This window comes from Agelaius tricolor, unplaced genomic scaffold (genome assembly GCF_023055355.1).
Source record: "Agelaius tricolor isolate 1412-34295 unplaced genomic scaffold, bAgeTri1.0.p SCAF_30, whole genome shotgun sequence".
Classification (NCBI taxonomy): domain Eukaryota; kingdom Metazoa; phylum Chordata; class Aves; order Passeriformes; family Icteridae; genus Agelaius; species Agelaius tricolor.
This window is the reverse complement of record NW_027269290.1, coordinates 6,126,145-6,192,481: the sequence shown is the minus strand read 5'-3', so window position 1 is coordinate 6,192,481 and position 66,337 is coordinate 6,126,145. Positions and strand designations below refer to the sequence as shown.

The 66,337-nt window shown below is 56.5% G+C and overlaps 1 protein-coding gene across 3 annotated transcripts; it reads left to right on the top strand.

Moving 5' to 3' along the window:
- The first annotated feature begins 12,907 nt into the window (after positions 1-12,907).
- Positions 12,908-47,676, top strand: GRM4 (glutamate metabotropic receptor 4). 3 transcript variants are annotated; one of them, XM_071450454.1, is made up of 11 exons: positions 12,908-13,120; positions 19,141-19,895; positions 25,800-26,016; positions 32,211-32,346; positions 34,236-34,390; positions 34,771-34,911; positions 38,489-38,689; positions 39,434-39,570; positions 40,021-40,956; positions 45,321-45,567; positions 46,865-47,676. In XM_071450454.1, the coding sequence occupies exons 2-11, from the start codon at positions 19,377-19,379 to the stop codon at positions 46,912-46,914; spliced, it is 2,739 nt and encodes a 912-aa protein (XP_071306555.1). In that variant the 5' UTR covers positions 12,908-13,120; positions 19,141-19,376; the 3' UTR covers positions 46,915-47,676. The 3 variants fall into 3 exon arrangements, with proteins under 3 accessions (XP_071306555.1, XP_071306556.1, XP_071306557.1); XM_071450455.1 differs by lacking the exon at positions 12,908-13,120 and adding an exon at positions 13,936-14,079; XM_071450456.1 differs by lacking the exon at positions 12,908-13,120 and adding an exon at positions 15,202-15,406.
- The last annotated feature ends 18,661 nt before the right edge of the window (positions 47,677-66,337 follow it).

Here is a 66,337-nt window from a genome sequence, read left to right as displayed (position 1 = left end):
ACTGCCGGAAGGGGAGGCTGCTGTGGGAGCAGGTTCTACTCTGTGCACAGTGGGGCTTGGGGGCTCGTGGTGCCCCTGAGGCTCTCCTGGGCCTTAGGCAGCTGCTGGGCTCGGTTTGCAGTGGAGAGCTTCGTTCAGAATTCCTCTGGTCTGTTTGGAAGGGGTTTGGGTCAGTCTGGAGCCATCTGAGATCAGCTCTCCAGTGAGATACCCCAAAACCCAGGTTCCCACTGTGTCAGGGCAGTTTGTAACACAAGTTGAGCATTTGGGGTCTTGTGGTGCTTTTCCATGATGGGATACCAGGAAATCCAGAACTCAGCATCCCGTTGTGCGAAATTTCTGCAAACTCCTGAGAAAACAACACTCACAAATCTCATGGAAACTGATTTAGGTGCTTTTGACCATCCTGACTCTAAGGGTTGAACTCTGAAGTGAGGATCTGAACTTCAGACTGCTGCATTTAAGTTTCAGTTTCAGAAAATTAAGTTTCAGTTATTAAAAGATTTAAAAAAAAAAGGAGACCCTTAAAAAGATGAAACGTGAAAGAATCAATATCTGCCTGTGCAAAACTGCTCTGGCAGGGAATGTTTGTGAAGAAAAAACAAACCAAACCCAGCCAAGCTTGGGGCACTTGTTTCTGCTAACTGTAATTTGGATTTTTCAAATCCCCTACAAATTCCCCTGCCTAAAACACAATCAGAGCAGTGTCCCTTTCTCACAATTAAAAAATGAAACAAAGATGGGAGAGAACCCTCCTGGCAAGAGGGTTCCTGTTCCCAAACACCCGCAGGAAGAGCAAGCACACCCTGCCTGCACCCTGTGCAGCTCCTGATCCATGCTCTGCCGGGTCTCCCTGTCCCAGGGCCTTGTTTCCAGCCAGGGGTTGTTTGTACCCATTTTTTGTGGTTAAAATTAACGTTTCTCCACCCGCAGGCAGCCCCTGCCTGCTTTGGATGTGCCAGGGTGCTTTTTACCCCAACGCTGCTGCTCGGGCTTCCCCTTTGCCGTGAGCCCAATGAGGAACTTGGTTTGTGTGCTGGCAGAGGCTCACTGTTATTAATATCCCTCGTTATTTACTGTGCACTGCCCGTGAATGGCAGCAGCCCGAGTTCTGAAAACGACCGGGGCTGCTCTGCTTTAATCCCTCAAAGTTTTGGCAGCTCCCCACTCCCTGAGCCCACGCTGGAGTCTCCCCACACTGGCTTCACCCGTGGGGTGACCACTTGGTCCTTAAAGAAAAACAGAGCTGCAGGGGTGGCCCAGAGCTAGAGAGAGGCGAGGAGACGGCCTAGCAGGCAGGTACAGGCACACAGCCACGTGCAAGGAGGGCAAAACAGCGAAAAAACCGGGCTGGAGCAGAGCCCAGGGCCGGGCCCAGGGCTGCACTCCGGGACGAACATTTTCACTTTTGTTTCTGCACTCGGGTTCCTGATTTACAGCTCGCGGCCGAGTGGGTTTGGGAGCAGGGCTGGGCAAGCTCCCCCATCCCGCCGTTGAGTTCTGCAGCCGGAGAGGAAGCTGAAAATGGCTTGAAACAGGGAAACAAATGATTTATTATCCCCCCACCGCAGCTGAGCCCAACGTGGGGCACGGCAGAGCGGCCCGCGCCGTGTCGGGTGGCAGCGCACGGAGCTGTGCAGCCCCGGCGGGACGAACACGCTGAGAACCCCCCCGGGATGAGAACGGGGGTGTCCCGGAGGCCCGAACACGCTGGGAGCCCCCCCGGGATGAGAACGGGGATGTCCCGGTCCGGGTGCTCGCAGGGCCCGCCGGCCATGGCGCGGGAGGACAGGGACAGGGACAGGGACGTGGCCTTTGTTTCCCCTCCCCGCTTTGTTTCCCCGATGGCCCCATTGATGAAGCCCCATGCGGCCAAACAGCCCAGGACCCACCCCAAACCAGGCCTGTTAATTTGATTAAATGGCTCCTTCCTCCTTCTCACCCCTGGAGCAGATTAAGCTCTCACCAGGGCAGCGTTTTGCTGCAGCTCCATTCTGGGGACAAATTCCTAAATCACCTGATAACTTACAGGCTTAAACCGCCGATTTGAGCCCGGGGTTTGCAGGGCACAGCCCCGGGCCAGCGCCGTGGGGTGCACGAGGAGCTGCAAATGGGGCGTGCACACGTGAATTAGTTCCTGTCTCGGTTTTTTTAGCCAGTATTTCAGGCCCGGGAGGAGCGCTGATGGTGAAACGGGAGCCCAGGGCTTGCGAAAAGCTGCGCCTCTGGAAAGTGCCCTGTAAAAAAAGGTGCCTGAAATCACCCCCAGCTCCCCAGAACCGCAGGGGCTGATCAGGTGTCCCTAAAAGCACCCAGGGGGGACATGGGGGACCAGAGGGTGGCCCCGAGTGGCACACATCTTATCCTGCCCTGCCCTGCGTCCTGGCACTGCCACCGAGCCCCGCAAAGCTGCCTTTGGGATTTGGGCGCCTAATTCCTGCTAATTTCCCTGGGAAAGGGGAAACCCGATCCTCTGAGTCAGCTCAGGTTGTTGGGTGATTAGAAAGGCCACCTGGCTAATTACGAGCGGGTGTCCTTGTCACCTGCAGAGCCTCTGGAACAGCGGTTAATGGGGCGCGGCGGGAGCTGGGGGTTCAGAGGAGAGTTTGGTTGCTTTGGTGGAAGCAGGAGAAGGAGCTGGAGGTGCTCCCAGCCCTGAGATCCGGAGTGCTTGGGGCTGCAAAAAGCACAGCCCCCGCACAGGGAAATGCTCATAAATAACTCCCTGTACCCTGATGATCCTGAGACAGCACAGGCTGATCCATGGCGGCCGCAGGGCGAGCAGGATCAGCCGGTGGGGCTGGAAAGCGGCTCAGGCTCAGCCACCCCTCACCGGCACGTCCTGACCTGTGGGGACATGTCCCTGCCCGTCACCCCTACTCGGTGCCAGCAGGGTCTGGTTTAGTGCCACCCCTGTCCCCTGGGATGGAGAGGATGCATTTTGGGTGCTGCTGCTGGTGGGATGGGGATGGGCATGGGGCCATGAGTGGGGTGCTCTGGCTTGGGCACTCTATTCCGGAGCATCCCATGAGTTTTGGGGAGCTGCTCAGGCCCCTGGTGGGTGCCCTGTGCTCCTCCACCACCGGCTGTGCCACCTCCTGGGCCTGCGGTGGCTGCTGGCTCTGGCAGGGAGCGCGGGATGCTCCGGGGCTGCAGCCATCGCTGCGCGGCTGCACAATGGCCTTTTGTCTGCGGGGCTGCCCCGGGAACATCCCGCCATCCCAGTTTCCCAGTAACATGAAACCTCCTCGGGGCTGCGTGCCGGGAGCACAAAGCCTGGGGCTGCTGCGGGGGGCAGCGCTGGCCCCGCTCCCGGCTCCCCCCACACTCCAGCGCTTGTGCACCGAGCGTGTGGGGCTCAGGTGCGTGGGGGGAGGCTGCCAGCCCAGCCGGGGCCCCGCGTGGCACGAAGGAGGTGGCAGGAATCAGGGCAGCACAGGAATGGAGCCGTGCGCCGGGAGGATGCGGCTGAGCCGTGCCGGGGGTGGCGGCGACTCCCTCACCTCTGGTGTCCCCATGCAGGGAATGTGCCAGGGGTGAGAAAATCCCTGCGGGCGCTCCCTGGAGCCCCTTGCCCTGTGCTCTGGCCCGGGGGATGCGGATGGCAGGGAGGAGGGAGGGGAGAGGCCGGAGAGGAGCCGCTGTAAATCATTAACGGGGACGCGGTGGAGGGGAATGCGCGGGGTCATTAATCGAGGGCTCTCTGGCGGGCTCGCAGTGGGGTCTGGCCGCCTGGTATTTTTTTAATAAAGGTATTTTATTGCACATCAGATCTGATCAGGGCAGCGAAGGGAGGTCATGGCTGCTGGCAGCATCCAAAGAGGGGTGGGGGATGCACTGCAAAGTGCTTGCAGGGGGCTGGAGGACACGCGGTATAAGGATAGGGGACGTTTTTCCTGATTTTCCCAGCCATTCTTAGCTCCTCCATGCCCTGGAATCTCTCTGTATGATAGGGAAGGAGCCCCTCACTCCCTGGCCAGCTCTGAGTCCACTGTGGCAAAGGGGACGCACCAGGGGCTCCAAGAAAACACTTTCCCCGGCCAAATTCCTTGACACTTTCCCGTTTACTCAGCTCCGGTTGGAAAAGCATCGAGGACCGGGGGACTTCCCTCGTCCCGGTGACTCAGGTGCTGGTCACCGGGGTGACTCAGCCGCTGGCAGAGTCCCGGCTCCGGAGGCACAGGAGCCCTGGGCTGACACAGAGGCAGGGGAATAGGAACGGGAGGCGATGCCGGAGCTGACGGGACGGGGAATGGGGCCAAGCTGGCTGCTGGTGAAAGGGAGGGAGCGGGAGCCAGAGCAGCCCTGCTCGTGTCCTCTCCATGGCCTGGGGGTTTGACCAAAGGGCTTTGGGAGGACATGGGTCAGGGCGGGCAGAGGGTCACCCCTAATGGCCAGTGAATGACCCGAGGCGGCAGGGCGGGATGGAGCGTCCTCGGATGGAACCGGCAGGTTTTCTGCGGGGGACGCGCTCCCACGTCGCCAGAATCACAGAATTATGGAATAATTTAGGTCGGAAAAGCCAACGCTGCGGTTTCCTGCTGCCACCTAACGGGGAGAGGCTCCGGCTGTGGAGCGGGATGGAGGGAGGGCTCCGCGTCCTCCCCCCGCCGCCCCGGAGGAGCCCCAGCGTCCCTCACCGGGGATGCGGGATGGGCTGGGGGCAAAGTGGGGCCGGGCAGGGCTGAGGCACGTTCCCGTCCCTCCTCCTGCAGTGCCCGCGGGGAGGTGCTTGGTCCCATGGGGAAGGACATTCGGGACCCGGCTGCAGGGCTGAGCCCTCCACGTGCTGCTCTCTTTGTCCCCAGAGCTCAGGGACAGCAGGTTTGTCCCTGTCAGGGGACCCCCAGGCACATGGCACATGTCCCTGCAGCTCTCCCGTTCCCGGGGGAATGTGACACCCAGCCGGGCCGGGATTAGGGCCGGCTATAACGGGATGGGCCGGGGGTCACCGCTTCCCTCCCGGCTCCGGTTACTCGGTGCCTGGCCCGGCTCTTCCAGGGGCTCATCTTTCAAATGGCAGGGACAGGCTGGCAGGGGGGCTGTGGGGACACCAAGGGGCTCAGGGGCTGGGAGGGGGGATCTGCGAGGCTGGAAGGCACCGTGGGGCTGAGCACCCCAGCCCTCCGTGCCCCCAAACCCACGGAGGTGGGAGCAGGCTGTGCTTATCCCCATGGCCCCTGCCCAGGAAAATCACCTTCCCCACCTTCAAGGCTTCACTGAGGGGCAGGGTGTTCCTGATGGGATGGATGCCCCCATGCATCATGAGAGCAGCCAGGTGGGACTTTGCCAGGCTGTCACCCACCTTCCCAGCCAGCTCCGGGCCCGGGGAACGGCTCCCTTGGCAACTGCTCCTGGGTGTGTGGGAGCGGAGCCGCACGCGTGGCTCCCCCCGAGGGGAGCGTCACGACACGGCGGCTGCGGGCTGGGGGGCGGCTCCCGTGACTCGGAGCCGGGGGAGGACAGCGCTGTTCCCATCCCTGACGAGCGGTCCCAGAGTCCCTGCGGGGCGGGAGAGAGCACCCCCAAACGAGCCCACCTGGCACCCACGCCGCCCTTAAAGAGAAGGATGTGGCTTCTTGGAGGGTCCCTGCTCCCCAGCACCCGTGGAAGAGGCTGGAGCAGGGATCTGCCCTGGAGATTCAGGGGAGGGTCCTGAGGGGGCTGTGGAGGTGGAACCTGTGTTTCACCAGCTGCACGAGATGATGGGAGGCCGATGCACAGGAGCTGCTTGCTCAGGCTGTGCCACACCTGGGGGCTGGAGGGGCCAGTCCCCACCGCAGCCGTGTGTGTGTGTGTGTGTGTGTGTGTGTGTGTGTGTGTGTGTATTTAGGACAATGATTGCTCCAGACACCTTCTCCCCATCCCCTGGGCCGCAGGGATGCCCGTGCCGGGTCCGTTCTGCTGCACGGCTGCAATGAGTGTGGCTTCCACGGGAAGGCACTGCTGCCCCTAACCTCACCCTAAATCCACCCCTACCCGGTGGAGAGTGCACAGTGGAGGTTAGGGGGACCAAGGGACCCTAACCCGAAACCCTAACGATAACCCTAATAAAAACATACTTCATTCCCAAAAAATATTGGAAAAAGAGGGGTTTCCTTACGTAAGATTTCTGATAAGACGGAAAAAGGAGGATTTTCCACTCAATTCAAGCCTTTAAAAATCCTAAACCTTACCCTTAACCTTGACCATGAGCCTGAGCTGGACCCTGACTCTGACCCTAACCCTAAGCATAATCCTAAGCCTAACCCTAGGCAAAAAAAAAGCAGCCTAGGGCTAAGGCTGGTTCCAAGGAAAAAGCTGTGGAGGAAGGCAGGTTGTGGCAGTTTTGTGTTCCCCTTGGGATGCCTTTTGCAGCTGCAGTGTGCCTGGAGCTCTGGGCATTGTGGTTTAAAAAACCCTAACCCTAGGTGGAACCCTAACCCTAGGCAGTAAACCCAGCCATTTGCCTGGGGCTTGGGGCGCTGTGGGAGAGAGAAAAAGCAAAAAAACCCCAAAACAACCAATTGTAATAATAAAGGGTTTGAATATTGTGCAGTGAAGTGGGGCTGGAGCCTCTGCTGAGCTCTGCAAAAGCAGGGAAATAGGAAGGAGCTCGGAATGGATTGACAGCACCCAAACTGGGAGCAGAAGGGAGCTGGGGGGACTGGAGGGGTTTGGGGGGGTGGCTGCTGGCAGGTGCCTGAGCCTGTGGTGTGTGAGAGGTGGTGGATGTGACTGGGATGGGTCTGGATGGGATCCAGGTGGTGCTGGGGGAGCTGCTCCCTCCTGGGATGACTTTGCTGGCGCAGAGATGCGGCCACGAGGATGGGGAACCTCTTGGGATGCTCTGTGCAGTGTGGGATCCTAAACCCTTTTGTGACTTTCCCAAAAGCCACTTTCTGGCACGGGAAGAGGCGTGGGGGTCACCCCAGCACTGGCTGGGGGCCCCTCCCAGCACAGCCCCTCACTGCGGCACCGATCGATGACCAACATAATCACTCCTGCAAAGGCAAATCCGTGCTGGCCTCGGCTGCTTGGTAGCACTCCAAGGAAGACAGAGTTTCCCTGCAAGGATGAGGCCATGAATATTTTATGTCCGAGGAGGATATTTCTTTCAGGAGGTTGTTGCATGAATTATGGAGAAGTTGGGAGGAGAATTCGGGTGCTGCTCGCCGGGGTCGGCTCTGGGCTGGAGGCTGTGGGGCTTTACCTCAGGTTCCTTTCCCTGGGCAAGGTGTGCCCCTCACTCCCCACCACAGCAGCAATCAGGGCATGCTGGAGGAGCCTCTGGTGCAAATCCATCCCCGTTTGGGGCAGTTTGTCCTCCGGCAGAGCAGGTTGGTGCGCGCAGAGTGAACGGGGCAGTTTTGGCACGCGTTGGGTGTGGGATGGGTGCTCAGCTGCCAGTCTGGAGGTGTGTGAGGGGGGTACAGCAGCTTCCCTGGACACCTGGAGGGGACAAGCAAGGAGTGGAGCCCATCCCTGCTTTCCCCATCTCCTTAGGCCTGGATGGGTGCTGGAGATGCTGGGGTTTGGTGCTGGGCCCACCCAGCATCCCGTGGCTTTCCATTTCCAGTCCCAGTCCCTCACCAGAGCTGGTGCTGCTGCTCTCCTCTCCCTTCTGCCCTCTCCCCTGCCCATGTCCTGCATCCCAGGTGCTGCTGCAACCTTGCTCCAGCACAGCTAGTTGGGAAAAACAAGGGGATTGTCTTCCATGCCATCCCTGCCTTCTGTGTTAGTTAATGTGTAAAGATTTTCCTCTAATTGTCCTGTGGGTGCAGAGGGAGTGTGTGCTGCCTGGCCGTCACAGTTAATTTTACCAGCAAATGTTCTCTCTCCTTCCCTATTCTCTATTTTTTTTTTTTTTTTTGAGATTTAAAGAAAACATTTCCAGCTGCTCATGATCCCTGTGGGTGGATTAGAAAACCCCTCCTGCACCGAAATGGAAATGCAGACAGAGCTGTCTGTCCTTGTTTCCTTTCCCAATGCTGGGTTTGAGGGACAGGGTTGTGCCTTTGGCATGTTGCACTGGGGACAGGGGGACACCTCTGGCTTTAAAAACAAAACTGGTGGCACAACAGGAAGGTTGGTTCACAGGAGCAGGGTGGCACCACTGGGACCCTGATGCTGGTTTGGGGGCAAGTCCTGCTCTCTCTGAAGCATCAGCACAAAAAGCTGCTGATGGTGCAGGACAAGGGATTTCCAGGAGAACATTGTGCCTCAGCTTTTCATGTTTCTGTGCTGTTTAAACCCCAAATTTGGAGTAATCACTGCCCAAAATAACCTCTGGCCACTCAGCACGTCCTTGGGCCTGAGCCCTTCCCTCCTTTTCTATAAAGCAACAGCTCCTAACTGGGATGGGAGCAGTTCACCAGTTGCACTGAGTGGGTCACACTGGAGGGCACATCCAGCAGGAGCCCTCGTGTTTTGAGTGGGGTGCAGGGCTGGGCTCCAAGGCTCCCAAATGCCCTGCTCCTTCCCCAAGCTGGAGCAGCAGCTGCAGGAGGGAGGCAGGACATGGCCCAGGGCACGGAGCTGACAGAACTCCCCGTTTTTGGAGATGCTGGAACCATCTCACGGGGTCAGTGAGCAGGGGCAAAGCAGCAGCTTCTCTTTCCTGGGGGCTGAGGCCGGCAGGGTCCATTGCTGTGCTGAGCTGTGCTGGCCTCTGCTCTGCTCCTGGGGGTGTCCCCGTGTGGGTCTGCCCTGGGCTGGCTCTCCTCAGCCGCTCTCTCGCCATTAGGTGGAACTGTTGCAGAGGAGAAGAGCGATGCTGCTGCCCGACTTCGGGCTCTCATAGCCAGGCACCGGCTCTTTGTCCTCGTGTCACGGCAGCAGGGAGGTACAGAGGGGGATTTTGTGGCTGGATACACCCAAGAAAGGGGAATAACCCCCCGAGAAGAGGCTCTGAGGCTGCAGCAAGAGGAGGTTTGGGGAGAGAGGCATTGCCTCCATGGCAGCTCCCCAGTGCACTCCATCCCCTCCTTGCTGCCATGGGGGAAAAGCCCAGAAGCCCAGAAACGTCCCCTTGGTGGCCTCTGAGAGGCAGGGCTGGTTCCTTGGTGCCACCTGGGGTTTCTCTGGGGGTCCCACATCATCTGGGGGCTGTGGGTGCCTGGCAGGACCCTGGGCTGCAGGAAAGCCTCTGGTGGGAGCTTGACAGCCCCAAAGTAGGTGAAAGGCTGCCAGGGAGCTGGCACAGGTACAGGAGCCTTCCTCACGAGGAGGAGGAGGAGGAGGAGTTGTCATCACTGCCAGCCTGCAGCCGAATCATCCCTCGTTCATTGCTGATTCCTCCCCGCAAGCCCGGATGGGTTTTTTCTTTTTTTTTTTTCTTTTTTTTTTTTTTTTCCCCGCATTTCTTTAAAATGCAACTTTTCCCATCAAGATCTGTTAGTCATGAGGCGTATAATGAGTTTTATATATATTTAAGTGGTCTGACATTCGGCATTCCATTATCCCCACTCCTTGAGAGAGGCACGGACCCGATGTGTGAATGTCAAGCCCATGCGAGCACAGGCAGTGCTGCTGCTCCTGCTCCCGAAAGATCCAGATCTATTACCCACCTTCATGTGCTGAGGCTGTGTGGGAGTCTCTTTCTTCAGGAAAGAAATCCAAGGCTGCTTTTTTTTTTATTTTTTTCCCTCCTTGGCCTATTATTTGGTTGTTTTTGGAGGGGCCGAGCTGAGTTGTTCTGTTGGTTTTGTTTTGCAGTTTTGTTTGTCCCTTCGGTGACCGCCCAGCTCAGGGTGAGCTGATGGCTTTTTGCAAGCAGCTCATGCAATTCCTGCTGGAAAATGTGGGGGCTGAGCCAGGGTCACCCCCCTCATTCCCTGCCAACTTCCACAGACACTTTTCCCATCCCTGTCCTCTTGCTATGGCTCGGCTCTGCCTGACGTCAGTGAAAATCTTCCCTTTGCTACAAAATCCCTGAGGAAAGTGTCATCACGGCTCTTCTTTCTTTCTTTTCCTCCTCAAATCCTTCCTCTGCTCTTTTCTTTTCCTCTGACCCGTCCTTTTATTTCTTCCTGTTCCACCAGCACTGCAGGACCTGTGTCCCTGTGCTGCTGCTCCTCCCAGCCACGTTTCTCCCCCAGACAATTGGGACACTGGAAAAGCATCCCCAGCCACCCCCACCCTTTACCCTGCAAACTTATTTTTCTTTAAATACACACGAAAATAGCTCTTGCCGGGCCTTCTGCTTTTTAATTGTGTAGATATTACAGCTAATTACAGTTCTATTAATATTTCACTTTGAATTAAAGATTTATTTTCCTCACCCTTCTATCCAGGAGGGAATTCACACCCCAGGCGATTGCAGGCACTGGCAATGCAGCCCCCAGATGAAAAGGGCTGGGTGTGATTCCTGAGCCTCCATCTCTTTGACAGGAGTGACCCATGAGGAGGAAGGAGGAGGTGGTGGCTTGGCCATAAATTATTCAAAGCCCTTTTGCAGAGCTGAGCCGGAATGTCCACTCCATAAGATGCGGTTTCAGGTTTTCCTATATTGAAAGAAAAAAAAAAAAAAAAAAAAAATCAAATTGCAAGCAGTTGTGTCTCCTGGATGGCGCTTGGTGGCCTCAGCAGTGGACACAGTGACCTTCCTGGCTGGCCAGGGGCCAGGGCAGCAGGAGGCTGGAGCTGCGAGCCCAGAGCTGAGCCTGCCTGGGGACAGCTATGGGTGAGTGGGCTCAGGGCTCCCAGAGCCTCCTGTGAGCCTGGGAGTTCAGGGAGAGGCTGCCTGGGGCCCTGGAGGTGCTGGGGCAGCCTGGATGAACAGGAGCATGGAGCTGGGGACAGGCTCAGGCCCCAGCCCTGCCCTCGGGATGAGGAACTCGCTCAGCTCCTCTGGCTCTGTGCCTGCAGAGCTGATATCGATCCTGGCGGACTTCCCCGTGTCCATTTGCTGATGGCATCGAACTCTCCTGGAGGGTTTGATCGGCTCTGACCCCGGCACTGAGCAGGAGCCCTCGCAGCGACCTTTGTGGGGTTTGCAGAGCTGCTCTCGGGGTAACCCCACAGGTGAACCCCTGCCTTCACCGGGGTGTCTGCCACCCTCTCAGCCCCACGCCGTGGCCTTTCCCGTTGTTGTGCCGGGGGAATCACCAGCCTCAGCTGGATTTCCAAATGTTAATTGGGCCCTGACGTTCCCGGTGGTGACACGAGCGCTGTGCTGGTATTTTGGGTCCTGGCTGGCAGGGGCTGTGAGCAGGGGAGACGTGCAGGCCGTGAGGAGAAGAGAGGCACTGCCAGCTCAGCCGTGGTGGAAAGAGCATCCTGCAGTCCCTGGGATTCAGGGGGTTGAATCTTTGGGAGGGTTGGGTTATGATTTTCCACTGGAGCCAGGGCAGCAGTGAGGCACTCCTGAATGAGCCAGCTGCCAGAGCAGCTCAGGTGATGCTTCAGCCAAAATTCTCCACAATTTATCCCAAACACCTTCCCCCAGGGATTCTTTGGGACTGGGAAGGTCAGAGCAGGGTGGCCTGGAGTCCTCATGACCCCAGACTGTGAGCAGAGCGCCCTTGTTTCTCCTTGTTTCTTAGAAATCCCCAGGAGCTGAGGGCTTCACCCGATTTAGAGCAGGGACCTTGACCTTAGGGTGCCTCTAAAAGCTACTTTTGGCAAGGGATTCGTGCCTGGCTTATCCTGTGGTGTCTGGAGTCCCCTCAGCCCTGATTTGGGGCAGGCAGGGGCTCCTGTCCTCCAGGGACTTGGTCTTTGTGTTCTCTCCCCACTGAGCACAATGCAGATTTCCTTTGTGTGTTCAACTCCTGGCATCAGCACTGCCATGGCTGGGGATGCTCACATGGGGGGTTGTGGGGCTGTGCCCCCTCCTCTGTCCCACTAAAGCAGAGTAACAGCAAACACTACTCCTGTTCTTGCTGTAAACAAAACCACTGTAACAGCCTGGTGGCTCTGCAGCTCTGGGCAGCATCCGGTGAGCACCTGGATCCAAGGGAATATTCCAGTGGCAGGAAGGTGGCTGGGCAGCTTTTCAGGGGCTGCACCTCTGGGGAGGCCAGGGCTCTTTCAAATCCCACCACTGGAGCTGGGCAATCCCAAGTGCTTCGGCAAAACGGGCTCCTCTCCACCCTCCTAACCAGGATTTGGGTGGAAAGGAGCCTTTTCCGAGGGCAACCAGCCCGTCTGGGCGCTGGCTGACCCTCACCAGGGCTGCGATTTCGCTGTTACAAACGAGCAACACAAGACACCCCTCAGGGAAAACGAGGCTGGGATTGCGTGTTTGTGGTCCGTGCTCGGTTCTTTGGTGCCCCACAGCCAGACCCCGCGGATGGGTCCCCCAGGAGGGGCTGGGAGCTGCGGCAGCCCCGCGTGCCCGCAGGTGAGCGCCAGGGTGTGCCCAAATCGCTCCGGTGACCGAGCAATCACCGCCGTGTCATTACCGTGATGGATCGCAGCAGTTAATGTGTCAATGGCCATTACCAGGGGGTTGTGTTTTCGCTGGATTAATGAATCGACACCGCACGACGGGCTCCTCGGAGCCGCGGGGCCCGGCGGGGGGGCACAGACGGGGAAAGCAGGCGAGGCAGGAGCCGAGCTCCGCGGGGCGCGGGGTTGGCAGCGTTTTCTGGGAGGGAGAAGAGAAGGGCAACGGCTTGGGGTGACAGCATCCTCCCTCGCCGCTGCTTGCGGGAGCTGCTCCCACCTGGAAACGGGAATTGGAGGATGGCTGTCGCTGCAGGGAGCCGGAGACCCTCAGCATCCTGGCAGGGAGACCCTTCCTCCAGGAGCCGGGGGTCCCCGCGCTGCGCTAGTGCTTTAAGAGGCTGGCAAAGCCGGCGGCGGGCTTCCCAGCTCCTCTTCATGCAAAACTTCCCCGGCCCCGGCTCTCCTCCTCCTCCCCCTTTCCCCCCTCCTCCTCCCCCTTCTCCACCTCTTCCTCCTCCTCCTCCTCCTCCTCGCCGCGGCTGCGGTGCGCGGAGCGCGGCGGGTCCCGCCCGGCTGCGGCTCGCTCGGCTCCCGGGCCGGGCCGGGGCTGGGGGGGCCGGGGCCGCCCCCGCCGCACGCCGCAGGGCCCCCCCGGGCTGCCCGCGCCCCCGGGCCGGGGGCGGATCGCGGCACCGGGCACCGGGCGGAGACGGGGCCGGCGGCGCCGCCAACTTGGCACTGCCCGCGGGTAAGTGCGGGCGGCGCGGGGGGAGCATCCCGGTGTCCCCGCACCTTCCCCCGCGGCTGGAGTGCCCCTCGCTCCCCCTCCCTGCAGCCTCGCCGCTCTCCCCCTCCACAACGCTCCGGCGAATTTTCCGCCTTTCCTTTTATTTTTGGGCTGGGGGGGCTGCGACAGCGGGGGCTGCAGCCCGGAACCCCCAGCGCTCCCCCCTCTGCCACTCATCGCATTTTCATTGCTGGGGACTGCGGAGCGCTGCCCCCTCCTCGCCCCGCTGCTCCCCCCATCGAGGGGCACGGAGGGCACCCCTTGCCCCGGTCCCCAACCCGCCACCTTTGTCCCCAGAGGTGCCCACTGGCCGGCGAGGGCTCCGGGAGGGGAGCTGGGGGCTCGTCCGGACGGAGGGGGCTGGCAGGGGTCGGGGCAGGAGGCGGCGGGCAGGGGCGGGTGGCCGTGACCGTGGCCGAGCCGCCGGCGGGGGCTGCCCTCGCCTCGCCGCAGCGGGCAGCGCCCGCAGAGCCGCCGCAGGGCAGGGCAGGGGGGACAGGGGAGCTGCGAAGGGCTGAAGGCGCTTCCCCTGCCGGCTCGGAGGGGCTGTGGGGGGTACGATCCTTCCTCGGCGCCGGAGCGACCCCTCGGAGGCAGCCCTGGGCCGGGCAGAGCCCCGCTCGGGCACGGGGTCGGTTCCTCTCCCGAGCGTTCTCCCGCTCCTTGGCGCTCTCCGGGCGAGCGGATCTGAGGCGTCGGGAGCCGCTGGGGAAGTTGGCAACCGTGAGAAAAAACCGGAGAACTCTCCCACTGCCTGCCCGGGTGCAGCCCCGCCAGCCCTCCTCCTCCTCCTCCTCCTCCTCCCCCCCTCGGTGTGATGAGTTTGCCGTGCTCTGCCAGCCGGGTGATTTTCCGTGGGCTGCTCCGGCGCTGGGGGATGCCCGCTGCCTTCGGCGGCGGCTGCGACGGAGAGGCTGCGGGTGAGTCACCGCCTTTGCCATCGCCATCAGCGCTGCAGGTGACCTGTGGCTCGGGGCTCGGCGGGGGTGGCACCAGGCAGGGCTGGCTGCGGTGGCACCTCAGGAACCCCCGGGCAGTGGCCGTGTGCCCCGGGCAGGGCTCGGGGAGGGGCGGAGGGATGGAAGGATGGAAGAGAAGGAGCAGAGCTGATCTGTTGAATGCAGCGAGGAGCTCGGGAAAACACCACGAGAACTGCCAAAAGAATAAGCTCGTTTCCTTCCCCGCGTTTGAGCCCTGTAAGCAGCGTTTATCTGCATCAGGCAGTGGGGGATGCTCTGTGGGAAGTGCCGGGCAAGGCTGTGAGGGGGAGAGCTGGGACAAGACCCTTTTCCCTGTCACCTGCCACCTCTGCGCCGGGGTGCTCGCTCCGATGGGATGTGCAGAGATCCCTCTTTATTCTGGCCAGGCTGGAGGGGCAGTGCTCCTGGTGGGGGTGGTCCCTCTGTGATGGCAGAGGGTCCCCATGGGCAGTGGTGGCTCCAGTTGCCCCGGGCTGGGGGGCTACAGGCAAAGCCCTTCTGAGGATGGCATCAGGCACTGGCTTCGGGGTGCTGAGCTGCACCTCGGGGTGTCAGAGCAGCGTCAAGGGGATTTTCCCATGGGAATCCAAACTCGAGTGGAGCCATGGCCTGGCCCCACATCCCAGGGGCCAGCATCGCCCTGCGGAGCAGCCTGACGGCTCCCCGAAAAAGAGCATCACGTGCTTCAACTTTGGCATCAGGCAGGAGGAGGATGGATTTGTCAGCTCAGCCACCCCCTTCCAGCTCTTCCCAGAAAGGCAACGGCTTGAAGAAGTGGCAGGTCCTAATTATAACATACGTGAACCCGCGCCCGCCGCCCTCCCCGGCTTCGTGCCTGCTGCGGGCACCGGCTCTTCCTCCCGGGCACTGCATCTCACCGAGGGTTTTCCTCCCTGCAGTTCCCTGGACGGCCCCGCACAGAGCCTGGCTCAGGATGGGGGTCTCTGGAGTCACCGCCGGGGGGGTGTGGGCAGGGGCTGGCACTGCCAGACCGCAGTGTCGGGGCGTGGGTGTGATGGGGAGCGGGGACACCGCGCGCTGCCGCGGGCACCGCCGGGCACCAGCAGTCAGGCCGTGCTCTCGCTCAGAGCCAGCACCGTCCCAAATTGCAGATGGCGATAAAAAATTAATTGCGGGATTCTGCTGCACGTGGCAGGAGCGGGGACCAGCACCAGCGGCGGCTCCTTCCTTCCCTCCCTCCTTCCCTCCCCGCCGCTGGAGCTCTGCGCTGGCTGCCCGCGGATGCCTCGCGCCGCCTGCCCGCAAGGTGAGCTGCTGCTCTCTCTCCGCTTGCTCCGGGGCTGGATCCTGCTCGCCTTCCCCCCCTGCCGCGCCATCCCATCCTTCAAAGTGAGGGATTAGCCCTGACCCGCTTGGCAGCGGGAGGGAGGCGGAAGGAGAGGGCTTGCTGCAGTTAAGGACAAATATAAATATGGTGTGATAAATGTTCCCTGGATTTCCTCTGTGCCCTACGGGAGCACTTTTGGTTGGACTTCAGCATCCTTCAGGAGATGCTCCGGGGCACTGAGGTGGGTGGTCATACCCAGCTTTTCCCGACGACGGGGCTCTGAGCCGGGTGCTGGCAGGACCTGGCTGCAGAGAGGACGAGTTGGCACCTTGGTGATGGGCTCAGGCTTGTGCGAGCGTTGTGCTATCGGTTCGTGCATCGATTGAGGGGTTGCTGGGGCAGGGGCTGTGTTTTGGAGCTCACTGGGGGGTTTGGATGGTACAATCTGGGGTCTCTGCTCTCTGCTGCCTGCTGAGCCGTAGCCTTGCTTCTCCGAGCGGACACTGGGGTACTGGACCTGAATACTTAAGGTTTTGCCTGTCGGGAGAGAACTTAACCTGGCATCCCCTCCCTCTGTCCACGTCTCAATTCTGCTCTACTTCATGGAGCTTTTGCAATTAAAAAGACCAGGAGCCAAGCAAAGTACCCTGTAGCTGCTTGCAAGCGGGAAGAGTGAGTGTACACTAATTGGGATATTGTGCTGCCTGCTGGCTGGCCCTGCTTGCTGGAGGAAGAGCAGGTGGGGAAAGAAATAGCCTTGATTTTCAAAAAGATGCTGTGGAGCTGGTAGGAACCAGTGTGGCTTAAGCTGGCACAGCCCTCCCAGTGCCAGGGCTGGGCTGGAATCTCTGGTGCTGGTGGAGCTGGGCTCTTTGGCAGCTGGGGATGGGTGCAGGTGAGTGCTGGGTGCTCTTGGCTGATTATTGCTGCATCTCCTGGGCTGTAACCAGCTCAGCTTCTGCTGGGTTTAACAAGCCCCAGAAAATGCTCTGGCTTTGAACTGGGAGATGATGGATCCTGCTGCAGGCAGAGCTCTGGGCAGTGGGGTCTGTCCGGAGTGTGTCCACCACAGTCCAGCCTGGGCAATGCTCGCAGGGATGTGCAGGAGGAGCTGCAGGAAGGAGCCACAGAGGCGATGCCTGGGGTGGCTGGTTGCTCCTCCAGGCGCTGGAGAGGGTTTTGCAGCAGGAGATCTCTGTGATGTGGGGGAATTTTTAATCAGAGTTTGATTTCATGGAATCACAGAATGGTTCGGGTTGGAAGGGACCTTAACGCTCATCCAGTTCCAGCCCTTGAAATGGGCACGGACACTTTTCACTCGACCAGGTCGCCCCAAGAGGGGCTCGCCTGCCCAGCTGAGCCCTCTCCTGTTCCTTCCAGGGCCCTCCGTGGCTGACGATGCCGGTGGCCCGGTGGCCACCACTAGAGGGGGGCAGGATGCCACCGTGCTCCATCCATGTCCGGGGCGCCGGGACCCGCAGGGCTCTGCCTGTGCTGGGGCAGCAGCCCCGGCTCCCTCTGCCCTGGCGCTGCTCAGCCCACCCTGGCTCGGGCAGGGGATGACCCACACCCGGGAGATCTCGGTTTGCTGGGTGCTTGTGCCACCTCCCAGATCCAGATCGGGCTGTGGCATAGCCGGGATGAGGGCGATGGGAGGGCTCTGTCCTCACCGATGCTGTGCTGGTGCAAGTAGGAGAAAGCAGATTTTCTCCTTCCTTTGGGGCTGGGGTAAGCACCGTGCTGAGTGATGATCCTACCCTGTTATTGCCTTATTGCCACCCTTGTGGTGCCCCTGTGGAGCCGGGCAGGTGGAACAGGAGGGTGGCTGTGGCTCCTCACTGCCCAGTGTGTGTGGGTAAGGATGTTCCCTGCTCCGTGAGCACCTGCTGTAGGCAGGTGTCCTCTTCCAGATGTGCACCTCCCTCCAGATGTGCCCCTGGTGGAGCAGCTGCTTTGGGGAGGCTCAGGCATGGTGGAACCAAGGTCTGGGCTGTGTGGAAGCAGCGACCTGAGTGTGGCTGAGGAGCTGCTGGGGACAGGTGGAGGGGACAGGGGTGCTCATCTGTCACCCCTTCCTGGGCCGTTTGCAGCAGGGGCTCATCGGGTAACTCTGGCTCCATTTCCTCCGTGAGGGATCCAAACCAGCTCCCTCCTCCTCTCCCCATTATTTGTGCTTTCTTCTTGCCTGCCGTGATATTTTTACCTTCAGTTCGTTCAGATTATATGATCAAAGGAGCCACAAAGGGGAGAGAACAGAGAGGGAAAAAGCTTAAAAGAAGAAAGGGAAAGGCAGTGGGCTCTGGGGGCACTGCCAGCTTTGCGGGAGCTGCCGTGGGCTCTGAGGGTTTTCCTGGGAGCAGGTCCATGGTGTGAGCATCCCACCTTTGATGGGCAGAAGTGTTGCAGCTCCAGGGATGAGGGTGGGAGAGCTGACCTGCTTTTGGCTGGTGCGGGGCTCTGAAGGCAGCTGTGGTGTCTGAGCATCCCTTTATCTCCCCATCCTCCTCCTCCTCCCCAGCACGGGCAGAGCCTGACCCACTCCCAGACCATGCAGGAGCCACATTCCCCTGCTCCGTGCCCACTGGTGATGTGTGGGGTGCTCCTTGCAGGGGAACAGGACCATCAGAGCAGAGCTCTGATCCCTGTCCCTGATCCCCATCCAAGCAGGGCTCTCCCAGCAGGCTGGGGCGGGGGTTTTGCTGCAGCATTCCCAACCTCCTGCCTTTGGAAGCACAGAGCTGGGCACCGGGTAATTCTGGTTCCTTAAAAGCCCCGGCTGTCAGAATCGCTTTGGAGATGGGCCTTCAAGCGGCTGCGGCTGCATCGGCCGGGGAGGTGCATAATTTATGGAGGTGAGTTGAAGCCAGGGTCCTCCTGGCTGGGATGGCTGCAGAGCAGGAGCACCCTTGGGGCTGGTGAGACTCTGTCCAGCAGCTGTGGGCTTGGGTGCCGGCTCTGAGCTTGAGCTGAGGCTAATTTAAGCTGTTTCCTTGGTCTCACTGTTGCTGCTCGTCCTGCCTGGGGAATGCATTTGCCGGCTCGGCTCCTCGCTGCTTTTGGTGCCTGCATTAATCATGCGCTGCCCTCAGCATCCATCAGCGGCTGCTGGGAGAGAAGGCGGGGATGGGCACGAGGGCGAGCCTGCCTCGGGGGGAAACTGAGGCAGGGGCTGTGCTGCTGGGACAGGGACAGCTCAGGTGCTGTCGATATCTGCTGCTGGAAGCCGTCGATAACGGAAGCAGCTGCTGGTTCAGGAATCAGTGCCCTGAAGGGAGAGCGGCAGGAGTGCGGGGCTTTGGGCTGTGACTCGGATCTGGAACGCTGGGTTTTGGCAGTGCCTGGCTCTAGCTGAGGATGCAGACCTCAGTCTGTGGGGCTCCAGACAAGTGGGCTTGTGGAAGATGACTGAAAAACCAGCTGGGAAAAAGTAGGGGTGTTTTAGGATAGGCAGGGACCAGGGCTGGGGGTGTGTGTGGGGTTTGCTGCACTCTGAGCACTGTCTTGGGACACCCTCTCAGTTCCCTTCAGAAGGGACAGGGTCTCAGGGCCCCCTCTGGCCTGTGCTGTTCTGTGGGGCAGTGTCCCTGCGGCCCTAAATCTATTTTTTTGCAATAATCCCTAGTGCTTATTTCCACTGATGAAAGCCTGGAACAGCCAATGTCCTTTTCCTGCTCCTGCCTAATTTTCTCTTCCCTTTTCCCTGTCCCTCCAAGGTCTCCGGAGGAAGGACCCGAAGCTTTGCGTGGGCTCGTGGCTCTGCTGCTGTCTCTCCTCTCTGGTGTAGCCATGCAGACCCCAGCACCCTCCTGCATCCCGACCTCCCTGTGCTCCCCCGGGGCCGGCAGCACCGTGGGGAGCCGCTGACGGAGCCATGCCGCCCGCCCAGCCCAGCCCGGCCCCCTGAGTGCCGCGTTCCCGGCCCGAGCTCTGCCCCAGCACGGCCTTGGCGATGAGCGGGGGTCACTTTTGCATGGAGCGTTTGTCCTTCTGCCTCCTCCTGAGTGCCTGGAGCTGGGGGTGGGCGCCTGGGGGTGCTGCCAAGCCCAAAGGCCAGGGCTACCCGCACATGAACTCCATCCGCATCGACGGCGACATCACGCTCGGGGGGCTCTTCCCCGTGCACGGCCGGGGCGCCGAGGGCAAAGCCTGCGGGGAGCTGAAGAAGGAGAAGGGCATCCATCGCCTGGAGGCCATGCTCTTCGCCCTGGACCGCATCAACAACGACCCCGACCTGCTGCCCAACATCACGCTGGGCGCCCGCATCCTGGACACGTGCTCGCGGGACACGCACGCCCTGGAGCAGTCGCTGACCTTCGTGCAGGCCCTCATCGAGAAGGACAGCACCGAGGTGCGCTGTGTCAGCGGGGGACCCCCCATCATCACCAAGCCGGAGCGCGTGGTCGGCGTCATCGGCGCCTCGGGCAGCTCCGTGTCCATCATGGTGGCCAACATCCTGCGGCTCTTCAAGGTAGGGCTCGGCCAGGTGAAGGGAAGCCCTCGGCAAAACCCCTGCGGGTGCTTTGGCAGCTTTTCTCCTCGTGTGCCTCTTCCTCCACAGCTGGGGGGAGGCAGGGCTGGTGCTGTTAAAATGCTTCTCCTGCCTCCCCCGGGTCCCTGGGGATCCCTTCCTCCATCCCTTCTCCAGTGACGACACTCGGAGCAGGAGGATTTTTGTCTCATCTTCCCCGGTTTCGTGGCGCTGGTGCTCCCACCCTGTGGAGGGGGCTGGATGGGAGGTGGGCTGAGGGTGGGCGTGCTGCTGGTTCTGGGGGATGCTCCCTTGGGGGTGTGGGTTCTCCCCAAAATGTAAATCCCACCTGAGCCAGAGGGCTGGAGGCAGCGATGGCCGATGGCAGGGGACAGCTGGGGCTGCTCTGCTCCGGTCCAAGGGGACATCAGCCAGGCTGGGGATGCTTGTCCTGTGCCACCAGCCCCAGAAGTGCTCAGGCTGTGGTGGGATGAGTAGGGCTCTTCCTCCTGCTCTGTGCCAGCTGCAGGAATGCCGAGGAGTTGATAATTCCTTTCCCCCTTGCTGTACATTTATTTATCCACAACCCCGTCCCTGGGCTGCAGAGTGTGTGTGAACAAGGGTTCCTCTGCAGAATTGAGGGAGAAATGTAAATATTCTGCACCTCCAGTGGCAATGGTGGTGCCATTGCCATCCTGGCCTTCTCCCAGCACCCTGAAACCCCTGTGTTCTGCAGGATTGGTGCTGTTTCCCCCTCTGTCTTTCCCCTCCTCTTCCTCTGCCAGCCCATTGTGCTGAGAGCTGGGTCCCCTCCTGGGAGGGCTGGAAGCTGTTAAGTGAAGACGGAAGAACCAGATCGCTGATGGAGTTTGATTTTTCTGGGTCCCTTTTTTTTTAAAAACGTGTTAATGTTCCAGGCAACGAGTGAGAGGGCTATTCAATAATTAAAATAATATAAATTAGAGAGAGTGGGAGGAACTTAAAAGCTATTTGCCAAGACAAAAAAGATTGAATACTTGTTCTGGAGAGGAGGAGGGAGGCTGGAAGTGGGGAAGGAGGTAGGAGAGTGACAGTCAGAATAGTCGGGGGCAACTGAAGTCTTTCTAGGTTCTTTTGTTTTTTCCCCTCACCCTTCTCCTCCAGTTTTGGTCCTTGGGCAAAGAGCTGTGACCTGTTCAGAAGGATTTCACTGAGCTCAGGTGCAGCCCTGCCCCAGCTGAGGAGCCAGGCACTGCTGCTGCTGCTGGTGCATCCTGAGCCCCAGGAACTTTAATCCAGAGCTGATCCCGGCCCAACGGGGCAGGGAAGAAATGCAGATGGGGGGACGAACAGAGACTTCAAAACCCCTTGGGAGAGGAGAATAAGGAAAATCTCAGCCTTTCCTAGACAGCAAGGAATCCCAGTGGGGGGGTTGGTGCCCTCCTTGGTGGTCCCAGCGCAGGGACACCATTCCCATGGGATTGGGGTCATGTCTGGGCACAGCCATTCCTGCAGCAGGCAGGGGCTGGGAGTTTGGGGGGTCTGGAGGCTCTTCCCCCCACCATGACCCGAGTGCTGCTGCTGCTCTTTGTTATTCAAACACTGCTTTTATGGCAGGCACATGCTTAAAATGAGAATAAGGCGACTTCCATTTCACGCCGCCGCTGACCTTTAAGTGTGGGTGACTCTGCTCCGAGGTTCAGCAAAACACTGACTGCCTCGGGCACAGGCAGCTGCCTCTGGCCATTCCCTGGGGCATGGCACTTGCTGGAGCTCTGCTCTCACTTGGCCCTGTGTTGCTGTGTCCCTCCTGTCCCCCTTGGTGCTCCCCCAGCATGGGGACGTTGGCAGAAAGTGCTGGGAGCTGGCACAGGGGGACCCTCCCTGCGGGGTGTTCCAAATGCCCTCTGAGTGTTCAGGTTTCTGGAGTGCTCAGGTGGTTCTTGGGGAGGGCTCCAGCACATCTGGGAAGGCTCCAGCACATCTGAAAGGGCTCCAGGATACCCAGCAAGCAGCATAGAGTGAATCAGAGTCCACCAAGGTGAGGAGCCCACACACGCCCAGCACAGCAGCACCCCCAGTCTTCCCCCTTCTCTCCTGTGGCCATGAGCACACTGCAGGTGGCTGCTCCTGTCTCAGAATGATGCTCTCGCTGCTGTGGTCCCTTGTCCCATCCCACACTCCCTCCTGTGCACCTCTCCCTGCTCCATCCCCTGCAGACCCCCCAGCCCTCCCTGCTAGGCTGGGCCTTGCTCCTCCCTGCCAGGGCTTTTGTCGCTCTGCACCACATAAATAAATAACGGGTCCTTCGTTAGCTGCCGCCTCCTAATTAAAGCTGTACATCAGTGGAACAACTTGCAGATGTGGCATCCTCTGTCCAAGCTGGTTTCATCGCTCCTCGTCGCTCTGCCTGCAGAAAATCCTTTCCCCAAATCCATGCTCTGGGCTCTGTGTGATAGCATCTCCCTGGCGTCACTGCCAGAGCGCTCTGGCACCTTCCAGCTCCTTCCCACCCCTTGCTGCTGCCTCTGCAGCCCCAGCTCTACCCACTGGCTCCTGAACCACCACAGCAGTGATGGTGTCAAGGAATCCAGGCCCTTCTCCTGCAAATGGGATCCCCTGAAAGGGATCTGAGGCGCACTTTTCGTCCCCATCCAGAAAGAGCTGTGCCAAGTTGGAGCGCAAGCGCTCAGCGTGGGGTGAGCAGCCAGAGGATGGCTTTGACACGTGCCAGGCACTTTGAGGTGGCTGTTTCCTCTCGGTGGCAGCGAGTGCAGGCGCTCTCTGCAGCGCAGGGCTGTTGTTCAACATGAATAATTCACCTGAGGATGGCGCTGCCCGCGCTGCAGCCGGGCACTGGGCACCCGCAGCCCCACGAGGCTGCGCTGCCTGGGGCTGCCAGGTGCAGAGCTGGGTCAGCCCCTGGCTCTGAGCCCCTCCTGGCAGTGCTGAGCCCCTCCTGGCAGTGTTGAGCCCCCTGGCTCGTGGCAGGGTGCCCTGAGGCTGTGGGGGCAGTGGGGTGGAGGGATTCAGGACAGCTTCCCCACTGAGCAGGTAAAATAACCTTCACTGAGCGGCAAGGGGGACGCTCTGATTAATCACCCGCTGCTGCCACTTCATTTCCTTGCTCTTCACTGGGCTTATTGAAACAAATTGCAGCTGCCTGGCTCCCCTGGGCTGCCCCCAGCCCTGAGGGGTCCCTGGGCACAGCTTGTTGAGGAGGAGTGGGACAGGTGGTGGCAGGGATCAGGGACAGCATCCTCCTGCGCCTGCTGTGCTTCCTGGAGTTTTAGTTCTGTCTTTTCTCTCTCCAGGGAGATGCCAAGGGCTGCATCCTGGGCCTGACCCTGTGCCCAGGAAGGGGCAGCAGGACGGGGCTGCAGCTCCTTCCATCCCAGCACTGAGTTCCAAGCAGCCCTGCTCAGCTCCTCCCTGCCCCAGCCCCTGCGGTGCTTTACGCTCTCCCTAATTAAAAGCTGCCATCCAAATGGCTCGATGATGGAAATTCTAATTAAATCAATTCCATCTTGTCGGCGAACCAGGGCTTTGCATAAAATATGCATGAAATTAATAATTATGGGGAGGGAATTAGCTGCTCCTGACCCTGTATTGGCATGGGGGAGTTGGTGCAGGAGCCCCCTGCTTGTGGGGTGCTCCTGACCAGTGTGTTCAGCTCTGGCTCTGCAGTGGTTTTGGTTGGTTTTTGGTTGGTTTTTGGTTGGTTTTTGGTTCTTCCTGCCTGCTCAGGCTGATGTTGGCATCGGTGGTTTAAGCCTGAGTTGGGATGTGCTGAAATTGCCACCTTTGCCTAATTCTTACCAGCCTGGGGGGATTCTGTCTCCTGCTGGTGGAGGAAACACCACAGCAGCTCCTGAGCCACATTAATGATGGGTGATCATGGAGGGTACCAAATGCAGCTTTCCCAGTGCATTTGAGGTCAGTCACACCAGTCCCTTGACCCTGGAGGAGCAGGATGACATCTCCAGCCCAGCTCCCACCATCCCAAGGGATGTTTCTCCAGGCTCAGGGTGCTTCTGGGTGATGATTTTTGATTCGAAACAAGAGAAGGAAGGAGGTTTAACCCCTGCCCTGGGATCACTCCCTACTCTTGGTGGGACAAGGAACTCTTGGGGTGCAGGAGAGCTGCTCCTACTAATTTCCTCAACACAGGAGTGTTTGTCCCAGGCTGGAGATGAACCAGACAAGGGACCACCAGTGCAGTAAATTTGCAGTTGAGAGATGTTTCCAGCTCCTTCTTCTACTGCATCCTTCTTTCTAAGAACCTTGAATTCCCTGCCTGCATTTTGCTTTTATGTACCTAAAAGGACTTTTGTCTTTTATCTGAGAAAATAGCTGGTGCCAGGAGTTGGGCTATCAAAAAGGCAGAGGGGGGAAAAGGCAGAAGAAATCTATGAAATGGTCATTTGGGAACTGGTATTTTATTTTCACTTTCATCCAAGGCAGAGGAGCGAGGGGAAAAAGCCCTTTCCTTTTGTTTATTAAAATACAGCTTCCACTCCATAGCCTGTGGATCAACAGGTATTTTCTGGGCTTTGTGTTCCAGCTGAGGCTGGAGCAGGATGGGCAGGCCAGGGGTTAATCCAGGCTGTTGGAGCTTGGGTGGGATGGCAGTGGCGTGGGGAATAGCTGGGACCTCTCCATCCCCAGTGCCCTGTGGAAGAGATGAAACCAAAACACTTGGCAGGGGAAAAAACCATTGGGAAAGGACTCTCTGGAGAGGCAGGGGTGCATCCCTGCCCCCAGATCACCTTTGAGGTGGGCACGGCCTCCATGCCGAGCCCGTGTCCCTCCTGCAGGCTGGGCAGGGAAGGGGAGGGGTTGTGCTGGGAGCAGCCCCCCTGCTCCCCCCGGGATGAGCGATTGCCAGGCGAGCTCCTCACCTGCTGAGCAGAATTTTAATGGAGTCTCATGCACCGGCTCCAGTCAGAGATCCCCAACGAGCAGATCAGAGCCCCTCGGAACGGAGCACAAAGCAGATTGTCACGGGGAGTAATCCTATTTGTGCCTTGATAAAGATTCCTTCCTCTCCCTCTCCCACTCCTGCTTCATCTCTCCCTTTTTTCATCTCCTGTTTTGCAGGCAGGTAGAAGGGTGGCTGCTCCTTTCCTGGGGCCTTTTAGCATTCAGGTGGAGTCGTGGGTTTATAACACCAGAATCGCATTTAATAGAGAGAGGCAGGAGTGGGAGAGGGGAAAGCACAGAGAAACAAAGGAGGGAACTGGGATATGCAGGGCTGGAGTGGGGCCAGGAGGGTTGGGACACCCAGCCCTGGTGCACATCTCATCCCTGGGCTGCAGCTCCCAGCTGGGCTCCCAGTGAGGTGGCTGGGGCTGATTACACCAACTCGGATTCCAACAGCTGGCGGGGAGAACCTGGGCTTGATAATTTAATAAGCCTTTTCCATCTTTAAGATAAATGAGGATGTGTGGCGCGTTTTGGAAATGGAAAGTGCTGTGTAAGTGTTAAACATCGCCTGATCCCGTGGTGCTAAATCATTCCAGTGTGCTGGGAGAGGTGCAGTGGCTCTGGGTAATTTAAGGGGTTTATTTAGGGCTGGGGTGGGGAGGGGCAGGATGGGTTGGATCTGTCCTTCCTGGGGAAGAAGCCAAAGGGAGACCCTGGCAATGCTGGACAGGGCAGAATTATGGTTTTTTCTTTGGTCTCTCCCACACTGGATTCTCCAGAAGCCCTTCTGGGGTCCTGCTGGGTGTTCCTGAGCTGCAGGTGGTCCCCAAGCCCCGATGGAGCACCTGATGGTGGCACATGCTCCACCTACCCCGTGCTCATCCTCAGCTCTCACCTCCCTCTCCTCCAGAGCAAGGCTTGGGGACTGTGGGCATGGCTGTGGGGTGGAGATCATCACCTCCTTCCCCTGATTCTGTGCCTTTCCCTGCTCCATCCCAGATCCCCCAGATCAGCTACGCCTCCACGGCGCCGGACCTGAGCGACAACAGCCGCTACGACTTCTTCTCCCGCGTGGTCCCCTCGGACACCTACCAGGCCCAGGCCATGGTGGACATTGTCAAAGCCCTCAAGTGGAATTACGTCTCCACCTTGGCCTCTGAGGGCAGCTATGGTGAAAGCGGGGTGGAGGCCTTCATCCAGAAGTCCAGGGAGGATGGTGAGTGGATCTCTGCCGGGATGGGAGCAGCTGAGAGAGGAGGAGGAAAGGATAGCACTGGTTGGACTCCTTGGGCTGAGCTGGGGTGGATGCTGTGCTCTGGGGGATGGCCCTGGAGCAGTGTGGGTTTTGGGGCTGCCCAAACAAGGATCCAGCAAGGCTTGGGACCAGCAATCCTGGGCTGCCTCAACTCTGCAGGGCAGGCTGCTTTGGGGAAGCATCTCGAGATCCCACTCCTTGCTCCCCAGCTCTGCCGAGCTCACCCCTCCCTCTGTGCCTGAGCCACGGCGCTGGGCGCCTTCCAGAAGACAAGATTTTTACAAATACTCCCAGGTTTTAACAGGAAATCAAGTTGGCACCAGCACGAGCTGCGCCCAATTTTAGTGGAATTATCCCCCAGGGCAGGTGCTTTAATTTGTCTACGGGCTTTGGACAGGCAGAAAGTCCGTGCTCAGCAGAACTCTTTGGGAGGATTTGTCTGGAGGCAAGAAAGCGTTTTGCTGACGGAAGCTCTGGGATGCTTAGGGGGGATTAGCAGCCTTGGGAGCAGCACAGGAGCTTGTGGGGACCTGAACACCAATCCCAGGATGGGTGAGGAGCCCTGGGAATGGCTGCTGTGGGTGCTGCTACCACAAACCAGAGGTGCCCTGGGACCCCACGGAGGGGCTGGCACAGCACTGGGGTCCCTCCTGGCTCTGGCATCACCTCAGCCCCCCAGCACAGGGTGGGATGGGAGCTAAAGGGTGTTTTTTGAGACAGTTAAACCCCTGCAGGGCGCAGGCTGCTGCTTATTACAGGCTTAAGTGTGTCTGAATGGCACATTAGGTTCTGGCAAAGTCGGTGGGACACCGGCCTATCCAGAGCCAGTCAAACTGCGTTATGGCCTTATAAATGGATAAAGGGAATAAAAACTTGGAGGTGACGAGCTCCTAATCAAAGCCCTATAAATAGGAGCAGCGTTAATTCCGTCTGTCGCGCGCGCGCCCTGGCACCGGAGCTGGCTGTGCTTTTAGTATGCAGAGGAACCCATCTGGGGATCCAACTTGGGAGCTGCTCTTCAGGATTTTCACTTGAAAAGTGGAATATTTTTCACGGGGCTGTGGCTTCTTGAGGAGCAGCGCGTGGGGATGCTCCGGAGCGGTGGCTGCAGGGGATGTGTGGAGCTGCAGGTGCAAAGGGGCTGTGCTGGGCGTGTGTGGCACTGCCTGGCAGGTTTGGGGAGGGGCTGGGGATGCTCTGCTGCCCCATCCATGGGTGCAGCCCCCCAGGGGATCTGTGGGACAGCTGAGGGTCTGCACAGGCACGACTCAAACTCACGCTCCTCCTCCACTGAGCGCCAGTAAGGAGTGGTGGTTTTGACTGGTGGTCCGGCTGCGGCGTGAGCTCTTCTCCTTTGAGGTACCTGTGGTTACCACGAGCTCCTCTAACCAGATGTTAACGATCTGACAGCGTAATTGCAGAGTAAAGGAGTGCACACGGAGCCAGAGCAGCCACGTGTTAATCTGGGGCTGCTGCAGTCCTGTAATTTGGGTATCCACATAACCTGGCGATTATGTGCATTAGTGATAATTTAGTTATCAAAAAGCAGATTTCCAAGGTGCCTGCAGTGTGAGGGCAGCCCGTGTGGTGCCAGTGGTGATGCTGCAGCCCTGACACGCTGCAGGAATGTGGAGATTTGTGGGAGCTGTCTGTGGGGCCCTGGGCAGGTTCTGAGCTGCTCCCTGGAGCATCTCCCTTGGGAGCGACTGTGGTGTGTCAGCCACACTGCTTTGCCCATGGAAGTAGAGCCACAGCCATGAATAATGGTGAGGCTAGACCAAAACTCTGCTTTTTCTTTTTTTTTTTCCGCTTTATTTTATGTATTTAACCCACCCAAGCCGTGCCATGTTTGGTGGCAATGCCAGGCTGGAGGAAGAGCAGACTCTGCCCACTTCACCTCTCTGTCTCCCCCTGTGGAAACTGGCCAGACACCAGACACCTTTACACAAGCACAGATTTATTGGGAAGGGCTGAAGGATCTCTGGGATATTCCTGGCTCTCAGTTGCATTTCTCCAGCAGCCTAAAGGACCCTGTGATTTGTCACAGCTTCCAGGGGCCTGCAGCCTGTCAGAGGGACGGACAGGGCTGCCAGCTGAGCGAGGATCTGGCCTGTGCCAGGCTCTGTCAAGTGCTGGAGATTCCCGTGGGGGTGTTTATGCTGGGGGAATGGCCAGGCACAACCCCAGCCCCCCATGCTGGCTCTGCCCGGGGGTTCCTCACCCACCCGGCTCAGGCTGAGCAGCTCCCGCTCTCCTCCCCACAGCGCTCTGCTTCATTTCTCATGCCAAGCCCGAGCCTTCAGAGTCGGGTTTTATTTCCATCAGGCAATAATGCTCATTGCTGTCGTTAGCAGCTCGCACTCAAGCTGTTTGCTTTCTGATGCATTATCAACTTGACCTTCAGTTTCAATTTTTAGCAGAGCCTCACGTTGAAGCTTCACAGCGCAGCGGAAAACGGTTCTGCTTGAGGCACAAAGCGACCTCCGACAGCGATGCGGGGAGGAAACTCGCCCTGGAGATGGGCTGTTCTTGCAGCTGGGGCTGGCCCTGGGCTACCACAACAGACTGACCTGGGTGGCTGTTACATCTTTATTCATTTCTCTTTTTATCTTTATCCATGTTTGCGGTCGCTCTGGTGATGATGCTGTTGGCCCCTGGTGGTTGCTGGTGGCTGCGCTGGTGGCTGGAGAGTCCTTATTCACCAGAGCGCTGCTTTTTGGGTTTTAGCATTGCAGAGATGTTCAGTCTGCAAAGGATGTGTTTTCTTCAGCCATTTTAAAGTGGTTTGAGTGCATTCTGCTCCCAATATCCATCCTACTCCCCCAGAGCATCCTGCACTGGCAGTGGCTGTCAGCTGGATGGCAGGGCCAGCAGCGGGGTGTCCCTGGTGTCCCCACCTCCAGCCCCTCTGTCCAGCATTTCCCCATGCCCCTGACCTGTGGCATCACTTTGGTGGTCTGATAGGCCCACCCAGGACCCTCTGGCTCTGTGTTGTTGAGGTCTCTGCTGTCTCCAAGCTCTTGGAGATGAGGGCTGGGATGGATGTCTGTGTAATGGAGCTGGCCTGTGCCACACCTTGGGTCTGAGGAGAGGGGAATATTCCCAGCCCAACTCCTTAGTCACGTACCTGGATCAATTTTGCTGCCGTTTCCCCCCCCTCTATTGTTTCATCCTTCACTAAGTTTTCCATATTTTTAGTGAAGAGCCTGATGTATATTTGTGATGTGTTTGCTCATCCCCATGTGACATCCCTGGCTGTCTCTCTCTGGTTCCAGCCGGGCTCATTACTCGCGGTGGCTGCACCAGGAGGTCGCCCCCAAAAAGCCACTCCCAAATCTCGAGGCAGGAGCTTTGAGCTCAGCATTTCGGTCTGCATTTCCCCCTGATGGCTTCTTCTGTGATCATTTGCTTCCTGGAGGCTTTGAAGTGACACAAACAATGAGTCCCAGGGCAGAGGAGCAGCGCACTGCTCCCAGTGAATCCCAGTGAATCCCAGTGAATCTGGAATCTCAGGGGAAGGCTGGAGTTAGGAGGGGAGCTGGGAGTGGGAATGCCATCGCTGCTGGGCTGTGCAGAGCCTGATCCCTCCCCAGAGTGCCCAGCACTGCCTGGGGTGGGGGGAGCACCCACATCTGCATGGCTGAGCCAGTCCCTGCTTTACCCCCTTAGCCAGGTCCCTGCTTGCTGCCAGCTTGGCAGGCTCTGCGGGAGCGCTGGCAGAACCCCCTGAGCCAGGAGCTAATTAAGCACCGGTAATCAAGAGGGGAAGCCGGAGTGGCTGCGCTCCCACCGAGCCGTAATGGTGGAGATTAAACCCTGACCCGTGTTTGACAACAGGCGTTCCCAGGAGAGTCCCCGCGGCCCCGGGGGAGGCGAGATCCCACCGGGACCAGAGGGATTGAGGATGGCACAGGCAGTGTGGCAAGGGGAGGTTTGGAAGCAGGCTCAGGCTGGGTTTTCCAGGCTGTTTTTTGCCTCAAGTGCCCTGTGGCACCAGTGATGAAGCTCGTGGGGTGTTGTCTGAGCATCCTCCAACTGCCTGGCCCCAGACTGTCTCCAGCAGCTGCCGGTGGGGTGTTCCCCCATCCCCAATATTCCCGCTCCTCTTTGGTCCTTTCCCAAGCTGGGGGAGGAGGAGAGGGGTCCCCATGCCTCACCTGCTGCCTTGTCCCAGAGTCACCCTTTGTCCCAAGTCAGGGAGCAGTGCTGTGCCATCCTGCTGGAGTAGGGAGAGTGGTCACCTCCTCGCCATTGCTGCCGCCCCTCGCTTTGATTTCTGGCTTTAGAGGAGAATTTTGACTAAATGGATTTTTGTGCAAAGACAGTGGGAGCATCACTCTGCAAATCCCCTTCCCAAACCACACAGCCACTGCCCCCCGACACCCTGGACTTCTAGCTGTTGGCGATTACATTTTCATTAATTAAGGAGATAAAAACATTGTCAGCATCTGCTGTGGGAAGCAGGGGCTCCCTGGCCCTGCAGGCTGTCACCTGGAGGAGCTGTGTTCCTCGTTAGTTTGATTTAACGAAGCAGCCGAGTAACATCGCGGTCATTTCTGAGCTGCCATCAATTTAACCTCTTGTTTATTTATGGTTCCATCTCCTCTGCCACATGTGCAGGGAGATGTTCCCTAGCACGAATGCCTGGTGGCACTCAGGTGTGTGCCTGTGCCAGCCCCCAGCTGCCACTCGTGTGCACACTCCTGCCTGGCTGTGCCAGGGCTTTTGGAAGGCTCTCAGTGCTTGCAAACTGCTGCTTTTGTTGGATTTTCTCCACTGATTGCCATGGAAACTGTAATTAAGCTGCATGGTGGCCCCTGGCAGTGTGCTGTGACACCCTGGCCTGGCTGGGGGCTCTGTGGTGGTCAGGGTGAGTGTCCCCAGGCTGGGACATTCCTGTCCTGCTGGCGCTGCCGGCTGCTGCCCGCCTCGCCCGGCTGATCTGTCTGTTTATCCAACTCCCTCCTCTCCATCCATCTGGCTCCCCATATGGGAAACAAGCAGCAAATTGGCCCAATTTCTTACCACAGGAAAATAAACCCCCAAAAAACCCCTGGAAAGCCCCAGCCAGGTGGGGGGGGATGCTGTGCCCCATCCCTGCAGCTCTCCCTGCCTTCTCAGCACCCAGCACATCACCCTTCTCTTGGGTTTTGGCTGAAAGGAGCCAAATTTTCCCAGTTTTCCTGCAGCCCCAGTAGGGAGTGAAGTCCCCTGGAGCCTGTCCCACCTTATCCCATCCTGCTCCTCTCCAGGGCTGTGCTCTGGGAGTCTCTCCCAGCCCCGGGTGGTAATTATGCTGACCTTTGCTTGAGCTGAGATCTGTTAGTGGCAGGAGGCATCAGCCGTGTCATTTACTATGCAAATTGAGACCATCAATTACATCCAGAAGGTCCTGCAATGTTTAATTCTCTCTCCCATCTCTCTCTTTATTGGCATCTGCAGAAATGCAGGAGCAGGAGGGCTCTGGCTTTTTGGAGCTGGAGGTTGGGAGCCCAGCAGTGAAGTGTGGGGGCTCTTCCAATTGTCTCTTTTAATTTTAATTACCTGCTTTTGCAATGGCTCCTTGGAAAGCTGGTCTGGAACTTGGCCAGTGCCATAGGGATGGGAACAAACCCTTCTGCAGGGCCTGGCTGCTCTGTGGTGAAGGGCTTGTCTGCTCTTCCCATGGGGTGGCTCTGCCAGAGTTTGACCATTCTGTGTGCAGAGCCCTTTGCAAATCCTGGGCTGGGGAGGGGCTGGTGCTTGGAACAGGCTGGAAAATCCTCACTGAGCTGCCGGGATGGACTGTGTGTCTGTCCTGGGGACGTTTGGAGTGTGATGTGGTGGTGGCTGAAGGTGACAGGTACCAGAGGAGCGGGTGGGAGGCGGAGAGGAGCTGTGGAGATGCAGAGTGGGAGGGAATGTGGTGCAGAAGGGCTGAGCTGGGGGAAGAGGAGGGCTCAGGGCAGGGCTGGGGGACACGTCCCAGGGGGTTGGGTGGTGGCCAGGAGGTCTGGCCTGAGGAGGTGGTGAAGTGCTCAGCCCCTCAGTGGGAGTGCTGGAGACACCCAGCTCGGCCTGTTGGGCTGAGGAGCCCTGCATGGTGAGAGGGACCATCCCCAGGGGACAGGGGCTCGTGGGGTGTCTCAGTGCCAGGGGGGCTCTCTCTGCTGCAGGCGGGGTCTGCGTGGCCCAGTCCGTGAAGATCCCGAGGGAGCCCAAGCCGGGGGAGTTTGACAAGATCATCCGCCGGCTCCTGGAGACCTCGCACGCCCGCGCCGTCATCATCTTTGCCAACGAGGACGACATCAGGTGTGGAGGGGGTCTGGGCAGGGATGCACTGGGATGTGTCTGCACTGGGGACAGGCTGCACTGTGTGGCATGGCAGGGAATGTCTGCAGTGGGGACCCACTCAGAGCGGCCACCTGGCAAGTGGCTGCCATCCAGCCACAGCCACACAGAGCCAGCAGAGGAAAATCCCCTTCCCATCAGTTTTGGCAGCCCTGGATATCCTGAGCTGCTGCTCACACCACGCAGGGGCTGCTCCCAGCTGGCCAGGGCAGGACCCAGGCACTGGTTCTGCTTTGCAGAGCAGCCCCAGCCCCAGCGTGGCAGAGGAACAGACCTGGGGGACCTTTCAGGGACCTTTTGGGGACCTTTTGGGGACCTCCCCAGCACTCTGTGCCCAGCAGGGCCGGGGAGGTGGCTGCACTCAGGGTGATGAGCTGCTCTGCAGGCGAAGCGGCGGCTGCAGCTCTGTTGTTTATGGAGCAGAATGATTCACATGGAGCTACCCCTGATTTCCTAAGTGTCTAATTTATTAATCAGCAAACATTATGTAAATGTGGGTAAACTGCAAGTTTAAATCAGTTTACATCAGATGTGCAAACTCTCCCAGTTTCTTTTTTCCTTCCTTAATAGAAATGTCTGTGGAGCTGACATGGGGTGGGGGTGAGAGGGAAAAGGGATTTACCTTGCAGGATAAATGGCAGGTCCTGTTATCAGGGCTCTGGAAACATCCAAATGGGCTTGCAGCTCTGGGCAGGGGATTCTGCAGCCCCCTTTAGCCCAGGAGTGGGGTTCTCCATGATCCTGACCCTGCACTGTAGAGCCTGGAAGATGAGAAGGGCAGATTGGGAAGGTTGTAGCTGGAATTCTTGCCTGGCTCAGTTTGGGTGTAAATCACTGATCCCATGGGAATTTCCTGGGTTTGCCCTGTGGAGATCCTGCCCTGCACAGGGAGCAGGGGCAGCTGGAGGTGCTGCTGTCACAGAGTGGGACATGGGCTGTGACTGTCCTGGGGATGGATGTGCCCAGAGCCCAGGGCAGCCCAGGATGAGCTCGGAGCAGCCTGCACAGCTCCCACTGCACGCCTGCCTCTTCCCATCTCGTCTGCACTCTGCTGGATTTCTATGGGTTTTTTTCCCTTATTACACGTTTCAAACACCATCTGGACTTGAAATGATCAGCTCCGACGCGGGGGCTGAGTCACAACCTGCCTTGGCTCTGCACGGGGAGATGGAGCTGCCCTGGGCCCTGCTCCCACATGGCTGGGGACCCACAGGAGCCCCCGAGGGGACAGTGAACCCTGGGAGACAGAGCCCACAGGGTCAGATCCAGGAACAGCTCTGTTCCCATCCTCCCACCGAGTTCCTGGCCTGGCTGGCACTGGAGGAGTGTGCAGGAGTGTCTGGCACCAGGAGGGATGCTCAGCAGGACCGATGGCATCTCTGCTCCCAGCTGCTGCTCAGCTGCCCAGCTGCACCCAGCAGAGCCCAGCAGAGCCCAGTTGAACTCAGCAGGGCCCAGTTTAGCTCCATGCTGGGCATGGGCAGCACTGGCTGCTCCTCTCCCAGGTCTGGCCATGCTGGGGGCACGTGCTCTCCACGCTGCTGCTTTCCCTGCCTGCTGCGGCATAACCTGATTCTTTTCCTTTTTTTTCCTTTCCTAATGTTGGGTAATTAAGGGGAAATTCAATTACCAGTCAGCAAATATGCAAATGAAGTGAGAGAAGCAGCCTGTGTGCCTGGGCTGGGAGGACAGAGGGTGTGGGAGCTGAGTGGCACCGCTGGATTTTGTGTGTCCATGTGCACCGGGTTGTGCCTGGGGCAGGAGATGCCACCAGCACTGTGCCAGTGTCCCCACTGCCCTGGGGCCAGACAAGGAGTTGGTGGCCCAGCCTCTGCTGCTTCTTTCCACAGAAGGGTGCTGGAGGCGGCCAAGAGGGCGAACCAGACCGGGCACTTCATCTGGATGGGCTCGGACAGCTGGGGCTCCAAAATTGCCCCCGTCCTGCACCTGGAGGAGGTGGCCGAGGGCTCTGTCACCATCCTGCCCAAGAGGGTCTCAGTCAGAGGTGAGATTGCCCTCCTTAACTGCAGGTTTTGGCTGTGAAACCACCATGGACTTTAAAGGCCTCATGATTTGCCCACCAGTCACCTTATTTTCCATGTGCCATGTTTTCCCTACTCTCCCTTTATCACCAACCTACCTAGAGAGGCATTTTGCTCTCAAAGTCCCAGAAAGTCTCTGCTTTGCAGAGGATCTTCCCTGAGTGGATTTTCCACTTGCATCTCTGCACAAGTGACACTTTGGACGGAATCCCACCACATTCTGATGTGTCCCCATCGCTCACAAGAACTCCCTTCCCCTCTCCCTGGGCAATTTGGGAGTATGGGATGCATCTCTCTGTCATCCCTGGGATTTATCCCCTCCATCCACTTTCTCCCCGGGCAGGTTTCGACCGCTACTTCTCCAGCAGGACCCTGGACAACAACCGCAGGAACATCTGGTTTGCCGAGTTCTGGGAGGAGAATTTCCACTGCAAGCTGAGCCGGCACGCGCTGAGGAAGGGCAGCAGCATCAAGAAATGCACCAGTGAGAGCTGGGGGGGCTACTCTGGGAGGCTGGGGGCTCACAGAGGGTGTGTGGTTCTGCTTGTGAGCATGGAGTTTTTCTGATCCTGGTGGGGATCCCCATTCCCGGTTCCCAACTGCTTCCTCAAGCCCCAGTGCGCATTTTGAGTCATTTCCAGCCAAAAGAGGCTTTAGGGACGAGTGCAGTAAACAAGGCAGCCGGGGATCTGTCTTGCTGACAGCGCTGCTGTCAGGTGATGGTTGGAGGCTCGGGGAGGTGACATGTTTACTGAGAGATGGGAGAGATTTACTGCCTGCCTGGCACCGGCTGAAGACAGATGACGGTGCCGTGGCTCGCGGGCTGCGACACGGCAGGACTTGGGGACATTGGCACGTCCCTTTGTCCCCTTGGGAGGGGTGTCTTGGAAGCCATCGTGTGCTGTCAGACAGAGGGACCTGGCTGTGCCTGTGAAGGTTTTGTTTTCCCCCTGCTCTCATCACTGAGGATGAGCAGGATGGTGCTTCCACATCCCTGTCCTTGCAGGGATTCCCCAAGGGTTCAGCTGATGGTCTGGATGGTGCTTCCACATCCCTGTCCTTGCAGGCATTCCCCAAGGGTTCAGCTGATGGTCTGGATGGTGCTTCCACGTCCCTGTCCTTGCAGGCATTCCCCAAGGGTTCAGCTGATGGTCTGGATGGTGCTTCCACGTCCCTGTCCTTGCAGGCATTCCCCAAGGGTTCAGCTGATGGTCTGGATGGTGCTTCCACGTCCCTGTCCTTGCAGGCATTCCCCAAGGGTTCAGCTGATGGTCTGGATGGTGCTTCCACGTCCCTGTCCTTGCAGGCATTCCCCAAGGGTTCCGCTGATGGTCTGGGTGGGTGGGAGCTGAGCAAGCAGCAAGGGCACACCAGGAAACTGGCTTGTGGCCATGGCCTTGGGTAGCCAAGAGCTCCTCATCCTTCTCCAGAGCATCATGGAACCCTTGGCCCCAGGAGATGCATGAGCAGGCCCTGTGAGCGCTGATCTCCTCATCTCCACTGTGATGCAGCTTTTAAACAGGTGATATTTCAGGGCCATGGTGTCAGTGGAAGCAGCTGAAACTACGATGTGGCAAATGTCCTAGGAGCTGTCTGTAAATCATCGGAATTTGTCAGCAAATAAACCATCTCCCAAGTGATTGCTTGGCAGATAGAGCAGGGAGCTAACGCCTGGTGAAGCAAATCACCTGCCCCTGCAGATCCACGAGCTCTTGCCTTGCAGGGCTGATGCAAATGCCCAGTTTGGGGCTGTTTCCCTCAGGTTTGGGTAGAGCCCAACATGGCCAAGAATTGCCAGCTTGGCTAGTTTATTCCACCCCAAAAACCAAACAGAAGGGTCCCACTCTGAACCAGACAGCTCCAGGCTCCCCTCCCTGGATGGGAGAGCTGGGAGGAAGGTGAGGGCTGAGCTGATGGAATTCCTGATGGCAGCAGCCCTAGCACCCATCAGATGCTTGCCACAAGCATCCCACATAGAGGGACCGTCCCTGCTCCTGGATGGGCTCACCCAGCCCAAAACCACAGCAAAGGGTGCTGGGTGCTGCCACCAGCACCCACAAGATTTGGAGATTCTCCATGCCCTGCTCCCCACAGATGTGCTGGGAGTGATTTTGATTAAGTCCTGCCAAACGGCAGGACCAGTGGTGTGCAGGGAATTGATTCTAATGCCGTCTCATCCGCCGCTGGGGGAGAGCTGCGTCCCTCCTCCGAGGGGGCCGCTGAGCCTCGTCACGCTCTTGAAAATTAATTACCAGCCCTGTAGAACGATGCACGACCCTGCTATTATAATCAGCAGGTCACCTCCCTTCTGTGGCCCTCTTCTATTGGAGCTTGGCAGAGATTTATTGTCTCCAGGTTTGGAACAAGCCTCGTCTGTCTGCTCCACATTGCCCCTCTGTGCACCGGCCTAATTCCCGTCTGGAAAAAAGCAGCTGGGGCCGGGGGCAAGGTGCTGACAGACAGAGGGACAGCCCCAGGGATGTCTCCTTATCTGCACTGCTCAGCCTTGGCACAGGGATGAAAATGCAGCCTCCACGGCCTGTGCTATTGCGGTGGTTGGATTTTGGGATGTGTGCAGGGATGAGGGGACTGAGGGAAGCTGAGGAGCTGTAAGGACAAGCCCCAGGTCTTGTGTGTGCTCTGGGCAGCACAGTGCTGTGGATGGTGGCAGGGCTGTGACATCCCCATGGGCTCAGCTCCCTGGACAGTCTATTACAGCTCTTCTTTTAATGGGTAATTATCTTGACAAGACAGAGTGGCCTGTCTGCGCCTTTGGAGATGAATATGGGGAAGGGCCTGAAGTTGAGGGAGAAGATTAATGGCTCCTGTCAATAATGTGGAAGGAGGGATCACCTGCCGGGCTTTGCATGAGTAATCTCCACATTCCAAAAGCGTTTTTATAACTTTGAAGGATGGGCTATGAATTCACCTCCCCGATATCATCTTTTCCTGTCGGTCAGTTCCTTATCATTCGCTTTGGTGTCATGTCAGTGGCACAGGTCCTGGCACAGGGACCTCCAGCACAGCTCACAGGGCCATCCTCTCTCACTGGAGCTTCATCCCACTCCCCCACAGCAGGGAAGGAAGGTCAGCACATGGTGCTTGGTCCCCTGCAGTCCCTGTGAATCCCACCTCGCATCGGGGCGCATCCCTCCACGGTAGAGCTGGAGTTAATTTTGGGCACCCTGGCGTGGCTTTCTAGGATGTGCCGCCTCTCCCGAGGAGGGAGGTGGTGCCCTCGGCTCCCTGACAAGCCCTCCCTCCCACTGGAGGCCTGGCAGGATGCCTGGCCATGCCTCAGGGCAGGGATGGAGGGGCAGAGGCCAAGGCTCTCCATAGCGGCGTGCCCCTTGGGAGACGCTCTCTTAGCTGTAATTAACAGCGTGCTGCGTTAATCGGTGTCTTCTGCTAAGTGATTAACATGTTTGTGGTCCCATTACGGGCGGTTATGACAGGGGGGAAAGCAGCTGTCTCTGGTAATTGCCAGATCCTTGCAGGATCCTGCCAGCCAGGGAGGCTGTGGGGTCAGCAAGGCAGGGGGGTGGCAGGCAGGGGGTGACGGGGGGAGTGGGGTGACAGGAGGCTTTGGGAGTGAGATGGGGACAGGCAGGCAGTGATGGATGCTTCCTGGGCTGTCCTTGACACCACTGCTGGAGCCTGAGCTGGTGGAAACTCCTGGGAGATGAAGGAGGGATGAAACATGCAGGGGCGAGGGTGGGATGTTGGTCACAGCCCAGCCTGTGGGGGACCCTCTTGTCCCCCTGTTGGGGACCTGGGAGTTCAGGGATGTCCCACGGCACAGGGATGTGACATCCTCAGGGCTCTTGGAAGCACAGCAGGGTGCAGCACCCACATTTTCAGAACCCTGTGAGGGGAAGATTGGCTGGGTATTCCCCAGGGAATGTTCCTTGGCCGCATGCGCAGGTTCGGGAGTGGGGTTGGAATTTCCAGCTGCTCCACTCCAGGGTGGGCTCGTTTGCAAGGCTTTGGGTGCAGCAGACACATCCTGGGGGCCATGGCTGGGGCACAGGAGGTGGAACCCCCTTCCCCTGTCCCCACAGACCGCGAGAGGATCGGCCAGGACTCCTCGTACGAGCAGGAGGGGAAGGTGCAGTTCGTCATCGATGCCGTCTACGCCATGGGCCACGCCCTGCACAACATGCACAAGAACCTGTGTCCCGGCAAGGTGGGGCTGTGCCCCCGCATGGACCCGGTGGACGGCGTGGAGCTGCTCAAGTACATCCGCAACGTCAACTTCTCAGGTCTGCTGTGCCCTGGGCCTGGGGTGTCTGCTTGTGCCCAGTGTGGGTCACACAGCAGCACCCACAGTTTATTTGTGGTACCATCTGGCAGCTGCTGCACTGTGAGTGCAGCGTGGAGGGAGGGCGGCAGATCAGCGGGTGAGGAGGTCTGAGCTTCCACATCTCCTGAGAGCTTTTGGAGTGTAAATCCGGCAGCAATCCTGCCCTCACCCTGCCCTCAGCCTGCCCTCACCTGCTGCCCTGCCCTCACCTGCTGCCCTGCCCTCACCTGCAGCCCTGCCCTCACCCTGCCCTCACTTTCTGCCCTGCCTTCACCCTGCCCTCACCTGCTGTCCTGCCCATCCTGTTCCCCTGCCACCTCCTCCCTCCCAGCTGGCACAGGTCCCACTGCCTCCTGCTGCTCTGCCCTTGTCTGTCTCAGATCTCCTCTGGAAGCACATCTTTTCCCCTGCCCTTTCTCCTTACTAAACATTTTCTGTCTGGTCCCCTTATTATTTCTATTTATCTCCACCCTCTGATCTCCTCCACAGTGTCTCTTTTATTTATTTTCCCCTCTCGCTTGATTCTTCTCTTCCTTCCTTTCATTAGTGTTTATCTCCAGAATTCACTTGATTTAACTTTTAAAACTCCTTTTACCCCTTTCTGAGAAGAAGCAGCGAGGGGGGAGCATCAACCCAGAGCCCCCTTGAACTCCAGGGGACAGGGTGGGGGTGCTGGGGGTGCTGATCCCCCCCTTTCCCACAGGCATTGCTGGGACTCCTGTGACATTCAATGAGAACGGAGATGCCCCGGGGCGTTACGACATCTACCAGTACCAGATCAGGAACTCCACCCCTGAGTACAAAGTCATTGGGCAGTGGACAGACCACCTGCACCTCCAGGTAAGGGTGTGGCCCAAGGGGAAGGTCCTGCGGGTTTCTGTTCTCACCACGGAGAGTCTGGGAGCCCCTGGATGCAAAGTCAGGCAGCCAAAGGTGTGGGGGCAGAGGGGAAGGTGTCCCCCAGGTCCACACCTGTGCTTCAGCACATGTGACCACACCTTAGGGACTCTGGGTGTGGGACAGGAGACCGGAGCCAGACCAGAGCAGATGGGGATTCCTCAGAGAATGAGGGGCTTCATTTTGAGTTCCTGTTGTTGAATGCTCCCAAAAGGCCAATGGAGAGCTTCACCACCTGCCTGGCCCCATGCCAGGTTGGGCTGGGACCCTTTGTGGGATGTGCTGATGGGTTGAGGGTCCACATCCAAGCAGGACAGGGCATTTCCTGTGCCCAGGCGTGCCCGGCAGGTTCCCCCTGTACCCTCAGCATGGCTGGTGCCATCTACCCCACAGGTGGAGAGCATGCTGTGGCCTGGGGGCGGGAGCCAGCAGCCCAGCTCCATCTGCAGCCTGCCCTGCAAGCCAGGCGAGAGGAAGAAGCTGGTGAAGGGCATCCCCTGCTGCTGGCACTGCGAGCGCTGCGACGGCTACCAGTACCAGCTGGACGAGTTCCACTGCAAGCGCTGCCACTTCAACGAACGGCCCAACGAGAACCACACCAGCTGCACGCCCATCCCCATCATCAAGCTGGAGTGGAGCTCGCCCTGGGCCGTGGTGCCCGTGTTCATCGCCATCGTGGGCATCATCGCCACCCTGTTCGTGGTGATCACCTTCGTGCGCTACAACGACACGCCCATCGTCAAGGCGTCGGGGCGGGAGCTCAGCTACGTCCTGCTCACGGGCATCTTCCTCTGCTACGCCACCACCTTCCTGATGATCGCCGAGCCTGACCTCAGCACCTGCTCCCTGCGGCGCATCTTCCTGGGGCTGGGCATGAGCATCAGCTACGCCGCGCTGCTCACCAAGACCAACCGCATCTACCGCATCTTCGAGCAGGGCAAGAAGTCGGTGAGCGCCCCGCGCTTCATCAGCCCCGCCTCGCAGCTGGTCATCACCTTCAGCCTCATCTCCCTGCAGCTCGTCGGCGTCTGCATCTGGTTCATCGTGGACCCGTCCCACTCTGTCATTGACTACGAGGACCAGCGGACTACAAACCCCCACTTTGCCCGGGGCATCCTCAAATGTGACATTTCGGACCTGTCCCTCATCTGTTTGCTCGGGTACAGCATGCTTCTCATGGTCACCTGCACCGTGTACGCCATTAAGACCCGCGGGGTCCCGGAGACCTTTAACGAAGCCAAGCCCATTGGGTTCACCATGTACACGACTTGCATTGTGTGGTTAGCCTTCATCCCAATATTTTTTGGGACGTCGCAGTCGGCAGAAAAGGTAAGGAAGGAGGGGAGAGGCCTGGCTGGTGTCTGGTGTGCAGGGCTGGGAGAGGCTGTGGTGTTTTGAGCAAGAGGAGAACATCCCTGCAGCGTGGTCAGCTTGGGAATTAGGGTGGGAAGTTTTCCATGTTGGCCCCACTGCCCCTCGTGGGCTGCTGCTGTGTGGGCTGGGGGAGGATGAGCCCCTGGGGCAGGTCCAGGGTGTCATGGGCATAATTCCTGCATGGAAAGGGACCTGGTGCTGCTCAGCTGGCCCCTGTTCCCAGTGCTGAGTTCCCATGGGACCGAGGCCAGCCTGGATGAGGCTCCGTGCTCAAGTGCGAGGGATTAAGAACAAAGAGTAAAAATCTTATGAATGAGACCCAAATCCCTTTGCCTGCCAGCCAAAACAGGAATCATCGCGTTTCTGTCGAACGCAAACAGCTCCCGCCTGCCAGCCCAGCGCTGCTCTGATGAACAAACCTTGGAGCTGCTGTTCCCTGGAAATCCCTGGGGTGTCCCAGCACCTGGATCCCTCTCTGGATCCCCTGAGTGTGTCCCCATGCTGCTGACACCATGGCTTTAGGACACACCTGTTGCAAAGGTTTGCTGAGGGAGCTTTTGCTGAGTTTGTCGTGTCCTGGAGCATCTCTTCTCAGAGCATCCGTCCCTCGAGGAGGCTGAGTCTGCCCAGCCACCTCTGACCTTGGCTCAACCAGAAAGTCCCATCAGGCTTTCTCTGGCTGGAAGTGTGAAGGAGAATTAAAGGAAATAAATGGAGCCTTTTGCAGCATTTCCATTTTGATGAGATGGCAGGGGAGATACTAACAAGAAAGCAGATTTTTAAAGAAATTATTGCAAAACAAAAGCTCCCTGAAAGCCTCCTTAATGTGCTTGGCATACTGTGGGTAATAAAGATGGAAATGATAATGATTGTAGATTATGCGCAAGGTTGCTCACCTCTTCACTGCAGCTTGTCACGGGATAATTTAGGGCTGCTGAACGCTGCCTGTCAGGCAGCAGCTCCACAATAGGCTGTGCCTCTCGTTGGGGGTTGTAATGCACAGGTCTGCTCTGTTATTAGGCTGCTAACAAGCTGATTAGAGGCGAAAAAAGTGATGTTCCCAACTCCCCTCGGAGCTCTGTCTCACAGCCCGGCCCTGCCTCGAGCCTGCTGAGCCAACCCTCGAGGGGCGTGGGGATTCCAGGCTGGAGTTGTGCTCTGCTGATGTGGGAATGGGCCCTGAGTGTCCCCAGGCCGTGGGAATGGGCTCTGAGTGTCCCTGGGCCGCAGCTGAGGGGTGATGGATGTGCTCAGATGAGGCTGGAGGGAGCAGCAGGTGATTGGGGCTCCCTCAGTGCTTTAGTTGTTGGTTTGCACTCTTGGGGAGAAAAGGGTGGAAAATGAGCTGTTGCACGGCCTGCATGGAAGGTGTGGCTCTGAGTGTGTCCCCCAGCTCACTGTGGGGAGGGATCCCATCCCCTTCACCCCACTGCTGCTGGGACTGAGGGCCTCCTGGGCTCTGTGGAGCGTCTGCACCCTTGGGAACAGGAAATCCAGGAATATTGTCTGGGTTGTTCTCTCATGGCTGAAGTCCTGAGGATACCACAGGGCAAATCCACACCCGTGAACCCCTGGCATTTCTGCCCTGACCCCAGCTGAGGCTGCAGGGCTGCAGCAAAGGCTTCCTCGTGGTGTGGAGGAGTTGGATTACAATCCCCATTTTTACTTTTATTTGCTTTTCCTCGTGCCCACAGCTTTGCATGGAGGTGGCACATTATTGTAACAAGTCCCCCAAGCCTTTTCTGAGCAGAGCCTCTCATCCCCGCCGATCCCGGCGGATTACAGGAATAGCAATAACAGAGCATCTAAAGAAAGAGACAATTTCCTGCACTGATAAGGTGGCAGCAGAACAGTGGAATCATTGTCTGCTTCCCTGTTTATCACATTCGCTTTTAGCCAGGGAAAAGAGAGAAGGGAAGGAGTGAAAGGGCCTGTCCTGTGGTTTTCAGAATGCTGAGCAGGTTTGCCCTTCCCCAGCACCCACCACGGTGCAAAACCCCTTGGAGTGGGGCCAGGTGTGGATTTAGAGTGGAGGCAGCTTCCCATTCATGCAGAGATTTGCTGTGGGACAGGCACAAGCCTGGGCTGTGCCTCAAGCCTGGGCTGCTCCCTCGGGCAGGACAGGCTCACCCAGGTTTAGCAAAGCCGAGCACAGTGTGGGTTTGGGGGCTGCTGTGGGGTCATTTGGGGTTACTGCTGTCCCTCAGCGTCATTGCCCTGAGCCAGGGCTGCCTGTGCTCTTTGATCCAGCCCTGGAGGCAGCAGGAGCTGGAACTTGCTCAATAAGCACAGCTCACACCTCCCAGGCTCAGGAGGAAGCTCCAGTGTTGTTAACGGAGGGGCAAAGCGAGGTCCTGGGCTGGAAGCCAATTAAGAGAGTGGGAAGTGAAACTGTGAGAAATGGTCATTTTTTGCAGTGGCAAAAGGTTAACTGAGCAGAGCTGCACGGCTGTGTGGAGGCTCCAGGCTAAAAATATTCCTGTCTGAGCTGGTGAGGGGTTTGCTGCGGCGAGACACGGCTGCGGGGGCTGGAGTGGGCAGAAAACGCTTCCTGCAAACGCAGCACGGAGGGAAGGTTGCCACAGTGGCCCTGTGAGACCCTGAAAGCGCTGCAGGAGGCAGAGAGTGGGGTGGGGAGCTGGGGCTGGGGCCAGCGGGGTCTCAGCACGGGGGAGTCCCTGGCAGCGCTGGGAAAAGTGGCCCAGGAGCGAGGGGGGAGCACGCAGGGAGATGTCTGAGCTCAGCTCAGCTTGGCTCAGCTTGGCTCAGCTTGGCTCAGCTGCTCCCTCCCTCCTCGCTGAAACGCCCCCAAGGCACAGGGAAGGGGGACTCTCTGCAGAGGCACAAAATATGGAAATGGAAGGGAAGGCAGGGAGCCAGGGAGGTGAGGGTGCTGAGCTGAGCCAGCACCAGGGTCACGCTGTGCTGGTCCCCAGGCAGGGCTTGGGGTGCCTGGAGCTGGGCTCTCAGTGTTTCCCTCATTCCTGGCTGGTCCAGGACGCCCGTGGCAGAGTCTGGAGAGTTGGAGTAGATTAAAAAAAAGGAAGAAATAAAAAAGCGCACATATTCTGGCACAGAGATGTGTTTTGACTTTGCTTGATGAAATGACATTTTTATTTCCAAAAACTGCCTAGAGAGAGAAGGTGGAACAAACAAACCGGCGCGTGTGACAGCAGGAGGTTTTATTCTGGGGACAAACCAAAGTTTTTCAGTTGACTCAGAACCAGCTTGGTGGCATTTTCCCTCTGGGGCTGGAACGCTCTGGGCTCTGGGCCTGGTTGGCATTACAGGGTCACAAGTGGGACCTGGGGGTGTCCTGGAGGGGTTCTGGGGCAGCTGTGTCCCACCAGCTCTCACTCCTGGGAGCTGTGCAGAGCCTCTGCCTCGCCTGTGGTCTCCATCACCTTTTCACTTCAGAAACCCTCAGGTGTGCCCGTGGGGACATGGGGACCCTGCTCTGGCTGCTGCTGCAGCCCCCAGGCTTCCCTGGCTCCTCCAGGTGCTGTCTTCTCAGAGGGCATGAAATGCCACCTGTGAAACACCTGGGGAACCCCTGGATATTGAATCAGGTGAAGTTCAGGAACTGCTTTAAGGCTCCTTCTAAGGCCTTGTGGGTGCCCTGCGCACAGGTGTGTGCAAAGGCACCTGGAGACCCAGAGCCCCCTCCCTGCTCATCCCCAGAGCTTCAGAACTGCCTGGTGGAGAAGGGGATGCTGGAGGGGAAGGAGCCAGATGCTGGCAGAGCAGGGATGCCCATGGAGCAGGGACCTGCCCTCCTGGCCTCCCCGAGAGGTGGGATGGGCAGTGGGAGGGGGTCTCTGCTTCCAGTTGCCACCTGCTTCAGATGCCCTGGCTTGAGAGGAGCCTGCCAACTGCTCTCCATAGAAAAATGGATTATTCTACAGTCAGATTAATGGGCTTTCATTTTGCAAAACATCTGTCACTGTTAGTCCTGGACAGTGAGCGTGAAATTAGTTTTGACTGCAAAAAGGCAGCGTCGGTGTGTAATATGTGACTTACATGACAAGAGCCCAGGAGTCAGCTGGGGAATGGGAATTACCTGTTGGAGGGAGAAGGGCAGTGGGGCGTGCCCTGGGATCAGGTGTCCTTGCTGTGCCCAGCACCAGCCTTGCAGCTCCTGCCCTGAGGCTGGTGGAGCATCAAACCCCACCTTGAACACCAGCACTGCCACCATTCCAGCACTGCCTCCCCACTCCTTTCATTTAACCCCACATTTCCCTCATTTCCCCGTTTCCTCCTTTCCCTTTTGGGTCCCACAGGGGCTTTGGGCTCTCAGCTGGTGGCCTTGTGTCTTGCAGATGTACATCCAGACCACGACGCTCACCATCTCGGTGAGTCTGAGTGCCTCGGTGTCCCTGGGCATGCTCTACATGCCCAAGGTGTACATCATCCTCTTCCACCCGGAGCAGAACGTCCCCAAGCGCAAGAGGAGCCTCAAGGCCGTGGTGACGGCTGCCACCATGTCCAACAAGTTCTCCCAGAAGGGAGGGTTCCGCCCCAACGGAGAGGCCAAGTCGGAGCTCTGCGAGAACCTGGAAACACAAGGTGAGGCTGCTCCCACAGGGATCATCAATGGGGATGGGGAGAGCTGAGCTCCATCCTCACATCCCTGAGTGCAGAGGGCTGGGGCAGCTCCTGTGGTGCCCAGGAGGGAATGGGCACGGCAGGCAGCTGCAAACTGTGGGAGAGGGATGGGACAGGGAGAGGGGAGCTGGGCACTTCCCTGGCACGGGGGCAGCTTTGGGGTGCAAAGGGCTGATTCCTCCTCATTTTCTCTTCTTGTGCTGGGGCTGGGAGGCGCAGGGGACGTCAGCACAGCACCGAGGGGACATTTTTCACTCTGTCACTGCCGGGTCACGTAGCCTTAAATAAACAACAGAATAAATAATTCACAGGGCTTTGATACGGGCAGATCAGCTACGAAAACATCGCAGCTAACAAATAGCTCTGTCAGCTCCAATTCCTTCTGCTCTATCTAATTGTTATCTGGGAACTCCAGTTGGAGACCTGCAGCAAGGTTCCACTGCCAGCCAGGCACTGTGAGCTGCTGGTGTCCCCTCCCTGTGGGGACACCTTAGTGCTGCCCAGGCTGTGCCATCTGTGCCAGCACCTGCCTGTGCCCTTGGCTGGAGGGTGTCCCTGTGCCTGCTGACCCCGTGGTACCTGGGCACCTCGTGGGGACATCAGCAGAGCGTTGTCCCCACTGAGGGCAGTGGCACAGCTCTGCAGGGAGCGGGGGGTTCATTGCTCTGTGGCTTTTGCTGTGCCCCCCCAGTGCCACCCTGGGATGTGTGGTGGCTTTGGAGCCATTGCTGCCTCCTCCCCTGGTGTGGCTGGGGAAGCTGGGGTGGCAGCAGGGCTGTGTCCCTGTGGCACCCTCTGCATGAAGGGACAGCAGGGTAGTGGATTTTGTGCCCTGCTGCTCCACTCCCAGCTGCTGTGGAGCGGGGACCCAGGGGTGTGGGACACCCAGCTGGGACCCCAAACCCACTAGGACCCCACAATTTGTGCCAGGCAGGGCTGGCTGGGACAAGCTGAGCCTTGGGAAGGTGCAGCACCTCTGGGTCTGTCTGTGGGAGGTGGCTGAGGGAAGTGGAGAGGAGCCTGAGACCACATTCCCACTGCTCACAGCACATCCTGGGCTCTCTTTGGCTCCTTCAGGAGCACCCCCAGCTGCTGTGGGGCTCAGGGAAGGACCCCAAGTGCCAGCACTGCCCAGATCCCTGAGCAAACCCTGTCACAGCCCTGCTGGCACGATGGCTGGGTCAGGGGGTGGGACAGGTGCCAGGAGGGGAGGGTGTCCTCTGCTGATGACCCACGTGAGCTCTGTGTCTCCTTCCAGCACTGGCCACCAAGCAGACCTACGTCAGCTACAGCAACCACGCCATTTAGCTCCAGGAACAGCGAGCAGGAGGCAGCTGAGCTCCTGGCAGGGACAGCACCACAGGACAGGCAGGTGGCAGCCGGGGGACAGCCCCAGGGCAGAGTCCTGAGGGAAAACGCCATCAACAGCAGCAAAAAAAAATCCATAAAGAAACACTAAAACTCTTCCAGCGCCCACGGTGGCGATGCATGGCTCCCACAGAGCGGGGATGGAGCACGGGCAAGAGGGCACGGACTTCAGCAAGTCTTTGGGTTTTGTTTTTTCCTGTATTTTGGCAAAAAAGAGAAAAAAAAAAAATAAGAGCCCCGGCATTTTCCCTTTTCTGGAATTTGTGAGATTGTTTGTGGTTGTGCAGAACCTTCTGTTTTCTCTTTTTATTTTATTTTAATCTTCCATCTTCTTTTCGTTCCTGTCTTCCTCCGTCCCTCTTCACTCTCTACCCCATATCCTACCAAATTCTATATGTTGCAAAAAGGAAAAATAAATAAAAATACTTAAAATTTACATTTAAAAAAAAAACAGACAGCAAAATAAAATAAAATAAAACCTAGACTGTGTTCAAAGTGCTGATTTCTATAGGTGGTTCCTTAATGTATGTGATGACCATATGGATTGAAATATGTCTGCTTTATGTACTGACCAGTCAAAAAACAAAAACACACAAAAAAAACAAAGTTCAGTGCCTGGATGTTTATGAATTATTCGATGACTGTGTAGAGCATGATCATTTTTATACGAGGAGATTTCTAATAAAAGACCCTGGTTTTGCACTCGGCGTTTGCTGTCTCTTGGTGACTTGGTTTCAGGAGGTGCCAGGGAAGGTTTTGGGTGGCCAAACCCTCTGGGAGAGCTCAGGCCTTGCTGTCCTTCCTCTGCATCCATCCCTGGAGGTTCCAGCTGCAAACTGTGGGAGAGGGGATGGGGCAGGGAGAGGGGAGCATGGCACATCCCTGGCACAGGGCACTGGGGCAGCTTTGGGGTGGGAAGGGCTGATTCCTCCTCGTTTTCTCTTCCTGAGCTGTGAGGATGGAGCAGAGGGGAGGAGATTTCCCAGGGAGATTTCCCAGTTTTCTTCCTGCACCTTCAGGCTGCCAGGGAAGCACTGGAGCCCCCCTCCCTGGGGGGATTTGTTTAACAAGTGTGCAGGTGTGGCACTTGGGGACATGGTGGCATTGCTGGGTTAAGGGGTGCACTGGAGGATCTCAGGGGGCTTTTCCAACCTAAAGGATCCTGGGTGAACAAGGACCAACAAAAGCAGCTCTGCCTCTTCCAGGCTCCAGGCTGTCCTTGGGGTGGCCCAGCTGTGTGTGAGGGATGTGGCTGTTCCCAGAGCCTGGGCTGTGCCTTTTGGGGGCAGTTTGGTGCCTTGGCTGCTGCTGTTTCTGTCTCTGGCCGGGCCATTCCAAGTGTTTCCCTCTTGGATTGGGGCTGGCTGGGCTTCTTGGCTGCTGAATCAGGAGAGGAGGGTCCAGATCTGTCTCCTTTTTTGGGAAATGGGGAAAGGAGGCAGAGAGGTGCTGGGTGCCTCCAGCTTCTGGACAAGCTTTGTTTCAATAAAAAGCCCAATAAATGCTGGAGCTGGGCCTGGCCAGGGAGGGGGTGCTGGGATGACTCCCTGTCCCTTTGTGCCTGTTCCCCCAACCCCAAAGTGCTGCTATTTCCCCCTCTCTGAGCCTGTGTGGTGTCACCCCTGTATTTTGCACATTTCTAGAGCTGTTTGTGTGTTAATCACAGCTCTGCTCTCCCCATGGGCTGTGTGGGGGCACCTGGGTGCTCTGAGCCCCACAGGAGCCTCAGCCAGGAATTGGTGCCAGAGGGAAAAGCACAAGGGACAGAGCCTGGCTTGAAGGCAGGAGTTAAAAAAGGAGAAAAAAAGCAGCGTAATGAAAAGCTGGGAACTTTGATAAGATCATACTTGTCAAGAGAGCTTCTCAGGAGAAAAAACTGCTCCGCTCCCAGCGCATCCATCACTGTCGGATGGGATGCGAGGCCCTGCCTGGTTCAGAGGGCTCTGAGGAAACCCGAGCTGATGGCTCTGCTGCGGCTTCTGGCTCGGGGATTCTGCTCTCATGGTGTCACGAGCAGCTCTCAGCCTGAATTCTGCCTGATAATGAGTGGAAATTCTGATTCTGACTCAATTCCAGCCCCCACCTGCCTCCCCTTGCTGTGCCTGTGAGGGGATGCTCCAAGCCCTGCAGAAATGCCCCATTCTTATCACCCCAAACCTGAGCTGCTGGAGGGGCCCTGTCCCTCCCAAGCCATTCCAGTGACCTCCCAACACAGCTGGTTTTTATCCAGCACCTCATGTGCTGTTTAATTCTGAGCACCTCTTTGATGATGTGAGTTAATTAAAAGGGAGCAGCCTGTGAGCCATTGAGGTGGATGGGGATCCAGCCAGGCTCTGCTGTGGATGCCGCCTGTGAGGATCCAGATTCTGCTTTTCTGCTTGGCTTAATATTTTTGGGGAGAAGAGCAGAGTGGATACTGATTCCTGGATATCAGATTCCTAGTTTTGGGTATTTTGGGTATTTTCTTTTTTTGTTAAATGAGGAATCTGGAAATTGTTGCCATCGTTTCTCCTCCTCGCCTCCCCTCAGAGCTTTAAAAGCCCTTGTCTGATTTTCCTCTTATTTCTGTGAAGGGCTGTTGAATTTAAACAATGATAATTGCCTGAGTTCCCCGAGTACTTGACCTGCAGATTTTTCACTTTTTCTGGGACTTTGAGGAGTGGTGAGAAAAAAACCTGGGCTGGTGCCAGCTCCCTCCATGCCCTGCCCGTATCTTCCTCCCTCCTGGAACTTTCTGTTGTCCTTGGATGCTGTTCCCAATGGCCAGCTCTTCTCCTGAGCTCCCTTCTCCAGGGACAAACAGGAATTTTCAGGGTCCCAGGGCACAGCTGGGGGCTGGAGTGGGAGCTGTGCCCCCGCCTGGAGCAGCAGCAGCCTGGAACCAGTCATTAACTCTCTTCTGTGAGAGGCAAATTACAGACTTCGGTGGCATAATTAGGCCAACTCGATGGGAAATGGAAAAACAAGATAATTTCCCTGTGAATTTTCCAGCCTGCCTGCCACCTCGTGCCTCCCTTCCTGTGTCTTGGGGAAAATCAGCCCCTCTGGGCTTGGAGATCTCCCGCTCCTCCTTGGGGAGGAAACCTGGGGGAAGGGGATGGGAAGAGCAGGGCTGGAGCAGAGCTTGCTTTGGACAGGACAGGAGGGCAGGGCTCCATTCAGCTCCTCTCCCACCAGGAGAGCCCCACGGACCCATTTTCACCCATTTTCACCCCAGGAGAGCAGAGTGGTGCTCAGAGCAGGGTGGCACTCAGGGTCAGAGCAGAGGCGGCCGCTGTGGTTCCATCCGCGGTGCAGGAGCAGCTCTGGGAACAAACTGGAGCTCGTTTCTCTGCTCCAAAGGAGCTGTGATGGGCCCCTCAGTGCTGCTGGAAGGTGGGCAGGGCCCCTGAGGGGACAGTGGGTGCCCTGGAGGGAGGTGGCAGCACCCTGGGGAAGGTCCAGCTCCAGTGGGGCCTTTGGAGCTCCCTTTGGAGCAATCCCTGTGGCTGGAGCCACGGATGGAGGCACGAGCTGTGTATCTCAGGGTTTCTCCCCAGCCCCAATGTTCTCTTGTAGGGCCCAGTGAGTCAATGGTGGTCTGTGTTGAAATCTCACTTCAGTGGTGAAAGCTGCAATTAGCATTTAATGAAGCTTCTTGCTTTTATTTTTAGGTAACCTCCGATTCCCTGACTGTGTAATTTAGTCCTCCATTGCTTGGAGATAATTAAAGTATGTCACTATAATTTGCTTTTTTTAAAAGCCTGTAATTATGTTTTTATTGAGAATAAAAAACGGGGGGGGGTGGGGGGGGAAACGAAAACAATGTTAGGGGAGGAGAAAGCTTTGGATGGGCAAGGGGACTTCTTCCAGCCTGATGGGCTTGGAACTCGTTCCAGGATGCTGGGTAGGCTGGGGACAGAGGAAAAGCTCCTGCTTTGAGAGGGAAATAGCGAGGTGAGATATTTGAAGTGAAAGGCTGAGAGCTCTGGGGCTCCAGCCTGATGGGTCTGGAGCTCATTCCAGGATGCTGGGTAGGCTGGGGACAGAGGAAAAGCTCCTGCTTTGAGCGAGATGAGGTCTTTGGAATGGAGGGCTGAGAGCTCTGGGGCTCCTCGAGCCCTGAGTGTGGTGGGGGCTGCAGGAAGGAGCAGCTGGGCTTCCTCTGCTGCCTGGCTGCTGCCCCTTGGCATCCCTCACCTGCCCCCCAAACGCTCAGCTCTGTTGGCTGAGCCTGGGGAAGCACGTCCGAGGTCTCATCCCTGCTCTGCCCACTCCCAAAATTTCCCTTCCCAGCCCAGCAAACATCTGGAGCACTCAGGGCTCCGTCCAGCTGCAGCATCTGCTGGAGCAGCTCTGCCCTCCCTGCATTAACAGCCAGGAATTAAATATCTCTTCCCAGGCCTGACAGCGCTGCGCAGCCCTCGGGGGATGCTCGGGCTCTGCTTGCATCTCCAAACGCTGCTCTGGATGGCAAACAGCCGCTGTCCCTCCATCCCCCCGGGGCCGTGTGACGCCGAATGTGCCAGCCCGAGTGTCCCGCCTGGCTGGTGGCTCCTGGGCAGCCCAGTGAAACCAGTGAAACCAGTGAAACCAGTGAAACCAGTGCCTGCGAACTGGGCTGGCAGGAGGGAGCAGCCGCGGCCGCAGGAGCCGCTCACCTGCAATTCACAGGCTGGAAATTGGCTGTCGGAGGGAAGTTGAATAACGAATAAATTCGAGATAATTGATTGGCCTGTGGCCAGTTCACAGCCGGGGAGAGCTGGAATGAGTTGGATTGTTGGCTTTTTCTTTAAGTTAGTCTCACTCGAAAATGCGAGCGCTAAGAGGTTACGTTTAGTTTGGAATATATTTAATTCATTAAAATGTTGATCTCTGCTGCAGAGTTCAGATCTGATTCCAGGCTTTATTCCTTATCTAAATGCAAAGGTTTCTTGCCAGAAATACAAAGCAGAAAAGAAATCTCGGTGCTTAGGAAAAGTGACATGATGGAAGGAGCCGGGGCTGGACTGCACCGCACTGCGGGGAACCTGCTGGGACTTGAGCTGCCACCCTCACCTGGCCGGTCCTGGATTCCTCCTTCCCACGCTGGGGTGCAGCATTTGGGGTCCCATCCCGCAGTGTCCCCGTGTCCCGGGTGCTGCAGGTGTCGCCCAGAGCAGCCAGTGTCCCCTCAGGGCTCTGGGATGCTGCGGGATTTGCTGCAGTCCCCTGCAAAACTTCCCTCGGGAGCTGAGGCCAAAGTGACTCGGGAAAGTTTTGGATTTCTGCTCAAGCCCCAAACCCCTGCTCCCCTCTCGGATACCTGGGCTGGTGGCGCTGGGAGCAGGCTCAGCCCCTGCTCGTTTGTCCCCAGCCCTCGGTGTGCAGAAATGTCCCTCCCCGGCCCTCTGTCACCGCACCTTCATTGCAGAGCCTTTGTGATCCGCAGGGGATGACAAAGGGAAGGAACAGCGCTTTAAGCCCCCCTAAAATCCACACACCATCACCAGCTTTTGTACCGGTTGCTATGGGAACCCCATACGTGCACCGGAAACGCTGGAGTATGCAAATGAGCTTCTTAATTAGTTCTCCTCAGCCTTTCATGCTCGCGGTGCAGCAATTTGATCATTAGATGAACATGCCACTTCATTATCGGCAGCTTAACCAAACACGAGCTGCGGTGACCTTTGGGGAGGGCAGGGTGCCTTGGGAGCCGGCCGAGGACAGGGATGAGGGGGTCCGGCAGCCGCACGGATCTGGGAACCTTCTCCAGCAGCTTCCAGAGCGGTGGGAGCAGGGGATGTGGGCCCTGCTGCCTTTGGAGAGGAGCAGGGAAGCTCGGGCTGTGTCTCCAGACAGGGAGCTGGGAAGTGCTGCAGGACTGAGCTCCTGGAGAGGACTGAGAGGAGGCACAGCAAGAAAAGCCGAGCCCTGAGCACCCCCCGAGCCCTGCGGGGACCGTGTCAGTGTCACCCCGCTCTGCTGGCCTTGGGGACAGGCGCTGCCCCCAGCCCCACGTGCTGGAGATGCCAGCCCGGCTGCACGCGTGAGCTCACGCTGTAAATGCTATGAGTTTTTCGCCAAACAAGCTTCATTAATCGTCTAATAACCGGATTAATTAAGGACACTGAAAGTAAACAGCAAGAATGTAATTTGCCTCTGATTGCCGTGTAATTGCGGGAGTATGGTCCTATTTGCATATGCAGAAAGTGTTGTTGACAGTGGTGCTGGGACCGAGACAACAATGGATGGAGGGCAAGCGTGCCCTTGGGGTGGCCAGATCCCCTCAGCCGTGCTCTTCCCTGCCTTCGGTGCTGCCTGCATGTGCTTTGCTCCGTGGTTCTCTGCCTCCTTCCCAATTAACCAGCCCTCCTGCTATTTGTGGAGCTTTCTGAGCGATTTGCTTAGGCAAACATTGGTGCTCCAAATAGACCGGCAGATCCGTTTGGGAGCCCTCCTGTGTCTTGGGAGACAGCAGAAATATCTGGGGAGAAGCCCCTCTCTGCCTGTCCTGGCTGGGGTTAGGGCCACTTCTCCCTTTGGCCCTGGGGGGATTTTGGTTGTGCTGGCAAGAACTCGCCCTTGGCAAAGCCCAGAGAGCTTCGGGTGCCCCAGAGGAGCTGGAGGTGAATGAGGACAAGCAGAGAGGGAGGCAGAGGCTGTGTGGATTTGGGGCAGAGCCAAGGACTGAATTCCAGCACCGAGTCCCACACCGTCCTGCGTCTCTCCTGTCCTCCACCCCTTGTCAGCTGGTTTATTTCCCAGGAAACGTGGATCTCTGCATGGTGACTAATCTCCCAACTCTCTGCCTGCCGTTAGCCCAGGGTGAGCTCTCCTCTTGCTGCTGACCTTGTCAGCACCAGCTGCACCCGCGGAGGGAGCGCAGGGCGCTCCGCCAAGGTGACAACAGCACTCCCTCCATGCACACGTGCCCGTGCCCACAGGGGAGAATTCTGAGCACTAATTCCATCTTGGAGAGCCCCGGGCCTGTGTTTTTCTCTCTCTCTGACAGCCAAGACTTGGATTAAACCCACAATGAGGAGAGATGTGACCTTTCAGGAGCAGCTCGGGGTGTCTGTGGCAGGCAGGATTTTCAAGTGGATCCATTTGTTTTGCTGGTGGTAGTGAGGAGTTCTGTAGGCTCCAGCTCTTTCCCCCCGTTCTCCACGTGCAGATGGACTTGGATTAAACCATTGTGCTCTGTTGGCTGCAGACAGGCACCTGCTGCTCACTTGTGTGTGTCTCTGCTCAGGCAGGATAACAAACAGCGAGGACGATCCTTGGAGCGGTTTTGGAGCAGAGCTGGCAGCCGGGATGGACGGGGGCCTGTTTGCCAGCAGAACGCTGCTGACAAATCTCTGTGAAGAAAAACGGGGGCTTGGGACCCCCCTGCCTGCCTGTGGGCATCCTTCCCATCAGCTTTTTTTTGTTTCCTGGCAGCTCCTGAACGTTTTGGGCCGGTTTCCCACGGCTTGAAGTGTCGTACCTGTCCCCACCAGCTGCCAGCCTCCATTCATCACAGGCAGCGTTTTGTTTTCCTCTTCTGGAAACTTGAAACGTTCGGAAAGGAAATCAAGTTTTCCCTTGGAAATCCAGGTGGGAGAGGGGTGGAAGGCAGGTAGCCTCCTGTTTATTTTGCACTGCCTTTCTGTAAGCTGCTATAAACAACCTGTCAGCGTTCCTCCAGTGAGGCTGCTGAACAGGCTCCCCTGGAGCTGGGCTTGGTTCCTTGCCATGCAAGGTCTCGTTAGAGGTGCTGTTTGCTGCTGCTTAGCCATGGACTCCCTTGGAGCTTGAAGAGCAAGACAGGGAAACAGCAACGATTATGATTAGGGTTTTATTTGGAGCTCCTGAACGCTCCGTTTCCCGCGGTGAACAACATCCTCCAGCAGCTGGAGGCTGGGCCCCAGCGGCGTTTCACGGTGCATTTTATTTCTGAAATAAACAAGGGAAGCAATCAGCCCCTCTGGAATGCCGAGGGGTGTGGGTGGCGCTGCCTGCTGTGCCTTTGAGACCTCTCCCGTTGTCACTTCAGGAGCCGAGGCCAAGGCGAGGGCTCTGTCCCCGCTGCTGCCAGCTTGAAGCTGTGTCTGAGCGTCTCCAGAGCTCCCCTGGAAGAACCTGGGCTTGCTCCCGGAGAAGAATTGTTGGTCCTGTCTTGGCTGAGCCACTGAAACCCAGTTTTGAGCTTCAGCCTTTCTCCCTTTGCATCTTGGCTCCTGAACATCAAGTCTTTGGTGGGTCCTGATGAGCATCAGCTGCTCTTTGAGGCTCTTTCCCCGTGTCCCCCCTTCCCCTGTGCTCTGGAGTAGGTGTGAGGCAGCTGCTGAGCCCCAAGGGATGGATGTGCAGCCAGATCCCTGTGGCCTGGCTGGAGCAGCCTCTGGCTTTGAGGATTCTGAGATTCCAATTCCATTCCCACGTGTCCTTGGCACCAGCAATTAATCTTCTCCTATCTCACCCTGAGATCCCTCTCCTTCCAAGCAGGTTCTGTATTCCAGTGCTGTTTTTCAAGGCTGATGGGGAAACTGCCTCTGCTCTCATTGTCAGTGCTGCTGTTTTTCTATTATTTTTCAGATGCCTTGTGTTTTGGGGAAAAAAAAAAAAAGTCCCAAACTCTGCTTTGTGATTTTTCTCTTCTCTTCTCTGTAATTAGATGGAGCAGTGATCAAAATATGTTGCATTGCACTGCAAGCTTCTCCAGGCAGATGTTTCATCACCGGAGGAGAGATGACTTCCTCATTTACATTTGGGGAAAATTAAAGGAGAGGAAGAAAGGAGAAGGCGAAGGGGAATGTTGGATTTCCTGTTGTGTGAATACATCTTGCAAGGCTTCGGGAGAGTGACGTGTGAGAGAAGAACCAGGCCCAGGAGGGAGAGGGAGGCCAGACTTTTCTTTTTTTTTTACCCTGCTGACATTCAGATCTTTACTTGTGCACCCCTTGGTGTTTATTTTGCTGCAAACCCCAGGGATGCTGGCTGGGGCTCATCCTGCTGCTTCCTTGGAGAAGGGTTTTGAGCCCAAGGCTGTCTTTTATCCCCACATTTGGACTTTTTGGGGATGCACGGAGCTCCTCAGCTGCTGCCTTCCCTCTCCAGCTCTTACAAAGGAGATTTCAGAGCTGCTGGGGGTGTACAAGGTGACACCAAATCCACCACCAAATCCTTACCTGGAGCACTTTGGTGCACAGGGCTTTGTGTTGGTGGTCAGAATGGATTAACTCCCCAAATATGACCAGCGAGGGAAAGTGAAGCAGGGGAAAAGATGGGAAAATGCCCATTTTTGGGGGATTCTGGTACCAGACACCACCAGCTCTGGGGCAGAGAATTGGACCTGTCTGGAGAGAGGCTGAGGGAGCAGGGGAAGCCTCCCCCACACTGGGAACACGGAACACAATTCCTCACACTCAGCTCAATGAGAGAGCCATCAAAAGTAAAAATGACAGCAATTCTGCAGTCAATATAATGTGGCTGCGGGTTAAATAAATAATGTTTGAATGATAATAATTGCAAAATGATACTATTTCATCCACCACAAACATGTGGTTAAGCTCTCATTAGCTGAGGCTGGAGCTTTGCGGGAAGCAGAGGCTCTTTGAAAGCAGATCTTTGGATTATGCTGCTATAGAAATTCCTGGACTGCTCCTGCAAGTGTTTAATAAGGCCTGTGAGTTTATTCATGGGATTGAGAGGAGGATTGGGAAAGCTGGCACCCCAAAGTGAAGCTGGATTTTTAATTATTTATTGGAGGGTTCTCGGGGGGGTGAAAACGATGGGTTTTTAATTAATGGGGTCTATTATAATCCCTGAGCTCTGTGGGGGGAAAATGTATTTATTTTGAAGTGGATTTTTTTAACATATAGAGGGTTTTATTTATAAATATGTGTGTACAGGCAAGTCCTCCCACATCTGACAGAGTTTTATCTGAACTTCAAATTCAGATAAAGTTAAAAACTGCTCTGTCCTGTCGCACGTCCTTCCTCCATCCCCATCCCAGAGCAATGCTGTGAATGCCCCCCAGAGATGCTGCTCAACCCCAAACTGGGGAAACTGGTGTGCTCAGCACCTCGCCAGACAGGGCTGATTTCAGACTTGGCTGCGATATTGATCCTCACTTAACACCGTAATGAGAATCTGCGTCCCTAATCAGCCAGGGAAAAATCTTATTTTCCAGCGGCTGGAAGGAAATGAGCTTGGTTGGCTTGTGGTGGCTTTGGGGTGGCACAGGGAGGGGGTGACACTTCCTGGGCTTTGCCACAGCACCGTGGCTCGTGTGTCCTTCTCTCTTGGCTCCCCCTGTGCACCCCAGAATTTGGGGACAGCATCCATTGTGCTTCCCCATTAGCCCTGCTTGGGTTTTTGGGATGAACCCCACCAAAATTTCTCCTTGAACCCCCTGCTCCTTTCCAGCCACGGATCCCACAAGCAGCCATGTCCATGCCAGCCCCTCACCTGCCTCACCTTCCTCATCATCCAGGGCATTTTTGGGGAGGAAAAGCCAGATTCCCCCATGGTTCCCGTGCCGGATCTCCGACCCGCGGGCGCGCAGCCGCTGCTCCCGGCCGCCCTCCTCTCCGGCCCGTCTGGCTGACGGCAAATTGTTTTTTGATGGCTGACTCGGTATAACTGAACTCAATTTGCCTTTCAAAAGCAGCTAATAGTCGCATTAAAAAATCCATTTTCGCTTGTGATTGAATTTGACGGCGGCTCAATCAATAAGCGAATGGAGTGTTTCACCGGCGGTACCCAGCGCCCGTCGCCATGGCAACGCTGGAAGCCACGCTGGTGGCTCCCCTCCATCGCTGTCACCCGGAGCTGTCACCCTGAACAGGTGCCCTGATGCCAAGGGAGGCCCTCCCGGCCCTCCTGGAAGTGATGCTGGTGGAATTTTCTTTCTCCTCCTCTTTGGGCGGGATGAGCTCCCCGGCTCCAGACTGACAGAGGTGGCACTTTGGTGGCCCTGGAGTGTCCCTTTCCTTCCCAAACCTGCCAGTGTGGGGAGGAAGGTGGGAGAGAAGAAGCCTGAAGAGGTCTGAGGCTGTGGGTGAGGGCAGCAGGGCTGGGAAGGAGCTGCAATGAGCGTTCCTGGAGGGCTGGGGTTATTTGGGGGGGAGATAATGAAGTGAGAAAATATTTATATATTTTATATATACATACACACATATATATATAAATAATATTTATATATAATTAATAATATATATAATTTATAATTGTCCTGGTTTAATAAGGAAGTGAGTTTTTTGGGAGGTTGTGGTCAAACCAATAGGTGCTCAGATTTGAATATATATATGATATATGTATATATTTATATTTAAATTTTTTTGAAATCGACTTCACCCACGTTTGATGAAAAATGAGCCTGGTGGCACTTCGCCTCCCCACAATCAGGCTGCTTCCTCTCAGCCATTGTTTGCTCTCTTCCTATTGTGGTGCAAAGTGGAAATGAAACGCTCAGGCAGGAACTTTGCAATTGAGATATGGTTGGGGTTTTTTTCCTAATTGTTTTTTTTTTTTTTTTCCTTTAAATTATTTCTTTCTGAAGCGGCTTTCTGAGGTTTTTTTAATTAGAAACACTCTCTCTGCATGCTCTGCTGACAAGGCAGGGGAACTCACCTGCAGGTTGAGGCCATGGTGGTGATGCCAGCGTGGGGCAGTGCCCCCAGCATGGTGCCCACCTGCCCTCATCTCAGCCCAAGGGGGTCCAAAATAAAAGAAAAAATCTGTTTTACACCACATTGTTGTTTTCTCTGCAGGGAGCTTGCCTAGTGCTCCAGGACGCCTTGATTTCCTTAAACTGCATCTCTAAGCATATTCCAAAAATGTGCCCATCTTGGAGCTCATTTCCATGGATTGATCCATGCTGGCACTGGAGCTGGTTTGGGAGCAGGGAGGGAGCCCAGCCTTGGGCCCTGTGGGTGACTGGGACCTGCTCCTGCCCCCTCTGCTCAGCAGCCCCAGCCAAACTGCTGTGCCCAAACTGATGATGCCAAACTGATGATGCCCCTGCACCATCCCCTCAGGGATTGTCTCTTTGTGCCCAGCCTTGCTGCTCCTGCACCATCCCCTCAGGGATTGTCCTTTGTGCCCAGCCTTGCTGCCCTTCACCATCCCCTCAGGGATGCTCCCCTTGGGGTGTCCAGGGCAAGGAGAATCTCCCCTTCTTCCCACACTGCCCTGGAGGCTGAGGATGTGACATCACCTCCCCAAATCCTTCTGTTCCCCCAAACTGCTGGCACACTGTGCCAGGGGGTGCTGGGCAGAAGCTGCTGACCCCATTCATGCTCCAGCTGCACACCTGCCTTTTCTCCTGGGAATAAAAACCTCCTTCTCCTGCAAAGCTGCCAGAACAGAGCCTGAGTGGCCTGCTCAGATATCTGCGGGCTCCTGCCCTGCCCGCACAGAGCCCTGGGCAGATAAGGAGCCCCTGACAAAGCGGGGCCCGTGTTTATCTCAGCTCCCTGCTCTCGGAGCCCTGCTCCAGATGGGTTCGCGGCGCTCCTTTCTCGCTGGCACAAAGCTGCCGAGCTGTGCTGAGCCGGGGGAAGGCGATAAGCGGCGGGGTCAGCGCCGCGTGCGGCGGCAGCACGTGTGGGGTGCGCCCCGGGAGCTGCGGGGGCTCAGGGACAGCGCCGGGGAATGGATCCTGCCTGGGGGGAGCAGGGACAGCGTCTGCATCTCCATCAGGGGATGCCTTCGGGGGGGCACCTAAAACCAGACACCAGATAAAATTAGGAAAGTAAAAAGTGGTGATATTTATTGTATTTTTAATTATTTTATTTAATTATTTTATTTTTAATTTTTATTATATTATTTTATTATTATATTGCTAAATTATTATCATTATTGTATCTAGTATTATATTTATTTTTAATTATTATTATAATATTTATTGTTATAATTATTATATGTTATTCATTATTCGTTATTCATTATTAATATATAATAATATATATATTTATCCCTTGTCACACAGCTCCTCTGCAGAGCTCAACAGCAGGACTGGGAACACTCCAGCCCAGGAGCAAAGTCTCATTAAGTGGACTTAATTTTACATTAATAACAACAACAATAATAATAATAATAATAATAATAATAATAATAATAATAATAATAATAATTGTTATTATTATTATTATTACTATTACTATTACTATTACTATTATTATTATTATTATTGATCATCATCATCATCGTCATCAGGGACATTTAGGGTGGACAAAGCCCCCCAGAAGCTAAACCCAAAAAAAATGGACCACAGGTCACAGGTTTTCATACTTTTATAAGTTTGGGCCATCTGCATATTGGGGGTTAATCGTCCAATTACACCTCCAGGTAATGGAGTCATTAAACCCCCAGTTTGCTTCCCCAATGCCCTTTTGTTTCCATCTCTTGGGGCCTGAGGCAGTGAGGTGTTCTTGATTCCAGGCCTGGAGGGGAATTGTTTTGTCAAATAGGAAAGCAGCAGTTGACACTGTACATGGAGTTTAGAGTTATACACTAAAGAATTACAGGATTACAAATCTATGAAAAATATAAAAGCCAAAATCCCAAGGCATCAATGGCTGGACCCCATCTGCATGGCTGGGGACCCCCAGTGCCAGCCACTAAATCTGGGGTTGGTTTTTATCCCAGGGATTGGGAAACAGAGGAGGAGGAGGAGGAGGAAGGATTCCTTGGAGGAAACGAGGTGCAGGGATGAAATGATTTCCTGGAGTCCTGCAGAGATCTCCCAACGCTTGGCTGGCGAGCTCGGGGCAGTGCTGGAACTCAGGGTTGAGCTTTACAGTTTGTGATGAGGCTTAACAAGCTGGGCTGGAAGGGCTCAGAGGAAGGGAGCGGCGTGGCAGAGGGCGTGAGCGTGCAGCCCTGAACTAAATCCAGTCAGACTGAGCTGTGCCACGCTCTGGGCCACGCCAGGCCAGGCCAGAGGCTCCTGGAGCTGAGGGCTGGCCCAGGTCTGCTGAATCCACTTAACGAGACTTTGCTCCCGGGCCTGAGTGTTCCCAGCGCTGCTGTTGAGCTCTGCAGAGGAGCTGTGTGACAAGGGATAAATCTTCCCTGATGCCAGCTGGCATCCCTCCATCAAAGTCAGCCAGGATAAGGGATGTTCTTCCCAGAGCAGAGGCTCCAGCAGCCGTGGCTGTGGCTCCCTGGAATACCTGTCTCCCACCTCTGGCATCCATCCTGCAGCCAATTGATTTGTGTGTGTTTACATGATCAAAATGAGCCTCAGGACCTGATGTGGGAAATGATTTCCTGTCTTACACGGCCCTGGGATAACTTCCAGATCTTTCCCCTTTGCAGTTGCTTGGAGAGAAGTTAACTCATGGGTCTGGCAGTAATACAGCAATAAATTAAATAAATTAACGTGGGAGGAGTGGGAAAGGTTGGGCAGTGCTGGCATTGGGATTAATTAGCGGTCAGCTGCTGCTGTGTGTGACAGGGAACTGTCCCCTGAATGCTGATGCAGGGAAGGCCTGGGACAAGGTGCCAGTGGAACAGGAAAGCACCAATCCCTGCAGGCGTTTTCCTTCTGTCTTCCTCACTGCTACCCTCTGCCTGGGGTTTATCTGTGTGCCAAAAGGCTCCTTGTCCATTAATAGAGCTTCCAGGAGAAATGAGGCCCTGGTGATTGCATTCCGTCCATCTCCCCTGCCCTTTCCACCCTGTAATCTCCTAATGCATTAGCCAATTTGAGCCACAATTGAGGAAAGAATCTTGGGAATGTGCTGTGGGTAACTCAGCCCAGTCTTTCTGTTGACAGCAGAGAAAGGGGAGCTGATCTCCGAGGTCACTGGGCCAGGAGCAGTTTCCCTGGTTTAGAGTTGCTCCACAGCCAGGGATAAGGAGTGCAAGTTGCCTGCTGATATCCATGGCCACATCTCAAAGCAATTGATAGCAAAGGGCTAAGAAATAAGATAATCTAGAAATTAAGGGTGTTTTTCTCTCCCCTGTCTTCTTTCTTAGAGAGCTCTCTCCAGAGAATCCCTGCCACAATCCTTCCAACCCAAATCCGCTGACAACTCCTGATCAGGAAACCTTTTGCCCCCGTGTTTGTAGGATGAATGCCTGGCTCCAGAGCCCCTCTCCCTGGAGTTGCAGCCTGTCCTTTTGCCAGCAGAGCCCTCAGAAAAACCCAAAGAAAAGCATATTTCTGGCAGTTCCTACAGGACACCCTTGCTGAGGAGGAAGAGCTGTTCCTAAGGGTGTCTGATTCCTCCCTGGAACACGTCAGCCTCGGCAAGTGGGCTGGAGATGACGTCTGGATGCTGAGGAGAGCAAGCACACATGGAGACTGCTCCTTCCCTGCTTCCCCAGCTCTCAGGGACGTGCCAGGCTCTGGCAGGGCTCTGAGCCTGGTGACTCAAGGCTTTGGCACCTGCCTCCTGCTCCAAGCCTGGCTGCAGAGCCGTGCCCGGCTGGCAGAGGGGACGCGCTTGGAGGGGAGACCTTGACAGAGGAGGAAGGGAGACATCTCTAGTGAGGGATGCTCAGCCAGCCCTGTGGGACCTGCAGGCTCTCCTACAGCCAGGCAGCTGAGCCAGGAGAGCTCTTGCACTTTCTGACCTGGTTTTTTTGGCCTTTTGTGGCTGCTGTCCGTGGGGTTGGTGAGATCAGAGATGTTTTCCTGGGACAGGGCAAAGCCTGGCGCTGACTGAGATTTCTGGACAGCCAGACAGATCTTGCTACCCCGTTACCCAAACCCCAATAAACTGGGGGAGTTTGAGCCCTCCCCAGACAGGAGATGCGCACACAGATGTTTGCCAGCTGTGTTAAGGCACCGCAGCTCCTGGGTTTAGCTCGTGGCTGGCTGCAGGGCTGTGGAAGTGTCTGCTGCTGGTGCCTGCTGTGCCTTTGCCTTCTGTTTGCTGCAAGAGTGCTGGGAAAGGAGCTGGGATGGGCTGAGGATGGAGGCTGTTTGTGTGGGGAGAGCTGGCTGAGGCCTCACAGCTCTAATTGTGCTGTTAATGGTGAGGGAAAGAAAACATTGTGGGGACCTTTTCATTAAAATAAACACGGGAGAATTTATCTCTGCCACTAAATGCTTTAAACCATGTCTGAGGGAGGAGGAAGAGGAGGAGGAGGAGGCAGCAGGGCAGTTCCAAATGGCAGTGCTGGCATGTCCAGCTGCTGGCTGGGAGCGTGGCAGGGGCTGTGCCACAGCTTCAGATGATGTTCTGCACTGCAGCCTTGGCTGAACAGCTCTGAGCCATTCATGAAGCTCTGCTGGCTGCTGTCTGTGCCGGTATAAACCCTCCCCAGGGGCAGCAGAGTGTGTTTGAATGCCTTGTTTTGATAGGTTTAGCATGCACAGAGCCACAGCCTGTGCCTGGGATCTGCCTTTGTGCCAGGATCAAGAGACTGAACCACCCTCTTTTGTGAGATCCAGGAAAATGGGCCTGCCTGGTTTAGTGCCTCTGTGTGTGCTCTGTGTGTGTGGGAAGGGATTGTTGTTATTTTTATTTACTATCCCTGGTTAAGCACCGGTCAAAGATCTGGTGCTTTTTTCGCATGCTTAGTCCTAATTACAGCACGGGCACGTTTGTTTTCTGTGAGAGGCTAAGCTCTAAAGCAATTTTCATCTGTGCCTTTGTTTTCATCACCCTGCAATGTGAGAGATCTGAGCAGCTGTCTGGGGTGTTTTGCTCAAAGTGAAGAACAAGCCCTAGTGAGAAGGGCAGCTGGAAAGAGAGATTAATTAACCTGGCCTTGGTTGGCCTTGTAAACAGGGGGAGAAATCTCTCTCAAACTGCTTGTTGCTTATTTAGCTTGTAAAAAGCTGCCTGATCTCACTCTCAGTCTTAATCCAATCCTTCCCACAAAGCTAATTGCCAGGAATGTGCCTGCACATCTCTGGTGTCCTTCTCCTCCTGGCCAGCTTTGCCAGCTGTGGGCCAAGGTAACGGAGAAATCCCCGTGCCCTTTCCTTGGCTGCAGGACAGACAGCAAAACTCTGCTCATCAAGGCCATTTATCTTGATAATCCCAGGAAGAAACTGGTGCAAAACTGGGGAGAGGAGCACGAGGAGGAGCTGGTGCTGGTGGTGGAGAACGTCCCCGCTCTGCTCCCGCCGGATTTACAGCGTGATGTAATTAAACGAAGGCTGGCTAGTCAGAGCCATTGATTTTCATCAGAGGCAACCTTGCTGTGTTATCAGAAGTGAGTAATCCCTCCTCTGGAGAGCAGACATTGATAGATCAATAGGAGAGAACATGCTGTACCTCCTGGCAGCTCCATCAACCTTGGAGCCAGAGCTCTCAAGGGCACCAGCATTCCTGTTCTCCTGCTCCCAAAGCCTCATCCCTTCCTTCCCTGCAGCTCCTGCACCTTCTCCATCCTTGGCCTGAGGTTCTCATCAGCCCTAGACTGAGATTCCTCTTCTCCCTAGAAGTTCTGGTGTTTCCTTCCTACCCCATGGGACAATCTGCCATTAAAAGAATCTCCCTGTTGGTCTGACTGGAGTAATTGCTGTGTTGGATCTCTTTCCAAGGGCCTGGCACAGGAGAGCTCCTTCTAGGCTTGGACAGGCTTTATAAAGCAGGTGCTTGGCTTCTTTGGACAAGACCCATGGAAAAAAGGAGGGAGGACCTCAGGGGGGGCCTGGACCAGGACGTTTTACCCATGGAAGGACTTTGGTGACAGTGGAAGGCACAGATTTTGTGTATGGTTTGAGCATTTTCTGGCATCCCCAGGGCTCTGGATGCTTGGCTGAGATTGAAGGCTTGTAGGACAGCGAGCTGAGATGGTTATTGATTTGGATTTTTAGTAAACAAACCTAAAGAGCAGGTTTTTATCTAAAGATGGGAGTCAGCAGAAGTTTTAATGCCATTAAGTGCTGGATACACAACTTGGCTGCGACAACGCTCAGCCACATCTCCCAGAGGAAGGCACTTGGGACAGGAGGGAGAGGCGGTGGGGTGAGAAGAATTAAAGACTATCAAGGCTGTTACAACCCCCTCCGAGCTCTGCTGTTGAGACTTGTGATAACAAGAGTTGTTTTTGAAGATTTCATGCAAAGCTGCTCCTGGCTGGGGAGTGAGAAGATGCTATGCTGGCTGCAAATTGTCTTGATGGAAAATAGTGGTACTTTGGCCATTAGCTGCATGAACAACCACTTTGTTCTGCTCTCTAATCGCTTTGCCTATACATAATTTGGTGCCTAACACACCACTGCAAATACTGTGATTATTCTTAACAGTCATATACAGTACATATAATTTGAGGGTGAATGTGGGAGCTGTCAGAAGGAAAAGTCTGGGCTGTGAGCAGCTGAAGGTCATGTCACTGCAGTGGTAACTCTTCCTTGTGCTGGGTGTTGGGAATGAGAGCAAATCCTCTGTGCCGGGAGGTCTTGATCCATGTGGGGAAAATGGGGAGGAAAAGGGAGAATGTGTGGCAGGAGCTGTGGGATGTGAGTGTCTGCTTCCATCTGTGTCTGCTTTGGAGAAAGTTTTGTCCTAGAAAATGCCAGCTCTGGCTCTCTGGCAGGATGTGTTTGACCAGGACAGCTCTGTGAGTGGCATTTCCCTGGCACAGCCCTGTCCCACTGTTCTTCCACAGTGTGGGGTCCTGTCATGAGTGTGGGCAGCTGGAGCTTCCCTCTGCCACGGGAGCAGAGAAGTTGTTCAAGCCTCGCCTGAAATTAAAACTTGACAAAGAATCAGCTTTGCCTCATCGTCACAAAAAAAGGTTGAAAAGAACCTCCAGGATCACTGAGTAAACCTTGAGTTTATAGGAGACTGTGCTCCCTCTCTGTGTGACAGCAGGACCTGCTGTATCTGTCCCACAGCCCAGACTTGTGGCCAGTATTCCTCCCTCTGCTCATGGAGCAGATGAATGAAAATGCTGCCACGCAGGGGGGAGAGCCCTGGGAAGCATCAAAACCCTGACAACAACTTCCCTCAGCAGTCACAGGGGGACAATCAAAGCCCAGGCTGCAGTCTGACTCTGTCCCCCTGCAGAGGGTACAAAAGAGCCTCAGTGACATTTTTTGCCTCGCTTTGAAGCTTTCCAGCAGGGACTGAGCAGCTGGACTGGGATCTGACACAGAGCCCATCCCCTTAGCTCCTGCCTCTGGGAAACCTGGCAGGGACCAAACATCACCAGCAACCGGCAAATCCTGCTTGGGATGAAAACCCAGCTTTTTGCCTTGGCTCAGCCATAGCTGGAAAATGAAACTTTGGGAAGGTACCTGATGCTGGAGAACTGGAGGGGTGGCTGGGAGGCAGGTGGGAGAGGAGGTCCCCACTGGGATTGAATGACTCCTTGGTGTTTCTGCATCAGTACAACCACCAAAAGGTTCCTGTGGCTTCCCTGTCCAGCCCAGAGCTTCAGCCTGAGCCCTCAAAACATCACCCATGATGTTACAGAGCTGTGACAAATATCCCCACACCTCCAT

Bases quoted from the DNA above. Each gene is read 5' to 3' on its own strand.
- GRM4 (XM_071450454.1), top strand. From the start codon at position 19,377: ATGAGCGGGGGTCACTTTTGCATGGAGCGTTTGTCCTTCTGCCTCCTC. The intron at 38,690-39,433 runs GTCTGCTGTGCC...CCTTTCCCACAG, and splicing joins CCGCAACGTCAACTTCTCAG to GCATTGCTGGGACTCCTGTG. The intron at 39,571-40,020 runs GTAAGGGTGTGG...TCTACCCCACAG, and splicing joins CAGACCACCTGCACCTCCAG to GTGGAGAGCATGCTGTGGCC.